Genomic DNA, 72,089 nt, shown 5'->3' on the forward strand with positions numbered 1-72,089 from the left:
ATCATTTGCCAAAAAAAGTGAGGTTGATTGAAAATATTAGTGCTATCATTCAGCACAGCACTCCCCCGAAGTATAAGGATCCGGGTGCCCCCACAATCTCGTGCGTCATTGGTGACAGCAAAATCGAGAGGGCCCTCCTTGACTTAGGAGCTAGTGTGAATTTAATTCCATACTCGGTCTACCTACAACTTGGTTTGGGAGATCTTAAGCCGACTTCCGTGGTTTTGCAACTTGCCGATAGATCGGTCAAGCATCCACGAGGTATTCTTGAGGACGTTATCATCAAAGTGGACAAATTCTACTTCCCGGTAGATTTTGTGGTTCTTGATACGGAACCAGTCCATGACCCAAAAAAGCACATTCCCGTGATCCTTGGTAGGCCATTTTTAGCTACGGCTAATGCATCAATTAATTGCCGAACCGGGGTGATGGACATTGCTTTTGGAAACATGCAAGTCAAACTCCACATCTTTCATGCAACTCAACATCCCTCCAATGAGGATGATTGTTTTCTTGTGGATGTCATTGATGAAGTGGTCGAAGAATCTCTCCCCTTCATCCTAAGCAAAGATCCCCTTGAAACTTGCATGTCTTATTTTGACTTCTCAAACTTTGATGTTGATCAAGCCATTCAAGAAGTCAATTCCTTGCTTGATATTAATGCTATCATGGATGTACCTCCTTGGAAAATTCCAAAAGAACCACTTCCCCAACTTTCCACCACTCCTCCGGTCCCATCATTGTTATCTCCGCCACAACTTGAGCTTAAGCCGCTCCCGGCCCATCTCAAGTATGTGTTCCTTGGTCCAAAGCAAACCCTTCCGGTCATTATTGCCTCGGACCTTCGAAAAGACCAAGAGACCAACCTTTTAGCGGTGCTCCAAGAGCATAAAGAAGCTATTGGTTGGACAGTGGCAGATTTGAAAGGAATTGACCCCTCCATTTGTATGCACCGCATTCATATGGAGGATGACGCAAAGCCTACTAGAGAGGTCCAGCGCCGGTTAAATCCAAACATGAAGGAAGTGGTCATGAAAGAGGTGATCAAATTGTTAGATGCGGGAATCATCTATCCTATCTCTGATAGCAAGTGGGTGAGCCCCACACAAGTTGTCCCCAAGAAATCCGGGCTCACCGTTGTTGAAAATTCAGCAGGCGAGCTCGTGCCACAACGAACCACCACCGGGTGGCGTATGTGCATTGACTATCGTAAACTTAACTCATCAACTAGGAAGGATCATTTCCCACTCCCATTTATTGATCAAATCCTAGAAAGGTTAGCCGGCCAAAGCTTCTATTGTTTTCTTGATGGTTATTCCGGCTATAACCAAGTGGCCATCGCCCCCCAAGATCAAGAGAAAACAACATTCACATGTCCCTTTGGTACTTTTGCCTATCGACGCATGCCTTTTGGTCTATGCAATGCACCGGCAACGTTCCAAAGGTGCATGATGTCCATATTCTCCGATATGGTTGAAAGGTTCTTGGAAGTTTTCATGGATGACTTTTCTGTATTTGGCTCCTCCTTTGACTCGTGTCTCAAAAATTTATCTCTTGTGCTCCAAAGATGCAAAGAGACGAATCTCATTCTAAGTTGGGAGAAAAGCCACTTTATGGTCCAAGAAGGCATTGTTTTAGGACATGTCATTTCTAAGCGGGGAATCGAGGTAGACAAGGCAAAAGTTGAGTTAATCTCTAATCTTCCTCCTCCGAATTCCGTCCGTCAAATCCGTTCTTTTCTTGGCCATGCCGGATTCTATCGTCGCTTCATCAAAGATTTTAGCAAAATCTCACGGCCCTTGTGTAATCTCTTAGCCAAGGATGTTCCGTTCAATTTTGATGACGCTTGCATGGAAGCTTTCATCAAACTTCGCATTCTCCTCTCCTCTGCCCCGGTCATGAAACCCCCTAATTGGTCTCTTCCCTTTGAGATCATGTGTGATGCATCCGACTATGCATTAGGGGCGGTTTTGGGCCAACGTGTGGATAAACTTCCGCATGTCATTTATTATGCTAGCAAAACTCTCTGCGATGCCCAATTGAACTACACCACCACTGAAAAAGAATTGCTAGCTGTGGTGTACGCCTTGGATAAATTTCGCTCCTATCTTCTTGGCTCCAAGGTCATCGTCTTTTCAGATCATGCCGCTCTTAGGCATTTGTTAGCGAAAAAAGAGACAAAATCCCGCTTAATTCGATGGATCCTCTTACTTCAAGAGTTTGACATTGACATCCGAGACAAAAAAGGGACCGACAATGTTGTCGCCGATCATCTCTCTCGCTTACTTATTGAGAAATCTTTAGAATTTGCGGCCATCCGTGATTCCTTTCCGGATGAGCAACTTCTTCAAGTTTCACATTCTACTCTTCCATGGTTTGCGGATATTGTCAATTATCTTACGATTGGCAAAATTCCAGCTCATTGGTCCAAACAAGAGAGGGACCGGTTTTTCTCCCAAGTCAAGCATTTCTTTTGGGAAGATCCGGAATTATTCAAGTATTGCCCGGACCAAATCATCCGGCGATGTATTCCTGAAACCGAGGCCACAAGCATTTTAAATTTTTGCCATACTCTTGCTTGTGGAGGCCATTTCAGTGCCAAAAAGACCGCTAACAAAATCCTTCAAAGCGGATTCTTTTGGCCTACCTTGTTCCGGGATGCATACAATTTTTGCAAATCGTGTGAACGATGTCAAAAACTTGGATCCATGTCCCGAAGAGACATGATGCCCCTCACCAACATTTTAATTGTTGAAATTTTTGATGTGTGGGGGATTGACTTCATGGGACCATTTCCATCTTCTTATGGCTATGAGTACATCCTTGTAGCGGTGGATTATGTGTCTAAATGGGTTGAAGTCGCGGCTACCAAAACCGATGATCATAAAGTCGTGATCCATTTCATTCAATCTCACATCTTTAGTCGTTTTGGTACGCCCCGAGCAATCATTAGTGATGGCGGATCTCATTTCCGAAATCGTTATCTCAAATCCGTCCTTGCTAAGTATTCAGTCATTCATAAGGTTGCTACACCTTACCACCCTCAAACGAGTGGTCAAGTAGAGATTTCTAACCGGGAGATTAAGCACATTTTAGAAAAAACGGTTAGACCGGACCGCAAAGATTGGTCATTAAGGCTAAACGATGCACTTTGGGCTTACCGGACAGCTTATAAGACACCCATCGGCATGTCACCATATCGACTTGTCTTTGGCAAAGCATGTCATCTCCCGGTAGAATTAGAGCACCGTGCTTATTGGGCCGTAAAAAGGTTCAATTTTGATCTCAAACAAGCCGGCTCTAATCGTGCGTTGCAATTAAATGAACTTGAGGAATTGCGTAATGACGCGTATGAAAACGCAAAAATTTACAAGGCAAAGACTAAAGCTTTTCATGACAAACACATCGTCAAAAAGTCTTTTGCCCCGGGACAAAAGGTCTGGCTTTTCAATTCCCGCTTGAAACTCTTTCCCGGTAAACTCCGGTCAAGATGGGATGGTCCATACATTGTCACTACCGTCTTTCCTCATGGAGCAATCGAACTTCATGATCCTGCAAGTGGATCACTCTTCAAGGTAAATGGCCAAAGGCTTAAGCCTTGCATTGACGGCACAATTCTAACCCGAAAAGTTGAGGAAGTCCCCTTGACGGATCCAATTTATGAGGATTAGTGCCTGCTCTAGCTTGGTCTAGCTATCGACATTAAATTTAGCAAAGCAAGGGAATAAATTCTTTCGATGTTCCAAGCTTCCTTCTCTTTGAAATTGCTCGTGCCTTACAAAAAAATTTTCTGGGAAACGGTTTAGAAAAGCCCAAAATTTGATTTTTCTTAGACCTTCTCAACTCTAATTTTCATTCCCGGATTTCTCCATCGCTTTCTAGCAATTTCATTAGATTTTTCAAATGCGACTCATGTGCATATTTTCTCATTTTTACTAAACAGTTTGAAATTTTTCTCAAAATTCTTCATGCATTTGAGATGTTTAAACAGTTGAAAAAATTGCAAGGTTTCAAAACAAAACCTTCAAAATTTCCCATGCATTGGACTGGAATGAATTTGCAAGTTTAAAAAAAAAAAAATTTCCAGAAATTTCATTCATGCATTGTGTGATGTTGCCAAGGTTTGAAAATTTTCTTACATCCACCCATGCTTTGTGTGATGTTCTGAAAGTTGGCATTTTTTTTTCATGCATTAGATATTGCAAAGTTTGAAAATATATATATATATATATATATATATATATATATATATATAATATTAATAATAATACTAATATTACTTATTCTTTTCCGCCAACTTACTATGATTATTTTGTGTTAATAATAATAATACTAACACCATTTTTTTTTTCTTGCATGCATTGCATTCATGCATCCTGTTGCCTGCATTCAGCTCTCAGTGCATGCATTGCCTTCATGCATGCATGCAAATTCCATGTAGAAATTCTTGCATGCCTTAACCCCTTGCATGCATCGGACTCAATGTTGCATGGCATGCCACTGTAGTCATTTGCTCACTGGCATGCTCACTGTCCCTCCATGGTTCAATGGTTTCAAGAACCAGCTTCCTCCTCCTACCTAAGCCCCGATTGCTCAAGCTCACAACCTCTTTTAAACCACACCATTCTGAGCCTACTGACCCACTTTCAAGCACTCCAACTCCAATTTGGAGTGCTCGAGCTTCCTTGCCTTTTTCCTCGACCTCTCTGGCTTCATTTCGAGCACTCTAAGAGCCCATTTAGAGTGCTCGACTTTGCTTGCACCAAACAACAACCTCACTGCTCTCAGTTCGAGCACTCGCCAAGCCTCTCTAGAGTGCTCGAACTCCACCTTCTTCACCCTCACCACCCAACTTTCTTCCTCTCTCACCTCATCACCCAACAACCTCACAACCATCCCAGCCACCCCCATGCACCAAAACCTCCACCAACTAACCCACCTCCCCACCTCTACCAACCTCACAACCAACCTCATCACTCAGCCACTCCATAACCAACCTAAACCCTCCTACATGCATGCATGCACGCCCATGCATGCATGCCAACCCAAACTCCCTCACCATCCCACCCCCAAGCTCACCACCCTCTCGACATCATGCATGCACATCACATGCCTGCATGCCAACCACATCTCACCTCATCACCCCTCAACCTCCATCAACCCTCATCATGCCTTGCACATCAACCAACTCACACCCAACTTCTCTCGGCCTCCTCCCCCTTCCCTGCAACCCACTGCTCAAATTTCGAGCACTCGAAGACCAAGCTTCGAGTGCTCGAACTCCTCATGCCCATCACTCAAGCTCTCTCACTCACCACCGAGTGCTCCAGCCCCTCTCACCCTCGGCCCCAACTCTCTGCCAAAATTTCGAGCACTCGAAGTGGGACTTCGAGTGCTCGAACCAAGCTCTCACTCCCTCTCTTTTAAACCCCCGCAACACCAACCCCTCACTCTCATCACCCTCTCTCGGCTGCAACTTCACCACCCCCATTGCCAACCACTTTTCACCTCTCTCTCTAACTTCACCACCCTCCTGCTCGAACCTCTCACACACCACACCAACTTTTCTCTCTCTCCCACTCACAACCAAGTTCAAAACCACCAGCATGCACAACACCATGCATGCATGAAAATCCAACACCCTTCACCCTCTCGGCACTCCTCCATCCACAACCTTCAACCTCCACATGCATAACCAACCTTCCCACCCTAACCAACATCATCTCCTCTCTGCACCACCAAACCAATTCTCTCTCATCCACCATACAAACCCACCTCTCTAAATGTCCCTGAAATTCAGGTTTGTGTCCTCTTCCTTAGTTTTTCTTTTCCTTCGTTCATTCATGGTGTTTTACAAGGAGGATGGGCTTGTAATGTTGGAGTTTGGTTCTGTTGGTGCTCTGTTGTTGCTTTGTTGATAATAGGGCTTGTTTCTTTGTCAAAAATTTTGGGTTTCCTCCTCCTCCCCACTCATTTTCACCTTCTCCTTTTTGTGGTGCACGCCAGGTGTTCGCTAAAATTCCTCAACCAAGTCCACCTCTCTAAATGTCTCGTGCCGGTCCTTCTCGCCCTCCTCGACCCTCTTTAGGTGCCCGTGCTATCACTCGTGAGCGACCACGTGATCCTTGGGATCGCAAACAACTCAACTACGAACTCTCATTTCCGCTCACGGATGCCTTTGACATTCTACCCACAACTTCGTGGGCTGTAGCCGAATTGACTAACCGGCGTCTGCAACACATTTGCACACCCCTTACCAGGGTTGCCTACCCCCGTGTAGTGCGCCTCTTCTACCAGAATCTCCAATGCCCAGAAGAGCCACCCATTTCTCTCACGACATCCATTGATGGCACAGCCTATGCTTTCACTATGACCGACATCATTCAGGTTTCTGGTTGCCCCATTGAGTGCCCCGATGACATTGTCAATCGTGAGAATCTCCCTTTATATGAGGAGCCGGATACATTAACTGTGGCGCAGATTGCCGCTGCCATTTGCACTATTGACGACCCTACTCGGCCCCGGTCTTTTATCCGCAAAACCAATCTTCCGGAACGCCTATGGTTCATTGACACCGTCTTCAAGCACAATGTCTGCCCTTTGGTGCATAGCACCGAGCGTCGGGGCCTCTTTCTGCAAGCCTTATATGCCATGGACCAAGGCCAATGGTTCTCCATCCCAGAGCTCATTTGGTCCACATTTATGAAGTTTTGGCATGATGCTCATAATACACGGGCTCCGCGAGTTGAAAATCGGAAATTGCCTTTGCCATTTTTCATCACTCGGCTCCTTCAGCACAAGGGTTTCGTTGTTCCTCCCCATGAACCAAAAGGCGACAAAATTAAAAATTTTACCCAGCGCCGGTGGATCAATGTTCTGAGCCATTCTAGTACCCCTCCGCCTCCTGCCCCCCTGTTCATCCACGCTCCACCTCCTCCTCCTTCTGAGGTAGTTTCCACCGCCGCACCCACTGCGAGGGTAGAGCCTCCGGTCGACTCTCACCAGGACCAGGCTTTCATCCGGGCTTCCATTGCCTGTATTCATGAGTGACTAGATCGTTTTGAGAATTCTTTGTCCGCGTGCACTCAGACTCTGTGTGAGTTTTCTTCACGTGCTGAAGAAGATCGTCGTCTTGCTGCTGAAGACCGCCGTGTCGCTGCTGAGGACCGTCGTTTGGCTTCCGCTGAACGGCGTAAGACTCAATCTCTCCTCCATTCCATCCTCGCCCGTTTACCTTCTGGACAGTAGCTTGTTGCGAGTGTGGACCTTCTCTTTTTGTTTCATCTGTAACTATTTCTCTTGTATATTTTGTTTTCCTTTTAAACTATAAGAATTTGTTATGTATAGGTTGCTCTGGTCAACATGATCCCTGTACAGCTCTTTTTGTCATCATGTAAACTCTTTTTGCAATGCAAATTCTTTATGTTCTGTTAACTTTCGCTATATTCTTTTTCTGTCTTTATGCTTGTGCTATTAATGCTGTTTGTGGTTGTTTCTTTTGGTTCTTCATGTTGCTCTCCAGGTTGCGCAGTCCAGTTCAAGTTTTGGGGTTTTTGTCTCAAAATGCCGTTCCCTCCCCCTGGGTATTGTTGTTCCTTTTATACTCTTTGTCCTTTTTGTCTCTAACTTGCATCCATGTCCCACATTGAGGACACTGTGTCGTTTAAGTTTGGGGGTGCATCAAAGTATTCTTGGCATATTTTTGGTTCCATAATTTTTGCTAAGCAATGATAGTATAACTTGACACTTGTCGGAGATGAAACATATGTTTAATACCTTGTGTATAGAAGCAATTGAAATTTTTGAAAATAAAGAAAAATTTGAGTTGAAAGGATCATGTAGATTCAAACTAGTCTGTATAAATGTTTCAATTAGATTCTTGCTGGATTTACACTCTTATAAGCTTCACAATGCACAGATGCACATTGGAAACTTAACTGTGAGGCATGCAGCTGATTAACCTTGACCTTGGCCTAGTTAATCTGATTTGATGGACCTGATAGATGAATATCTTTGGCATGAATTAAGTCAAAAAAAAAAAATATATATATATATATATATATATGAAAAATGACCAGTTGACGTTCGTAGCCTTTCCAACTCGAGCTATTAAGCCCTTTGGAGTGTCTCTACGCTTAACACCCGAAAGCCGTCTGGTTTGGGAGTTGTTGGCCTAACGCTTGCTACAAGGGTTGGTTAGAAAGCTTAAAGGACTTAAACATTGCACGGTCATTCAAAAAAAAATTGTAATAAACATGGTTAGCTGAAGTTCGTAGCCTTTCCAACTCGAGCTCTTAAGCCCTTTGGAGTGTCTCTACACTTAACACCCTAAAGCCGTCTGGTTTGGGAGTTGTTGGCCTAACGCTTGCTACAAGGGTTGGTTAGAAAGCTTAAGGGACTTTAGCATTGCACAACCATTCTATGTTTCGCTTATGTGTTGAAATAAACTGTTAACAAGCAACAAAAGTTGTCTTGAAAATAAAATCATGCCTTAGGGACTTCATGTAAAAGGGAATTCAATGATTTGAAAACTTGTGCTTTGGAATTGGAAAAGAAAGTAAAAGCCGCATGTTGAGAATCCAATTCACTTTCACTGAAGCTAGAGTTGATTTCCATTCAAGAGATGATAACTGAGTTATTTATATAGACTTTGATGTTGATGCATGTATGTGGAAATGTATTTAGCCAATTTTTGTATCAATGCTTCATATATGCAAGGTAGTTTTCCCAATGACCCCATCTCCAGTTTTTGTCTGTTTCAAGTTGTGTTTGAGCTATGTATCTATCTCATTTTACCATGGATGATATTTTTGTAGTAGCATGCCCATGGTTGTCTTTTCAATGAAGTATTCATTGTAGTTTTGCTAAGGGACTAGCAAAATGTAAGTTTGGGGGTGTGATAAGCGCCGAATATTGTATATTCAAGCGCCCTAAATTACATTAACAAAGTCCAGTTATTAATTATTTTATGTAGATTAACTCCATTTGCATGTTCTTATGCATTTTCAGGTTGAAGTGCAAAAAGGAAGCAAAAATGAGGCCTTGTGGAATTTTGAACAAAAAGGATGCCATTTTTGAATTTCTGGCAGCAGTGATCCTGACTTTTGTCACCATTTTCGACCTTGTAAACTCAAGAACTAGACTTCCATCATAACATGAAAGATTTAGATCTCTGAATCAGCTTTCCAAATCTTCAAGTGGTTCATCATTCGGAGTTCGGAGCAGAGAGTTATGATCTTCATAACAGAGGTGCACAGAACTGCCTGGCAGCACTGATGTACTGCCTTTCTCCCCATTTTCGACCAACCAGACTTGAGAATTGGGTCTTCATCAAAACATGAAGTTTTTAAAGCACTGAATCAGCTCTCCAAATCTTCAAACAGATCATCATTCGGAGTTCGGGGCACAAAGTTATAGCAGTTTTCCCAAAATAAGTCAGCGCTGAGCAAGAGGAGCATGTTGCACATTGCACTAAGTTAGAGTGCTCGAGATCACCAAGCGTGTGTTCGAAAATCAGGCAGAATGCCCTTCGGAAATGGCTCATTTCAGCCCACTTGCACATTGGTTTCCTCAATGCCATCTTCCTTCTTTATGAAGTGGTTGGAGGTGTTCCTTGGAGGAGAGAGGGTGTTGTTGGAGCATAAAAAGCTACCCAAGGGCCACACATTAGGAAGCTTGGATTTTTAGAAGATAGAGGAGAGAGAAGAGAGCAAGAAGAAGAGGGTTCTTGGAGCAAAAGGAAGGGAGCTCAAAAATGGAGAAAAAGGGCAAGCTTCTTCCTTCTCCTAGCTCACTCATGGGTAACTAAACCTCATCTAGGGAGGTGATGAAGCCTCCCCTTATGCTCATGTTCTAGATTAGGTTCTATTTTGGGGATTATAATGTATAAACTTTGGTCTTTTCATAGATTAAGAGCTTATTACTTCTTGTAATGAATATTCATGTTTAAATGATTGATGTGAGTTATTTAGCTTGTCTTGATGATTCTTACATTAGTCTTATTGCTTTTATTTTCATAGTGACAATGAAGATATTAACTATGAATGGTTTTCAAGGCATGTTAATTTTGAAGCTTGATATTCCATTGCTTAGGTACCTCCTTTGATGGACTATGCTTGATTCTTACTTTCATGTGCTTCATCATTTGATTGAATGCTTGATGGTCTTTTGCTTAAGTAATGTATTTGATACTACACCCTAGTCTAGGTAGTCCAAATGTGTTGTCTTTTAATAGACCATTCTTGTTTTAATCTCATGAACTCTTTATTGGTTATGAAGCAACTATGTGTTGCTACATAATTCTCGATCATTGCTTATATAGTGTTTATCCCCAATTTAGTCTTGATTTAGCATGTACTTAGGGCGTAGGTGGATTCACTTCTCTAGTTTCTCCTTTTATTATCTCTAACTCTCATTTACTAGCACTACTATTTTATGCATTCTAAGTTCCTAGTTTAGTGACCATAAAACAAACCCTCTATGAACACCCCTTATCACTCTAAAATGACTCTAGACACTTAGGTTGCCTTAAGACTAGCACAGTCCCAGTGGTTCGACTTACCCGACCAATAGCCCTATTTTACAATGATTCGTGCTATTGCGAAGGTTGATGTAAAATTGATCAACCGATCAACTATTCAGATTGAGGTAACCCTATAGTCTAGTGAGGTTCCTTTAGTGTGTATATGTATTTATGGACTATATAGTTATTGCATGGATTAGCTATAGATATATAGTTTCTCCGGTCTCTGTTTGGGTTGTCGTAGAAAGAACTAGTTCGCGGCCCTGACTCACTATTATTTTTCAGGTATTCGTCAGTTTTCGACATAGATCTTGTTCGTACTAAACAGAGACAATCCACATCATTCTTTCGATTCTACGTAGGATTCTATTTATGTTTTAGTTTCGGATTTTAAATTCTTTTCAGTTATTTCAGTTGGGATTTTATTAAGGGTCCACTAGATGGATTCCTGAGTTGTAATGACATTGGAGGTTTTGGATTATTTATTTGGAGGATTAATTATTTATTAATTTAAGAATTTATTATTTAGTTTACTTTTCGGTTATTTTATTTATTCTTAATTATTTCTTTTGTAATCAAATGCTTGTTTATATAAATATAGATATATACAAATGCTATTTGAATTAGTTGAATTAATTTAGATATAGATATAGATATAAATATATACAAATGCTAAAAGAGTCTTCCTCAAATTCAGCTCTTCACTATAAAACTGGGAAAGCTCTAGCAGTGGCTGAAAATATTGACTCTCGAGTAAACTCTGAATAGAGAGGCTGCCAATCTAATTTTAGGTGTGGTATTGCTGTGTGTACGTGTCTGTCCCGAGATCATTATTGGTCCATGCATGTGAAACTGAACCAATTTATGAGCACTTGGAAGGTCAATTGCTTGTTTAATTTGATGATATTATGAACTTAAATTTGTGATCTGTACAAAGGCTCCGAAATTCCCAATAAATTGATGCGTAAGAGAATCCCTTGATCAAGCTAAAAGTTTGAAGGATATAAATGCATCTTTTCGTAAATACCCTTGCAATTTTCAAAAAAATTCAACATTATATATGTGTGTGTATACATTCGAACTTGACTGGAGTGCTTGGATTAATTTCATATTCCATGCAAATATGGAGGTCAAATTATTGATTGTTGCAAAACATGGAAGATTTCCAAAATATAGCATAGAATTGAATAACATAAATCCCAGAGAACATGATTAGGAAAAAAAGAAAGAAGCTACAATATATTTGCTATCTTGACATGATACATATATATAATAATAATTCTGCTGTATCAGGCCAAGCATTTTATTTTACTATATAAGGAAGCCTTTCTAGCTAGTTTCTCCCCCAGAATTTCCACCAACCAATCAAGCCCTGCATGTCACAAAATTAAGACGTAGAAAAAAAGTCAATTTGAGTCAGATATATATATATATATTGTAAAATGAAGTGTGTGTTTGTGTGTGTGTGTGAGAGAGAGAGATATGTTACTTTGTGCAATCTGTGTTGTAGTCAATGGGTACAGATAGAGTAATGTTGCAAAACTGAGGAAGCTGCTTAGCTTTGTCAAGTTAACTTCAACAATTGGTGCAACTTTTTTGAAACACTCACACACTGCATTCCGATCATCTCTGTTAGTAACCAACTGATTCAGAGACTGAGCACTCTGACAACATGGAACCGAGATAGGAAAAAAAACCCACCAAGTAACCCTGGCATGGCAACAGCTTCGATATGGCGTCTTGGCACGTGATGCCATTAGCCACAGGGCTTGTAGCCATAGCCAAAACCACCAACCCCAATACAAACAATGAGGAACTCATCATCTTCTTCTCCATCTCTCTCTCACTTCAATGTACTAGAACAATAATAGTGTGTATGTCTTCTTTGTGATGAAGTTGGTGCTAGTGTGGACGCTCTATTTATACTTTATAGTGGGAATGCTGGGTGGTAAATCTTCAACCGGGAGCATGCTAGGATAGGAAATAAATATGGGCAAGAGGACGTACTGCCATTCATGGTCAATCTCATTTACTGGTCCCTCAGTGCTACTCCAAAGGATAGAGCTAGGTCACCTAAGACTCCTGAGAACATTTAAAAATAAGAATAATGCTTCTAACACTGTGGAGGAGAGTCACGATTTTTCCTATTTAATTATTGGATTAAAAGATGCATTAAATAATTTATTTGATTTTTTACATATTTTAAAAGAAAAAATAAGTAAATCTAATTCAATGATTAAGTAAAAAGAGCTCACTACTCTTCTAATAAGAGGGTTCGCATAAAAGTTTTATTTTAAAAAATATATATATACAATTAAAATGTTTATCTCAATTATTGATGATATTAATTGATAATAAAAGCGGATCGATATATTATACAAATCGAATTGCATAAAGGAACAATTTTTTTTTTTTTTTTGGTAAATACTATTTCACCCCCTCCAAATGCCTGATATGGTGCTCGGACCAGTGATGTGATACAATAAAAACATGTGTGATACGATGCTTGGAGAGTGATATATGCATGCATACTAATTGCATATCATAAAAGTAATGGTGACAGTTTAATTCTAAGTGCCAACTAGGAAAGTAAATGCGGGGAGGTCTCAATTTTATTGGAAAGGTGGATGAATAAAAATGCGGATTTGTCTCAATTGTGAAGGAAAGGTGCAGATAAGGATTAATCATCACTTCATATTACTATTTAAATTGAAGTAATTTTGTTTACATTTTTCACCTCATTTAAAGCAAAGCAAAGCAAAGCAAATAGTTGGGCTGGTTTAGGACTTCGAAGGGCAATATTAAGAATGGATTTAATTAGGGCTGGTTTTAGGACAGTTTTTTTTTTTTTTTTTTTTTTTTTGGGGGTCGATTTTTAGCTATCTGTGAAGTTATTATATAGATATAAACTTTGATATACAAACTGAAAGATTGCAACTGTTTGGATCCTTTACCATAAATGTAATCTTACCGTGTTATAGCGCTTTTCAACACAATTATATATGTTTTTAACACATTTATATCTATCTATTTCAGCCAAATTTAATGTGTTGAAAAACAAAACATTAATTTTTAACACATTTACATCTACGTATTTGTTTGTAGATAATATTGTTTAATATCATGATTTGTTTTAATTTACCTTTTCTAGCTATCTTCATTTTTGAAAATTTTAAATCTGGTTAAGGAAAATTACTAAGGAAAGGAAAAAAAAATATATATTAATAATTTTGTCCAATTAGATTTTCTTTTATTAAAAAATTAATAATAATAAATAGATAAATATGTTAATTTAAATTTTATTAGGTAGATTTTAGAGTTTTATAGAGTTTTTTTTTTTTTATATAAACTCTTTTTATATCAATTAATATATATTTTTATATAAATAAATAAATACTTAAATACTTAAAATCTTTTTACATTTAATAATAGTATAGATAAAAACTATTTTTATATCAATTAATAAATATTCTTTTATATAAATAAATAAATACTGAAATTCTTTGACAGAATTTCTGTATTTTACTCTGCAATTCTGGATTTCTATAATTCTTAATTTTTATACCCCTTCCTCCATGAATTAGGTAATTTATAATTTGAATTAAATTCTTTAAATAATTTTTAGGTATTTTTTTATATAAAAACTCTTTTTTTATATTAATAAATAAATACTGAAACTATTTGCCTAGAAAGGTTAGCCAAAAGGTCGAGAAATGTGTGATTAATATTTCTTTAGGTCTATAATTTTATAAGAAGTTTCTATATAATCCTTTATAACTCAAAACCGACATGCCAAAAGGAGCAAGCTACTCTAGTTGACCCGACCCAAAAAAATTTAGTACTACACTTGATCTTAGCCGAAAGACCGAGAGAGGTGTGATTAATATTTCTTTAGGCTATATTTGGTAGGGTGGGGTTGAAGGGGAAGGATAAGATTAGTTATGAGGGAAAGGGAAGAGAAGGATAATTTTAATTTAATATTGTGTTTGGTTGATTAAGGAAGGAAAAGAAAGGGAAGGATAATAATTATGTTTGGGGAAAAAAATGAAAGGAAAGTATTTCAGTAAATTTACTGTTATACCCTTTTATAATTTAAAATAAAAATTAATAAACTTAAGTATGTAATATTTGTAAAAAAAAAATAAAAGAAAATAAAAGAAAAGAAAAATATGTAATATAAATATAATATTTTTAGGGTTAATCATTTTAGGGTCCCCGCCTCCATCTCTATTCTCGTTCTCTCTCTACAACACTCTCTCTCTCTCTCTCTCTTCTGCAACTGCAAACCACAAAACTACAACAATCCAAGTTCCAAACCCATATGTTTATCTATTGTCTGCAAGAATCAAATGTTCAAAACCCATATCGGCATATTGTTTCAGATTGTTCCAAAAATCAAAACCCATATCTTTCAGTTTCCCTTGCCCGCTGTTCCAGTTCGGGTTCGCCGTTTCCATCACCGGCTGTTCCAATTCGGGTTCGCTGTACGCAAGTTTCAGCCGCTGTAAGTTTCCCCCTTCTCTTTCTCTCTGCAACGGCTAACTTATATGTATGGGTTTTATTTTGCTAAATCAACCAATCAAGGTCTGTAATTCTTGTTTTGCTTAACTAAATCCTTGATTTTGTGTGGGTAAAATTGGCATCACAAGTATCACATGTGCCATTGCCTTCCCTTTTCTTCCGTTTCCGCCCATTTTTGAGAGGTTAACAAATCTACTGTTGAAGCCTCGCTTTAACCCTCCAAACCCTTCCCTCTCCTTTCCTTACCTTCCACCAATTTTACCCAAACACAATTTTTTTATAACCCTCCATCACCTTCCCTTTCCTTTCCCTTCAAACCCACTCTAACAAACTGAGCCTCAGGTCTTGAGTTTTATAAGAGCCTTCTATGTAATCATTTTTAACTCAAAACTGATGTGGGACATGAAAAACAAAATTTATTAGGTAATTTGTAATTTGAATTAAACTCTTTAAATTAATTTTTATGAATTTTATTAAGAAATTTGTAATTTGAATTAAACTCTTTAAATAATTTTGAAAAACTCTTTGCACATTTAATAATAGTATAAATATAGATATATGATATATTTGGATTTAACAATATTTTATATATATGGTAACTTAACTTAACATGCTGATTTTTTTTAAAAAATTTTTTAAAGCATTAATACTGAATTAATCAAACTCCAATTAATAAAGTTGCCAACTTAACATGCTGATTTTTTTTAAAAATTTTTTTAAAGCATTAATACTGAATTAATCAAACTCCAATTAATAAAGTTGCCAACACCACATTCCCATAAAGGCATAAAACTCAACTCCGGATCCAAACAAACTAGAGGCTGAAATTCACTTTTTCTTTTTTCCGGTAAAATTGTTAGAGTTTCACTTGTGTCCAAACAGTCTGGAACTTATCACGTGAAGCGCACGGGGATATATCCAGACTTTTGTTTGCTACTACTAGGAGCGTCAGGAGGCCATACCGTGGATCTGCCATGGATATACCCAGTCCTGACCGCTTTGACCATCGGATCACGACATGACGCCTTGATCCAAATTACAATAATACCCCTCCACATAGGCCAAAAAGGCTCGCCACAAAAAATAAAACAGACGTTAATAAGCCCAAACCGCGATGGCAATTTTGTGAACACAATTGAAAAAGAGCCCAATTTTGGTAGACCATCTATTTCTCTATCTACAAGTCTCTCTACAAGTTCTTATACCATTATTATTCAATCCTATCATCGTCTTCCCAATCAGTCTCAATCTTACGGTAACCGGAAGGTTTCGCCGTCCGATCGTTTGGGGCTTGGAGATCACCGGTCGGACCTTCCGAACAGGTTTGGTTTCAACTTTTTTTTTTTTAATTGTATTTTATTTTTATTGATCTTTTCTTTTACAATGTTTTGCGAATTTTGCCCTAACCATATGTATGAACGGTGTTTCCTATAGTTTCTTGTTATATATAATTACAATTGTGCATTGATTTTATTTGTTTGTTTGTTTCTGGTAGAGTATGGAGCGAAGGAGGTGGTTAAAAGTGGTGATTTTGATATGTTTATTTGCTGTTTCTGGGGGCAGAGGTATATAATAACTCTCTCTCCGCTGCGACTGTTTGAATATTTCGATTGATATATGTTTTGATTTTTGCATATTGAATTGCACTGCACCGAAACCGAAGAGGTTATGATAGTATTAGTGCTCAGAAATGTAGGTTATACATTCTAGACAATGTTCTATGGCGATAAGCCAAAGAAATCAGATGCAGTGCGGATTGTCATAAAATCTTCTGAAATTAGGGGAATATGGGTTTGTTAAATTATGGGAGGAAAAGAATGTTTTGATGGCTGCTTGCTCATATACGACACTTTTGAGTTTCACAAGGACACAGGTCACACAATGGACAGGAATCACTTCCTTAAATGTTCCAACATGCATAACTTTGTATAAAACTTTGTTCTAAGGGTCCGTCAGTTACTTATCTTTCTTTTTTATTTACACATAATTATTAAAGCACCAAAAATTGTGAAGGTATAGTTGTTAGTCAAGTGGGTGTTCCTTTTGACTTAATAAAAAAAATGAGCATCAAATCCTGCTGATGTTCAAACAAGTGTTCGGGGCTATATCTCTAACTTGGAGAAATGTCAGTGAGCTAAAACGAGTGAAAAGATGTTCTAAATATGCATTTTTTTTATTTATAATTTTGCTTAACATGTGCATGTTTATGCATTATACTTTATTTAAAAACATTTCCAGTATGTAAAATTTAGTAATTTGGATTTATATGCTATATTTTTTAGGACTTATAACAATAGGACCCTTCTTTTGGTTATGATAAGAGATACACTGTTATGTTCTCCTCTGTTGAACACCCAAAAGGAGGACTGATCAACCTTGATGTTGTTCCACAAAACATTAAGGTGATTTCTGATTAATTTTCCTTCTTGTTTTCAGAACTCCAGGTCAAACATAAGCATTATTCGTCTATTTACAATCACACGCTTGCTAAAATTATGGTGGAGTATGCTTCTGCGGTATGTTCTACTTAAATAACTTTTGAGCTGTGGGCTTATATTTTCATGCCATAAGATGTCCTTGTTGGCTTTTATGTTAATCTGAACAATATCAAAGTTACCCTCAGGATCTAAAGTATCTCATCTGTGATGCACTCTTTTTGGAGTTGCTGGTGAAGTTACAAATAAAAAAAGAATCATATCCGGTGTATTATTTATGTGACCCATTTTTGTTTCGTTGACCTTCTATTTAAGGAAGAGACGCACACCCCCACTTCTTAGCTCCTTTCTTTTTAACTGCCTTTCTTGAAAAATTAATCATGAATTCAAGCGTTATAAGTTACTCGATTTTGTAAATTTCATGTTTCCTTATTATAATGTGTGATTTTTGGGGGTATTGATAGTCTGAGACAGTTTTTGTTTACAACTCATTTATACCCTGTTGACCTAATTTCTCAAGTGAGATAAAAACTTCCTACTTCTTGGCTTCTTTCTAGTCAAAACATTGTCAGAGTATGCACAGTTTTACAGTTTCCTTATACTTGGGTGTTTTGATCGTATGAATGTCCAATTATTAATCAATAAATGAATCACACATTTTTCAGTTAATTAGTTAATAACATTTTTCAATTGCAATCACCCAAACACATAAAGCAGTAAATATATTAAAGTAGAAACACAAGAGTTTGTATGTGGAAAACCATAAAAGGGAAAAACCATGGGACATAGTCTAGCTCTAGGTTATATAGAATCTATCCCAAGCCACTGTCCAGGTTTTGATCAACTGAATCTTCGATCGTAGCTTTTTGGATTTCTTACCAATTTTATCAGAAATTTTCAATCGATCAAGATATAGATTGAAACTCACTGTTATTGTAAAAATCCATGTTTACAATTTCAATTGGTGCATCAATATTTTAAAAGATCAAAAACCCTGCTTTTGAAAAACATGTTTGAAACAAATGTTTTAAAGATTAAACCTAGGTCATGGATGACCACTAAGACCTCATCATCTTGTTTTGGTTGTAGACAAACAACTCAAGACTTAAAATGCTAATTACAACCTTAACTTTTGATTGACAAATTGCCTACACATGACTTGATAACTTAACAGGGTTATTAGACAAATCCTTACTCTGTGAAGGTGCTATGTTGAAGTGTCATAAGATGATCTGTTAAGTACAATTTCATGTTCTTCTACATTGCAATGGTCAAGGTTTTTTGGTACAGTTAACACACTTGAGGGAATTTTCAAATGTTGATGGTCACTGGAAACAAGTTTTGCACTTGCAGGTGTACTTGTCAGATTTGACAGAGCTATTTACTTGGACATGCTCAAGATGTGATGATTTGACTGAGGTAACATGATTGATATATACATTGCGTGTTCAACAAATTGAAAGAGTAACTTTGAATAGAATATTTGCTATAGTATAGTTAAATTGTTTTTACTTTAAAAAGAAAAGGAAAAAAAAGGTATAGCTAAACTATTTTTGTGCTATTCTTCATTTTAGTGATTGTAAAATTGATTGCTATTATATTTGGAATTAGGGGTTCGAAATGATAGAGCTGATCGTTGATGTCCAGCACTGCTTACAGGTTCTTATGGCTTACTACATACTAAAAATCACGGTTCTCTACTCCTACTCCTAGTTTCATTTTAAAAATTTTTGATTTCTATAAAAATTTACTGCAGGCATTTGTAGGGGTGGCAAAGGATCTTAATGCTATAGTGATTGCATTCAGAGGCACTCAGGAACGCAGGTTTGAAATTCTGGTGGCTTTAATATTCTTGCTATCTTGCTGTGGTAATGGCTTCAGATCAAATTCTTTACTGAACTGTGCAATGAGCTTGCTCTTGAGCTAGATAGTTTGATGCCTGGTTGGTAGATCACATGAGAGGCAGATATCATATGAATTTTAAGATTATGAAAAAGATAGTATCTGTGTATTTTGAATTTTATCCTATTTTTGTTATAAATCAGTCATAATACCTTTACTAAAAGATACCACTTGTTCCTTTATTACATGTTTCTTAGTAACCTTTATTTGCTATCCTTACACTTGGGTGGGACCTTAAACCTGTGTTTAAACATAATCTCTTAATTAATTAATATTTTCCTAAATGAAGTTGAGATTGGATTAAAATGATAGAATATGAAAGTACATGGAGATTCAGTGAGGGCATCATATCCCCCATATTACACATTAAGTCTGATTAATCTTGCTGATGTTTTGTGTCTTGAAAAAAAGAAGAAGAAAGAAACATCCTGGTTTTTTGTTGTGCACTTGTATGCCAATCTATAAGGATTTTTTTTTTTTTTTCTTTTTTTTTTTTTTTTCTTCAATGAGTTGATATGTCTTCGAAGTTTGAAATCACGTTTATTCTATTATTTGGATTGTCGAACTTGCATGTGTTTTGTTTCACTTTCTCATGTTGACTACTGTTGATTGAACAAAGTGAATGTTGTTTACAGCATACAGAATTGGGTTGAAGACCTGTTCTGGAAACAACTTGATATAAATTACCCTGGCATGCCGGATGCAATGGTATATTGGAGAGGAGTTCCTGGGTGTGTGTAATTTATTTTTTTTAGGGTGAATATTTTTTTTTTTTTTATGTTTCTTGCGTTGTTTCAGGTGCATCGTGGATTTTATTATGCTTACCACAACACCACTTTACGTCCTGGAATTCTAAGTGCTATTAAAAGAGCAAAAAAGTTATATGGGGAGATGAAGATTATGGTGACAGGACATTCAATGGGAGGGGCTATGGCTTCCTTTTGTGGATTGGATCTCAGAGTAATCATAATTAAGCCTCTCTTGACACATCTGCATATTTAAGTCTTTGTATGATAGTGAATGACTTTTCCACGTACATAGTATCATCATCATCTAATATTGTTTTGACAGTAGTAAGGTGCATTTGTTTGTTTGTTTTTTTTTTCCTTCCCAGTTTTGCTTTTACAAGTTACATTAAGTATGCTGGTGATACTGCTCCCTGTGTGTCTCTGGTCATTTCATCATCATCATCTATTATTGTTTTGACAATACTTATGTTTATTTGATGTTTCGCTTTTTTTTTTTATTTTTTTTTATTCCCGGTGTTGCTTTTATGAGTTGCATTAAACGTGCTAGTGATACGGCTCCTCATGTGTCTCTGGTCATGGTCGCATGTGATTATCATTGTGGATGACTTGACTGACACTCACATATATTGAGATGATTTTTGATATAACTACATGTGATGGGATCAATATATTGTGGATTTTCCTACTTTTTAGTAGTCTGTCAGCACATTTTGCATTGGTGGGTGTAATTTGGAAGTCCTGCTAAGGTATTGTTATGTGCAATATTTGGAGCTATTATTTTCATTCCTATTTGAAACTTGCACATTCACTTTGCCCCTTTGGGGACCATTCGACCTTCTACTTTAGAAGGTGAGGAAGTATCATTGGGTTACAACCTTTGGTGCAAGTGATGTCCAAAACAAACCATAAGGCTAAAATTGAAGTGCTGAATCTATTTCTTGGTTTAGTAATTTTAGGGCGTTCTTGTGACATAACTTGGCTTTCCTTTTCCGATTAAAAGTGTTTTGATGATATTGCTGTTTATTTTGAAAGCACACATTTCCATTTTGTTAATGTTGTACTGAAGGATTATTTTCTTATTACTAGGTCAATGGTGAAGCTCAGCATGTTCAGGTCATGACATTTGGACAACCTCGTGTTGGCAATGCTGTTTTTGCAACTTACTATAGTGAACTTGTGCCAAATACGATCCGAGTCGTAAATGAACATGACATTGTGCCTCATTTGCCTCCCTACTATTCATATTTCCCGCAAAAGACATACCATCATTTCCCGAGAGAGGTAATGTCAAATTTTTGCTATTTTTTTTTTTTTTTAACCTTATATAGATGTCAAACTAAAACTTAATGAATTTTCTAGTAGAAATTTTATGTATGAATCAGAGAAGCTTGGGATAGATCTTTGTAACCAAAGCTGTCCTGAGCAAACATTGCATGAAACAGGTTGCTTAACGAGCATACGCAAGTTGATTGCAAGTTATTTGGTTCAGTGATTTATGAAATTTTTCACAATTAACACAAACACCACAAGTAGTGATTATTCATAGACTTTCTGAAGTATATGAGTAATCTTTGAAAGCCAGCGTATACTTCTTTAACCCTCATCTCCCTTCCTCGAGCATGTGTTGCCTATTTGTTAAAAGCTACTGGCAGCTTTTTCATGGTACTCACTTATTAATTAAATTCTGAATCCATTGACATTAAATAGGTCACTTGGTCATCCTTCCATCCCAAACCCAACAGCACACGCATGCTAAAGCGGGAAAAAGGATTGAAGAAAAGAAGAAAGAAATAAAGAAAAAGAAAAAAGGAAAAATATAATGTGGTTTTATTATGCCAATAGTGATTGTCTAAGTTGAAACTGAATATAACTGCATCCTTGCTGAGGAAACATATTTTTATGTAACAAATAGATGAGGTTAAGAAATCATATTTCTATCTAACAAACCCATGTTAAAGGTCATTTTAGTTTTGGTCACATCTCCATTTCTATACCTTGTAAATCAGCAAGACTCTTTCAAGGTCACACATCTCTTCTCTAAACCTTATAAATCATCAAGACTCTTCCTCTTCTTTGCAGGTGTGGCTTTACAATATCGAATTGGGAAGTTTAGTTTATAGAGTTGAGAAGGTTTGCGATAGTTCTGGTGAGGACCCGTCTTGTAGCAGGTTAGTGCCCACTTCTGTGATCCCAATCGACCTTTACTTCAAAATATGGTTATTACTTGTTCATGAAGTGAATTAAGTTTTAAAAAATCAAGCTGTGTTATCAGTGTTTTCTTTTCTTTTCCCGTCCTTTTGGTTACTAAATGGAGAATTATATTAGAAGTGGGTTCATTTTGTGCATAGTTATGGATGTTCGAGCAAATTGTCTGAATATGACTGCTAAACAGTCTTTACTCGAAATTTTGTGCAGGTCAGTGGCCGGAAACAGCATCTCAGACCATTTAGTGTATTATGGTGTTAAGATGGGGTGTGATGCAGTGTCTACATGCCATATAGTGATGGGTCCTCATGTGGCTGCATACGGTACGAAAGATGTTGGGGGAAATATCGTCTTGTCCAGAGATCCTTCCAACCTTTTTTTAAAACTGAATACGGGGCCAGTTGTTCCGAGCACTTCTTCCACTTAGATTTTACTTTGGTTGGTACGTGATTTTTCTCTTCGAAAATTGATCGAGAGAGGTCATTCTGGATAAGCTTTTTTCCAGAAAGATATACCTGAAGAATGTCATTGCTGGGGCCTTTGTTGGGGGAATATGTATATATTGTAGTGTGTATATTTCATTCTGTCAATATGTGTACTGGTTCTACATCTGAAGTCCAAAATTAAACTTTTGTACATTTCATCCTTGTCAATATGTTCACGGGTTTTACATTGAAATCAATCGTAGTAGTTTAATTTCCTCTTGTTATAGCTGTAATATATATATATTTATTTTCTTTTTTCTTAACCATATATACTTGCTCCATACCAAGATAAATGTCTACCTTTTTATTTTTGTTGTTCCAAAATAAATGTCTTAATACAAAAGTTAAAAGTATTATTTTTTGTAACATCATCAATTTAACCTTTTTATAAAAAGTAAATTATCCCATCCCTGCCAATCCATTAGGGATTGATTTGGTAATTTGTTCATTGTTAATATAATAAAAATTATTAAAATTCATCCTCCTAAAACATTAAATTCTCAAGAAGGGATATTTATTTCGAGACAGGTAGTATATAGCAAAGCCAATATAATCCCAAACGGTTCATGATATGATACCAATAAAGTGATCGGTTGAGATATTTTACTAAATTAATTCAATTTATGTTCGGTTGCATGGAATTGGAGTTTTGGAATTGAAATTTATGGAATTCGAAAAAATCAACTCATAAAATTGAATCAAAATTTTCTCCATTTTCGTCACAAGGCTTCAATTCCAGAGACTTCAATTCCATACTACTGAACGCAACATTAAGACAATTGTTATTCTATAACTCACGAGTAAAAAATATTCCATGTGAGTTTTCACACTTGTATCACGTATATTATAGTGTATACCTACGCCATGTATGCAATTATGCGTGATGGATGCTTACTCACCTCACTCTCGAGTATAATTTCAGTGAATAAATGGTTATATTTGAAAATCAAGATTCTATTTTGTGTCATTTTAGTCTTGTGTCAATGTTTAAATCCACAATACAACTTTAAATTTAGAATGCAAGAATCATATAAATGTGTTAAATTTTTTATTCAATAATATTATAGTATTACAATACAATATAATACATTGTATGAGTGTTGTATCTTTAATGTAAATGTATTTTCCATATTGTTATATTATTATTACATAAGACTTGTGATATTGTGTTCTCCCAAGGCACCGACGCTGGTAGTCTTCAATTTGAGGGTCAATCGCGGTTGTAATCGCAAGAGGTATGATGGAGGTTATGGTGGCGGTGGTTGGTGGTCAAGCGTGGTGGGGATGATGGTGGACGACCAGAGGAAAACGTAGGTGGGTGGGGTGGGTGGTGGTTTGTTGTGTGTGTGTGTGTGTGTGTGTGTGTGTATGGATATTTTCGTCATTTGACATACTAATTTGAGGGCATTTTAGTAAATTAAATTGGTCTGTCAGTCTATTTAATGGCCCATCAAGTGGGGAGGTCCATGTAGAATAGTTTTACCTTTGATGAAGGTCCAAGTAAATTCCCAAACTATATGGAAGGTCCGTGTAATTATGACAAACCATAAGGAAGGAATGTGTAAATTACCCTTTTAAAATGTACAAAAGCAACATGTGTATAAGCTTTACTAGGGGATCCAAGTTCAAATGGTTAATATGTGATTACAATTATACCATTCAAAAGTTACCTTATTTGCCCTTTTTTAAAGCTAGGAGAACAAAAAAGTTTAGATTAGTTGATAACACAAGCCATTGAAATAAGGAGATTTTGGAATGTAGAGAATTTATAAATAAACCCAATAAATTACATAAATAGCAAAATTAAATAAACCTAATAAATCACATAAATAGCCAAATTAAAAAGAATAAAGAGGTCCAATAAAACCAAAATAAATAGGCCACTAACATAAAAGTAAATAGGCCACTAACATAAAAGTAAATAGGCCCAATAGAAAACTTATGTAATAAAGAATTTTTAAGAACTAGTCAAAGGTGGAACATTATATATACCCTTCTTAGAACATATGGAAGATGTATAATTCATTGTAATCTAGCAGTTTCCAAGATCACAATTCAATACGTACCAGAGTAGATGGAGGGAGGAAAATTAAGGGCAGTTGTAGTGTTTGTTTTGGTGTTGGGGTTGGTGTTGTTTGTGGGGCAGTGTACAGCCTCTATTGGGAAATTTCCAAAATGCTATGGTAAATGTTTTGCTTCCTGTGTGTTTCATATCCCCCCTCAGTTAAAGACATGTGCAGCAGTATGTTTGGCTAAATGCATCTTTACAAAGGTTCCTCCTCAAAACTTAAGTCAATCCAGTACTCATCACTTTTGCAAGTTTGGTTGTGCTTATTCATTATGCACCAATATTAGCACATTACAAGATGCAGGTAATTAATCTCTCTCTCTCACTCTCTATATATATCTATAAATTTATGTAATATATATATCTCATTTATTTATTTATTGTCAGGGGAAGACAAAGTTGAGACTTGCGTGGATTCCTGCTCAGAGACATGTAACAAGAATTACTTATTGCCTTAAGAAGACACAATAGTTGGACTAGTAATAATGTTAGTGTATCAAGTAGAAACTACTTGTTTCATTGTTGTTTTCATGGAATTAATTTCATATTGAATCTAAAATGAATGATTAAGTTAACCTGCACTATGGGTGCTTCCTCTTGTTTGCGCTTCCATTTGAATGCTATCTTGTGTTACAGATTCCAAAAGTACTATAGTATGGGCCTGATTCCAATTGCGTGATTCCAATGAGGGAGCCAGGATTCCATGGTCGGGGCGAACTTTGAGCCAAAAGTGTTCCATTATTATTTTTATTTTTGCTTATACCTAGTCACGTTTCCCGCACAAGCCTATTGTTTTTGACTTTTTGTTAGTTATTTTGATTTTGGAACTGATTTGGGCCTTGGATTTGGGTTGGTGTTTCTGTTTTGTTTATTTACGATTTTTTGGGTTATGTTTATTTGGTTGTTTGAATTTTGTGCTCCTTTTGTTTCCCAATGGGCTTGATGGCCTTCTTTTTTTGTTTGGGCCTTGGGAATGCTCCAAGTATATATGTACTTTTTATTATTATTATTACACAGAAAGAAAAAGAAAAAGAAAAAATCAATACTAAATAAAAATCGGTACATCAGTAAGTAAAATTGAAATATAATACATTTTGGATAAACAAAGATCAATCATTCAATTCTAATTCGCCCCTCAATCTGTCTTGGGATCTTTCGCTGACGAATCCTCTGTAACATGTAATTCCTGTACAAACAAAAAAATTCTTCAGTAAGTTTTTGCTGATTATTTTACTTTCCTCTACTCTAGGAAAGAAAATTAATCTCCCTTTCCTTGCAGTATGAGCTTGAATTCCATCCCCTGCGGTCTTTGGTCCAATTCATTAAAGATAATTTTTTTTTTTAAATAAATAAATAATAAATTCCGAAAATAAATAGCAGTACTTACTTTCTAAAGAATTAAGTACGTAAGATTTATTCTCTTAAATTAGGTCTTTCTTTAAATAAAAAAAAAAAAATTACAATCTTTAAAATTTTTTTAATTGTTTTCTATTTTTAAAATTATTGTAACGGTGTATTATGAATCTGTTTGGCGTAATTGTTGTAATGATAAAACGTTTGTATAAGTGGAAATTCAATTTTACCTAAAATAACCTACCTTGGCCGCACTTGGAGTCTCCGCTTGTCCCACGGTGGCTGTGTCTTTCGGCTCCTCCACCTTTGGCACCACTCGTACTTCTTCAATCAAATTCTCTACATTCATATTTTTGGGTTTTTCTGTACACATAATTTAAAATTATAATTTAAGATGCTTCATAAAAAAAATAATAATAATGATTCTTATATGGAGTCATCTTATATAAGTTGACCCTCTCACAAGGAATGGTACGTGGCTACCCTTAAGAGACATGGTTTTACGACTTTTGTAACCATGTTTATTGCCATGACTAAAAAGAATTTATGAAAATAATTTCTTAGGTCGAGTCTGCACACAAGATATATTCTCTTTCAAAACAGTGGTGACTATTTCCTTATAATAGAAGATATTCGGTGTGCCTGGTATACTCAAAATTTCTAGTGAGAACGGACGGCTCTATGGTTGGATGGACGATGCTCGCCCAATATATTATAAGGACGATTTAGTCAACTCAGGCTTTTGTAATATGAAGGGTTTGTTTAGTGAGGAGAAGGTGACTAACCATTCTTTGTTTCCATTTCGCTTTTTGTTTCTTGGACAACTCCTTTCTCCTCCACAACAGTATCTACTTTCTCGCTCTCCTCCACCACCCCATCCCTGCATCTAGGAGAGTAATACTCCGACGTCCCGGACATTCCCTCCGAGATAACGGCCTCAATGGTTTCCCCATCCCCCCTCGTCGAGAAAAAACTACTCTCTGGCGAGTCAGCGCCACCAGATATCAACTCTCCCTGCTTCTTCTTGTCCTTCTCTTCATTACCATCGCCTTCTTTCGAATCCGCATTGAGCTTTACATCTTCTTTATCAGCCACAACCTTGACAATAATGTTGCCAATCTCTGAGCCCTTCTCCGCATTTTCAATTTCTTGTTTTGGTTGGATGGACGAGTTCGAATCCTCCTCCACCTTCGCATTTTTGGTTTCAACTTGTGTGTTTGTGTCTGTGTTCGTGTTCGTGTTGTTTGTGGTCTTTTCAGGAATTGTTTCTATATCCTTGGTCTTCTTGGCATGATCAGTATTTGATGATCTCTTGCTCCGGGAAATGGTATTTCCGGTGGCGACGGCGGGTTTGGATTTCCCACAACCCATTTTTTATGTGGGAGAGGGGGGGAGAGGCGGATTCGATCTCTCAATTCCTTTTGGCTATTGAGATCTAGAGATAGAGAGAGAGAGAGATGAGGACTCTGTCTATTATAAGTTTTGCCCTATTGTTTGTTTTGGAGATCACTTGCATGTCTTGGCCAACTTTTGCATGGGGATATAGTTAAAAGAGGAACTTTTCTGTTGTTTTTTCAAGGTCCAAATGCGTCTGTGTTGGCATTCTTAATAGGAAGGGTATATATTTAGGCAGGCAAAAGTACAGGTTAGAGAGGTTTACCGGATACTGCCAGTAATGGGCCTAATTAACTGTATTCAGTGTGGCCGGGGTACGGTAATCTAGCTAAGTCATATATGTATAACGTATGTTGATGAGTACATATCCGGCTCCAATTAACCTAGGCATCGACTGAAATTTAATACCTTTTAATGAGTATCCCGATAGTATAATGCTTAGCTACTCACTGGTGAGTAACTTTACCATACTCACCCCTATATAGTTCAATAATAAAATAACACATCACATCTAATAATAAAATAATCTACACCTTTCTATGCTTTCTCGGATCAACTCTCAAATAAATGTATATAGTGTTTTTAGGTGTGAATTATTTTATTATTAAAGGTGATGTGTTATTTTGTTAAATGTATATAGTGTTTTTAGGTGTGAATTATTTTATTATTAAAGGTGATGTGTTATTTTGTTATTGGACCACATAGGAGTGAGTAGCTTCATCCTACTCAGCGGTAAGTAGTTAAGCATTGTCTATCCCGATATACTTGTACCTGGTAAATTCTAGATTTGTTTTGATATGCAAGAAATAAAAAAATTTAAAAAAACTACACTTACATAGAGTTAAGAGCCTTAAATAACAAAATAGTCTATTTTAAAAATTTATTTTTTACTTTAGTTGAATTAAGTAAAATAATTACGTATGCATCAATAACTATTGTTTAAGTCCAAAATGCCCTCTAAACACTTATTCCAAAATATTAAAAATTATTCCTCTAAAATCAAGTACTTTCTTTAAATAATTTCTTTCCTTTAATCTTGAACCATATTGCTGCAACTTCTACGATAACTTATACAAATAATAAAAAATATTTAATATAGTAAAAAATGGGGTAATCAAAGGTTAGTCCCAATATATATATATATATATATATATATATATATATATATATATATATATATATATAAACTCAAGAATATATAAATCGCCTTTGCTGTGGTGCATGACTTGAGATGATCATCAATTTTTTTGCTTAATTAATTACACTTGTTTTATAAATAAATAAATAAATAAATGATTGTTGGCTATTTAGTTTTTTCATGATCTCCCTCTCTCGTGCATACTGTATGTATGTGTGTCTATATATATATATATTCATAGAAAAAATTTCACATTTGCCAGTTTATATTGGTATAAATTAGGAGATATGGTTAAAGTTATGTACAAAATAAATTATATATATATATATATATATATATATATATATAGGATGAATTTCCACTTATTGAAAAAAAAAAAATTATACATAATGAATTTCAACTAAATTATTTGTATATTTCTAAATTAATATTTGCAAGTTTGAACTGATATAGATTAGGAGATATCATTAAAGTTTTTTGCACAAAATATATATATATATATATATATATATATATATATATATATATGTTGTTTTTTATTTTATTTATTTTGGTAATATATACACCATATATAGAAATGCCAAGTTGAAAGTCAACTCAAAAATGTTGTTTTTCTAAATTTTATAAATGAAATAATTATTTGATTTAGGAATGATATTTTGAAATAAGAGTTTGGATGGTATTTTGGACCTAAATAATAGTTTTTAATGTATATGTAATTATTTTACTTAACTCGACCAAATTGAAAAATTAACTTTAAAAATAGATTGATTTGTTATTTAAGGCTCCTAAATTTATTTATAAGTGTAGTTTCCCAAAAAAAATTCAAGAAAAAATTTAACTATTCATTAGTACTATTAAATATAGGTAAATTTTTCAGAAATTTTATTTTTATTTTTATACTATTTGTTCATAAAACACAAAGTCCTATTATTATTATTATTAGTTAGGTAAACACAAAAGATTAATGCTCCGAATAGGTCTCTTTAATGGGAAGAGCCACTAGGTCACCCATTTTAATCATTGGATAAAACAATTTATGAGATGTGTGACGAGCCAAATCAATTATGTGGATTTTGGAATTGTCAATGGAGCGGGTTAATATTAAACATAAATTTAACTGACTTGGACTTGTTTGGGTGAACTAATACTAGTAATATATATTTTTTTTTTGATGGGCTGAAGCCCACCCTAGATCCACCCTTGTTTATACCGTCATTATAATAAAAACGACTATAAATTTTGTGTAAGGTCTCAAAATTTTTAAATTCACCCTCTCATCTCAGTGAATCACAAAACATAACAAGATATTAAGTTTATAACCCACAGAATTCATGCAAGTGTGTATACATGCATAGTGAAGTATTATAGAGATCAAAAATTATAAGAATGTGCAGAGACTAATAATTTTTACCAGGATATACGGATAAGATGTCAAAATTTTCAATTTATCCCCAAAATAACATTAATTCCATATATATGATGTATTAATCCATTAAAATTTGCTTTGGGACACCAAATTAGGTTCATAGACATAAAATCATTGCTAACACCACATACTCTCTACTCTACCAAAAATTACAAATTTCTCAAAAAGTGTGAAATAAACACAAACACAAACTTGTAATTATATTGCCTTACCCCCAAACTTGAATTGCACATTATCCTCAATATGCAATGAGAACAAAAATAGAAGAAGGGTTAGAACAATATTACCATAGAAGTGATGAGTGTCTTGAAAGGGAATTCTGACAAGATACTTGAAAATATGCTTTAATGTTTTTAGAAAGTTAAAGTAAACACACACTCATTACAAACACATACTTGGAAATATGCTTAGGTTTTTTTAATCAGTTTTATGTCAAAATGGGAATTGCCCGTTCCAATTCTCGTAAAATCTAAGCATGTCAACACTGCACTAGACAATGTTTTGTTGCATGTACAACTACAAGTAGCATAGCATATCTCCTTCTTGCATACTTCTCTGTCCGCTACTTTTGCATGGAGATGGGTGCAACATCGGTTAAGGCGTGTGTTTGAGTGTAGAATTTGTGTAACCTTGAAATTCAAAGACTATAATAATGTCGAATTGTTTATCATTTCATCTTTATGGTAATATGTCATTCTCATGTAGCATGTAATGTTAAATGTTGGTGCTTCATTCAATTTTAAAGGCATAAGTTAAAAAGTTTTCTTAAAGATCTCTCGGTAAAATTATAAATTTGTTTTTCAGTTCATTTTGATTGACACTCTGATGTAGTAGGTATGTATTCGAATGCGTTTGTTGTATTTTGATGGGGGCTACAATGTGGTGTGTGCTTCAGCTGGGCTTTGTTTTCATGCTTTTGAGAATGAACATAAAATTGGTGCAGGTTGTTTATGTTTATGTGTCTAACCTTTTTGAAGTGAAAGCCAATGGTTCATTGGCAGCTTTGCATTGGGCCATTGGTTATGGCTTATTCCATATAATTGGGATCCCTTATTGTACACTAGACCCTGGAGAAGATTCTGATTTTCATTGCATATTTTAATTGTATACATATAATTAAGCAGCTATTTGTCTTTTTTTCAGTTTTGAAGTAGGTGTCCAATTGATATTTAAGGACCTGTTTGTTTGGTGTTTTGCTTTGGTGTTTTTGTTACAGGGCTTCATTTCAGGCCCAAAAACATGTTTGGTAACACTTGTTTTGTTTTAAACAGTACAAAACATTATTTCAAACAGTGGCCCAAAAGTGAAACACCAAAATGGTGTTTTTTGTTGTTTTAATACTGTAGCCCAATAAAAAGCACTGTAATGGATGAAACAGTCGGCCCAATTTGTTTTAGCTATATAAACATTTTAGGTCATTTTTGCACAAAATTTCTCTCTCCTCTCCCGATACTCTCTCTGCGATTCAAAGGCGATTTCCAATCGCCTCCATCTCTATTCTCATTCTCTACTCTGAACTTGCCCAAATCTACAAGAATCAAAAGTTCAAAACCCATTTATTTCAGTTATCTATCTGTCTACAAGAATCAAAACCTATTATTACCTATAAATAATGCCTCCATCTCTATTCTTGTTCTCAGACTTGAACTTGCCCACTCTCTCTCTCTGCAACTGGGTCGATATTTTGATTCGGGGGTTGTATTTTTTTTTTCTTGCGACCCAATTTGGAGGATCGTAATCGGAGGGACAGTACAGCAGCCGAAGATTTCTTTGTGTGTTGGCGTCTTCATCATCGACAAGTTGCCTATCAGATCGTGAAATTTTTTACCTGTTTCTTCGTACCTCGACCTCATTCTTTGCTATCGCCAGAGTTTTCTTGCTGTCGTCACCCTGTGTTATGTCCCTAGCTTCATCACCGGTCGTCTTCTTGCTTCATACATCGGCGCAGGTGTTTCAGTGGCTGCCGTCTTTTGTTTCTGGCCCGTAGTTGCAACTTTCGTTGAAGAAGAAGAAGAGTGGTTGTGCTGTGTTTGGCTACAGGGGTCTGCTATCCCAAACCCAGAGAAAAAAAGAGAGTTACAGAGTGATTTTTGAGAGAGAGAGAGGGGTCTGCTATCCCAAACCTCACTGTAGCATTACCTTGCAAAGATTTATATATATATATATTTGTGTCCAAACATGTTTTACATGTTTTTGTTTTTGACATACCTACAGCAAAATATAGTTTTCAAACGTACTTTCGAATTTGTTCCAAAACACCCTATAACAAAAACATTATTTCTATTTTAACCAAAAACAAAACATCAAAAACAAAACGCATACCAAACGAGCCCTAAGTGGCATCTGTTTCACATTATATCCATTCTTTATGTCCCAAATGTGTCAACGTCTTGAAAGCAGATGTCCGTAACACCTTTTTAAAAAGTGTCGTGCTCCATGAGTCCTACTTTATCCTTGAAATTTTTTCCAAAAAAAAAATTTATAGCAATTTTTAATGAGGCAATTAACCTTTAGAGTTTCTCAATTAATTTAGCATTCAATTTTAGTTTTCTATTAAAAAAAAATATAGTTTACTCTAAAATAGTACTCCGTATTAATTATTTTTTTCAAGACCATTTGGATAATTTTCTTAAATTTTATATAGTCTCGTTATATTTAGTTAAAAGTTAGAAATCGACAAAAATATATAAATAAATAAATAATAAATAATAATAAAAAATAGCTAAGAAATAAACCAGAGACACATTGTGACGTTGTTAGGTTGTTGCCTAGAGATCACGATCTGTCTTTCGTTTATTTGGGAAAGGATCAGAATTTCATTGATGAACTGACCAAATTGAGCTTCATCAACTTTGTTAGATATCTTAACCACTACCATGCTACCATCTGAAAACGTCCCTTTGTAGACTGTACCAAATCCTCCCTTGCCAATGACTCTACTTCCATTATAATTCTGTGTGGCCTTCTCCAACTCTTATGCCGAGTTTTGTTTTCGCCACAGTTTCTTCACTTGAAGAGATCTCTTTTTGTAATATCAAACCTCCATTCCTCTTAAAGAACTTCTGTTTCATTTTCTTCATCCATCTCTTTTCAAGTTTCCGGTGCCACCATATACCAATAGCAATTAAGACCAGAATACCAATAGCAATTCCAATGCCTGCATGTGCAGAAAAGATGAGCACAATTTCATGGAGAGGAAGGTATAAGAGAATAGCAAAAAATTGTACCTAAAGCAATAATTAGAACTAATGATGGTCTTCCTTGGTCCGGTATGCATCCAATTCCATTTCCCTGAACGCTGTAGAAACCAGGTGGGCACCTGCATGAGTAGCTACCTCCTGTGTTGTTGCAAAGAGAACCCTTTGGACAAACATTCTTCTTTGGACCTTTGCACTCATCAATATCTTTCGATCCAGAAAACAAAAAGTACATTATATAAGTTCTTCAAATTCAAATATTATAGATCATAAATGGTATAAACAAAAGGGCGTTCTCAAAGGACTATTTCTATTTTGTTTGTTACATAAATCAATATGAAAGCAAGGGCACTTTTTATTAGTTTAATTCAATTAAATTTTACGATTTGGACAGAGCATTGAGCAATAGGGGTTGGTTGGACTGTTATATGAAATCTATCCTTCAACACATCAAAGTTATAGGTCTGGATCATATGGCATTATTGGTGGATTTGAGATGGGTCAGCAGAGGCAATGGAAGAAGCCTTTCAGAGTTGATACCCGGTGGGTAGAAATGGAGGAGTGCAGAGAGGTAGTTTCCTATGATTAAAGTATTTGAAGACTGTAATTCCAAATTCTAAGATCCAATTTTTGGAACTTGTTAAGACTTCCCAAAACAGCATTACTTCAATTAGTTCAATATGCTTTAGTTCTACCGCATTCGAAGTGATAAATTCCACATCCATGTAAAAGTATTCAGTGTAGTCTGGAATTTTAAATGAATGAATTATAAAAATTAAGACAACTGCAAAAAGATCTTTTGGTGAAACTTAACAATGTACCTCTACCAAGGTATGTCAATATTTGTCGAACTTTTTACATTTCACAATGTTGCCATAGCTTAGATGCCTCAACTATCTTCTCATTAATTCTATCAGTCAATCTTTAATTTTAGAGTAGGTGGTCATTTCTAACAATTCTTAAACAATTTCAGTTCTTATGACTATGGAACTTAGCCAGCCTACCACATCAATCAATTACCAGTTCCTTATAAGGTTTGCCCAAATACACTCGATTCAGTCCTTATGACTAAACTTTTTAGGTTTCAAATTTATATCTTTTAATTGTTAAGCAAATATGGTTTTTCAATTGTTTCCTGCATTAGTTCTGTACATAGTTAGACCCATATTAAGAAGTTGAAGAATATGCAGCAAGTCTGACAAGCAGTAGTGCCCAGATAAAGTAAATAAGCCAGAATTTCGGCTAACAAGAAAAAAAAAGAAAATTAAAATTAAAACCAGCAGCTAGCAAGCAAAAGAAAGCCCAAAAAACAGAGCAACTAGTGGCTTAATTGATTATAAAGTAATTAACCGTGAAGAATAAAGAAAGTAGTAGTACTAGTAGTGTTATCTTGGCATCCACTGGGGAGGTAAGGGTTCCCTTGGTAACCTTGAGAGCAGCGACATCGATATTCCACTCTGTCATTAACACTGGTTTCTATGCAGCCAGTGTTAGAGCCACATGCATAGTCTTTTCTTCTGCAAGCTTCATCACAGGAGATGTTCCCAACTCTCCACTCAACTCAGACTAAAAATCATTTACCTGAAAGTTTTGCTTACCTGGAAAAACATTAAAAATTATCACTAGTGTTCTCAGAAGTCATTATTCCACGAAGATTGTTTCAAATAAATCATAGAACCAATTTGTATGAAGGGCAAACTCCAACCGGATAATTGGGCTCTAGGCGGAATATTAAGATATTGCATGAAAAATAGGTTGAAACCATGGTGTATAATAGGAAAAAATGGAAAAAGATAATTCATTTGGCCGACCCCATCTCTATGGGATAAAGGAGAGGAGGATGATGATGAAAAAAAGGTTCCACCTCAACAAGCTTCTAACTGAAGTCCGAAAATCATATAACATTTTTCCTTCCCTCCTAATAACAATCTTTTGCTTTCAAATTTTTAGATTAAAATTTAAATTTCTTGTTAATTTAAAAACCAACAAAGAAAATATTGAACCTTAACTGACCAGTTACAATAAAATACTGATAGTTGGAGAGTTGTCTCGTGGACTACGATTGTTGGGGTCTTCTTTTTGGCTTGTTTGGAGTTCAGTGGGTCATTCCTCGGTCTTCAAGAGGCTTGATTAATGCTTGAATAGGGTGCCTTGTGGGATCCCACGATTGGAGGGTGGCGCCCTTATGCATTTGGTGGTGTCTATGGAAGGAGCATAATAGAAGGTCCTTTGATGGAGAGGAATCTTCTATTGGGTCTCTAAATCTCTTATTGTTAGCTCGCTTTTTTGCTGGGTTATGCGGACAACTTGTAAATCTATAGAGGAATTGGTTGATATTTTGGGGTTTTTGGGTCCTTAGGCCCTCTTGGCTTTTGGCCTTTGTGTAGCCTTCAAGATGTGTTCCCCTTTTGAATGCTTTCTAATACATTTTTATTTCAAATGTCTATAACAATGATCCAAGTACACCAACATCATTCATAATAGGGTAAGTGGCATCCCAAGTGACCATTCTGGTCTTGCAAACTGTAGGAAGCAAAGTCATAATTGACATTGCTAAATTGTCATCCCAATGATGGTAAGTTGCAACCCACAAAACCCTTATTAAGTTGATATATTTAATACAATAAATAAATAAATAAATAAATACACAATAAATCACCCTTTAAATATTAATAATCATTGGGCAAGAATACATTTACAAGTCACAATATAGGTCATTAAATGGGGGCTAGCAATGTGACTCAGTCGCAGCATATCGGATACCAATCAGGTGGTATTCAAAGATAAGCTACGTACAAGTCTTACAAAATAGAAAAATAAGAATAAAAAATGAATATACATAAAATAGAACATTTATAAAATATATAACATTGTCTGAAAGATTTATAAAGGAATTAGTATCACATCATAATCATGTCATAGATCCGATTATAGTTCTACAAAGACCTAATGACATTTAAATATTATATTTACTATTTCAAAGAAATTACATACAATTTAACAATATGCATGCACACTTGGATATATATGAATAATTATCTACGTTTAAAATGAAATTTGAAAATCAATAAAAAAGACTTTTCTCTTTCTTTTTGCTTTTGTGTTAGAGAAAACCAACTACCCAAGGATCAAAGCCTGGATATACCTGATAATCGAACAGGAAAATGCACTACTGGCCGAGATATGAGTGAAACAGAGAGAAAATGTGAGACTATAAATGGGTTTTGGAATGCAAGAAAGACAAAGTAGGAGACATATTGTTTTAGGGAAAATTGAGTGACTGCCAGTGAGAAGCATTGTTTTTGTAAAGAAAAGACGAAATAATACGTCTGAAACATTATAAGCCAATACCAATATGGCTAGTGCAATGCCACACAAGAGATAAATATATAGAGTGGTACTTGTGATTCATTGCACGATACTATTGAGACAAAGTTAGTCTTACTTAAATATTGTACTGTCAGTCATTTACCAGAAGCCAGTGAGACTGAGATGACTTGTCCAAGTCAACTTGGTCGCCACTGATGCTACACCCCTTGGCTAAAAGAACTCATAATCGATACAAGAAAATACTATTTCCTAATCAAATGTTTGGAAGTCAATTGCTATATGAACTGAGCTAATAAAATAAAAAATAAAAAAATTAGAATTCTCAAAAGTCCTCTAATTTCTTAGGATCCTGCTATAGCGGGACTCATAAGTAACTGATTGGTTGTAATAACATCAAGTTTGTATCAGTAAATAGCATGAAACTAAATCACTCAAGAACAAAAATTAAAATATCTATTCTGAGAGAGAGAGACATCAGACATGTAAGAGATGGAAAATAAAATAATAATAGTCACATCCACGCATAATTTGGGTCTTAGAGACATACTCTGGCGCATGATATCCAAAGGTTCCTAAAACTCTTGTAGAATGAAGCGAGCAGCCATGTCAGGAGCCTGATTTGAAAGGTTGAAATCTGCAATCTTGGCCTTAAAGTCCTCAAACAGGAGCACATTGCTAGATCTAATATCCCTGTGTATTATAGAAGGTTGAACCTTCTCATGCAAATACTCCAATCCCCTTGCAGCATCAACAGCAATTCTCACACGTTGCATCCAGTCAAGCACAGGACCTGGTTGTGCCCCTTGAACTCCCTTTCTACCTGTGTGTTGATATATAATTCAAGAAATTGCTTCTCACTTAAAGAAATTTTGAAGTAAAGTTCTTACTCAATTAAAAAAAGATAGGCCAATTATGCATACCATGCAAAATGTCATGTAAAGATCCCATGGTTGCAAACTCATGTGCTAAAACACGGATATCCCCTCCAACACAGTATCCAAGCAACTCTACAAAATTTCCGTGCTGGAGTCTCGAAACCATGGAAACCTAAAATGAAAGGAGGACCCATATTATCAGATAAAATGAAAATTGCAAACTCAAGGAAACTAAGGAAATCAAATGAAGCTAAGTTTCACATAATCATGCAACTTTCTTCCAAGGGAGCCGACTTAAAAAGACTACTAACAATACTGGTCTAGTGTACAAATATATCTATATATACACATGGAAAAACAAAAAAAATTAAAGGAGGCAGAATGTAATCATGTAGAAGTTAGAACCAGAGGTCTAACGTGATCCTGTATCTTGCTAAACTCGCCCCACTTTAGATTCAACTCTAAACACATCTTTAACTTTAAGACTGACAAATATAATAAAATGTTGAAATCTGATAGTTGCTGAAATTGCAGTTGCAAAAAAGATAATAAAAGCTACATTAAATGCAACGTAATACTTCAAAGATGATATAACATTACATGTATCTACATATATTACATATATCTATGCGCCCATATATAGAGATATATCTACATATACATATATACCGACATTTAGATACACACCCCAAAAAAATTACTAATCGGAAAAAAATCTATACCCCTATATAATTGAATAAAAGGTGATGTCTCCAAAGCAATATTTCCAACTAAAAGGCGAACCAGAAAAGGCAACATGAAATCAAAATACATGGTTTCTAATATAATTTGTTACCATAATAATGTTATATTATATTATAGCCGTGTCGTAGTATAGCCGTGATTATTGTATAGCCGTTGTTGATCACTAGCCTATATATCTCAATTTGCATATGATTTATTTACACTTCAATATACAGAACATATATTATATATCTCTGTCTCTCTCTTATTCAACATGGTATCAGGAATCAGGAATCATACCTCTGAACCGTACATCTGATCTTTGTTTTGAAAACTGCCTGAAATTCAGTCTCAAATTCCACTGAACCATCCAACCACGCGCGCACGCTACCGGTGCTCTTGCGAGTAGATCTAACGCGCTTTTCACGCGTGCACGCGCCACCTTCTTCCTTAGCAATTCCAGTCCTCACATCCTCTGCGATCAACACCAACTCTCTGACGCCGTCAAGCACCAAAGATGTCGGCGTTGGGAGTGCGTCTCATTACCGGCCGCTGTTCTCTACATCGTCAACACACCGCTGATCAACACATCGTCAACACCGCCATCGTCAACCGGTGGTTATATATGCCGTCGCTGCTCCACGATTCCTCCCTTCACCATCAGCACCATTTTCCTCACACTGTTGGCGCTCTGTCAAGTCCCAACCACTCCTGAAATTGGGCGTGTATAGGATTATGATATACCAAAATTCTGGGTTTTATGAACTGTGAAGGACACGTCTCATGTTAGTGTGAAGGCTTGGGCTTATTACTCTGAAGACTTTGGGCTTCAGTAGGATTGGGCTTATTACTGTTAAGAGTTGGGCTCAGTTTGTATAATTCATAGGGTTAGATGAAAAAAAAAAAAACACCCCTCACCTATCGCCTAATTAGCAACAAACCCCCCTGAACTACAAAAATTGCAAAAAAAATCCCGACCTATTCGTTTTTGTTGCAGATGATCCCATCCAGCGACGGCACCGGTTGAAACTCGCCGTTAACCCATAATATTTAATTTAAAGGCCATAATGTCCTTATAAACATGAAAATACTATATTGCCTTTTATTTTGACACCTAAACACAAACACACCCTCTTCTTACTATTACACCCAAACACGCTCTTATCCATCTGTATACACACACAAATATATATCCTTGGAACCACTGTTCATCTTATTCACAAAAAAATTGCCGACCTAAACCTTTTTCTCTCCCTCCCTTCTTCTATTTGTGTATGTGTGTGTGTATATATGTATATATCTCCTTCATAACCACTTGGGCTATGTTTGTGTAATTCTGCATTTGTAGATTGTCCAAAGAATCGAAATCAGAAGCAAACAACACCATGGGCCTTGATGAAATCGAATAAAACACTTATTTACAAATGCAGAATTACACATGAACCAATTGATAAGTAAAAAATGGGATGAAAGATACAAATTTAAGGAATTTATTACCGATTTTACGTAGAGAAATTACTACTTAAAACCAACTACAACCTTTCCAAGGGTCAGAAGCAACAACCAGTGACTCGGATTACAACCTTATAATTTCACACTTTTGAATCAAATCGTAAACGCCCAGTGTATTACCATCATCAAATTGTAATCAAATCAAATCCCAAATTTTCACTATTTGGAGGAGTTGGGGGGAAAATTCGATTTGATGATCGGATTCTTAAGGAAAAGTGGGTGAAAAGTAATACTAACCCCTTGCTCGCGGTTCCACCGCTGATTTCGCCGCCACCGTATCAATTCATCTTGTAGCCACCGTCTCACTACCTACGGTCCCTTCACCTTCACCAGCATCGGACAACACAACTTCACCGGACACAATACCGTTTTTATCAATGGCGGGCAATACAGAGACCACTTTCTTCATCAACATCGCAAGCGCCGGAAATCAGTGCTTGTAATACTCCTAATTTTAAAAGGATAGTCTCAATTTTTATTTATTTATTTAAATTATTTTTTTAATTATTTAATTGATTATTTGACTAATTGCTTATGGGTTGAATTGAATTAAGTGTTACTTGAGTATTTGATTATGTGTTTATGTGTTATTTGTATTTTGTTTATGTGTTAATTGTTTAATTAGATTATGTACTTAAATGGTGTTTTGATGTAATACCCCTAATTTTAAAAAGGATATTCCTGTTATTTAATGGTATTTAATTTATTATTTAAGTGTATTTTATTTGATTATGTGTCATTATTTTTTTTATTAATTGCTTAATTGTTTTCTTTTGTGGTGATTTAATTTATTTAAATGATATTTATTGATTTAGTTATTTGATTGGAATTACTTGTTAGTGTTTTAATTATTTAATTGGCATTAATGGTTTAAGTGTAATTGGTTTAATTATTCTATGTGTGTCTTATTTTATGTGTGTCTTATTTGGTTTAATTGGGTTTACTAATTATTATTTTGTTCAATTAGATTATTTGTTAAGTATTTAATGGTGAATAGGGTAATTAGGTAAATACATCTAACTAAGGTTTTAATTACAGTATAAATTAGGGTTTTATATTATAGCCGTCGTAGGTTTTTACGTTAATTGGATGGGCCGGTTAAGATTGTGAGTTGGACTTAAATGAACCTAGGGTTTAGGAAAACTCAATAAGTATAAGGTAGACGTCTGTGTAGGGTTTTTTTTTTAACAAAGCACACGTTTTGTGGAAGTGAAGAAGGAAAAACGCAGTTTTTCACATTCTGCCAATGTTTGATCAAAGCTTCGATCCCATTTCGTCCGTGGTCCAATCGAGCTGAATTTTGGAGGAGAGGTTCATGACACAGTGATGCACAATCTGAACGGTGGAGATCAGAGTTTGATATCGGGAACAGTGATTTGTACTCGTGAACAGTAACTGGGTCGCACAGGTTTTTTTCCATTCTGCTCAGATTTCATCAAACATCCGATCCCGCTTCGTCCGTGGTCCGATCGAGCTGAATTTTGGAGGAGAGGTTCACGACTCAGTAATGCACAATCTGAATGGTGGAGATCAGAGTTTGACCTTGGGAACAGTGATTCGTACTCATGAACAGTAACTGGGTCGCACAGGTTTTTTTTTCCATTCTGCCCAGATTCATCAGACATCCGATCGTGCTTCGTCCGTGGTCCGATCGAGCTGAAATTTGGAGGGTAGGTTCATGACTCAGTGTTGCACAATCTGAACGGGGGAGATCAGATTTTGAGTTCGGGAATAGTGTTTCGTACCCGTGAACAGTAACCAGGTTTTGGAACTCGCCGGGATTTTTTAAGAAGACGACGTTGAAACTTTGAACAAAAGTTTCTGAGGCAAGATTCTATCCTTACTCTTTCCCTTAGGCTTCATACTCTTTGCACTCTTAAATGATTTCAGGATTAATGAAGATTAAAACAAACTAAAATGATATCTGTTTTGCTATGAAACTAATAGTTACAGTAGTGTTGTATGCTTGTTCAACCTAGACTAAGCATGTTTGTGGATGCATTGTGGTTCTGTGGTTCACGTTTTTCCTTACCACTGCTAGTATAAATTATTGGAAGGATGGGTCTAGATGATAGCTATCTTAACTTCTGTAATAGCAACTGTTGGAACTTAAATACTAGGAGGATTTGAGTTTAACACTAGATCGGTTTTGTTGAACACTATAATTTGAGCATGTCTACATACATACTGTGAATATTGTTTTGATGCTTACATTATCACAGTTAGTATCAACTATGGAGGTCAGGATTTTGTGATACATACCCTACATATCTGTATGTCATTTGTAAGGTGTTAAATGGAAGTTTTAATTAATTCTGTCTTTATATCAGACTAAAGGGAACAACTTAAATTGGGCATGTATATGTTGTTGTTGTGACCCTGTTTACCAATGCTTATTTTATCACTGCTAACATTGAATGTTGGATGTTGGAATTTAGTTGATATATACTTGATTTATTAGTATTATTGACTACTGGAGGATTGGAAAGTAGGCACCGGTATGGAACGGTGGCATACTAAGGATGGGTTTGGTTTTTAAAACAATACCATTACCCACCTACTTGGAATAAGGATGGGATTAACTAAAAGTTAAGTCCCGTGGATTTGTATTGTCATGGCAACTACTTGTTGAGCGGCAATACTAGGGATTTTGGATGGATTTTATATATGTACTGTTATGGTGCCTCGGTATGAGCTTGAGCCTCAGGACCGATGGCTAGGGAGCGTATATGCATCGGGATGTGTAGCTGGCTACGATGGTTGGAGGTGTACCCTGTTTAGGTATAGGTACATATACCCACTTCGTGTGCGTTTTAGCATGTTACCTCTATTCAGGTTGAGACCGGTCTGTAGTCCAGTCAGAGTCTTTTAGTGTGACTATATATATATATTTACGGACTATTAGCTATTGTTGAGTTGTTTAGGATGTACATGCGTATCGGGCCTCTGTTTGGATTGTAATAGTATAGAACTTGCGCGTGGGCCTGACCCACTTCTATTTTTCAGGTACACAACAGTTCCAGGCTTAGACGTGTTCGTGTTGAGCAGAGGTTTCTATTTACTCTTCCGACGATGTAGGGCTCTCTCTATAGTTTTATTTCTGGACGTTTATTACAGTTGTTCTATCTTCCGTTTGGATGTTTAATATGGGTCCACTAGAGATGGATTCCCAAGTTGTAAACTGATGGAGTTTTGGAGTTTGGGTTTGATGGATTTTAATAATTATAATATTTTGCGGATTCTATTTTTAGTTCCTTCCAGCTTTAATTTCATTTCTTAATTTATTTTGTATTCCGTGTTCATTATAAAATATTAATTGTTTGATATTTCCTCGAGTTTGGGCCTGGGCCTGATCAACCCGTGTCTCGGATCCGAGGGGTATCACAGTTGGTATCAGAGCACTCCAGGTTCAAGTGTCTCTAGGATGTTTTCGTATTAAGTCTTCCGCGTAGCATTTTCTCTTGAATAGAGCTTAAGTTATAATTCATTGTATTCCTTATGGTTCGTATAGAAAGGGTACTGACGTCTATCTTTTCGTGTTAACAGATGGTTAACGCTAGAAATGGACAGAACATGCAAGGAACTAGGAAGGAAAGGAGAACAGCACGTAGGCAACAATATCTCCTACGGCGTCAGCAAATGGAGGAAGAGCAGCAAAGGCTTGGGTTTCATGATGACATGGATCAGTTTCAGGAGGAACAAGAAAATGTTCAACAGACTCTGGACCAGGTCAAAGATCCAGAGATTCCTCCTCACCTCAATGACCTCATTGCTCGGGCTATAGAGGCTGGGGTAACAGCTGCACTTCGGAATCAGCCTCAGGTACAGCCGACACCTGTACCAGCACCAGTGGTTCAGACGGATTCTTGGGGAAAGGCTAGGAGCTCTTTCACAAAGGGGAGTCCACCTGTGTTCTCAGGCTCAACCGATGCGAGAGCAGCTCACCAGTGGAAACAGGACATTGAGCGTCATCTTCGTTTGGTTCAGTGCACGGAGGTTCAGAAACAGATGCTTGCTACTTTCAAGCTAGTTGGGGATGCACTACAGTGGTGGGAGTCAGTTACCACCTCAGAGGAGAGGATGACATTGTCTTATGATGAGTTCAGTGCTCGCTTTGATGAGAAATATTTTCCCTATGCAGTCAGGGCAGCTATGAAGACCGAGTTTCTAAGTCTGCAGCAGGGAAACATGACAGTGGCGGAGTATGAGCAGCAGTTCACACCCTTGTCTCTCTTTGCACCGGAGAAGGTGGATACAGAGGAAAAGAAGCGCAACAGTTTTGTCAAGGGACTGATGTGGTCTATCCATACCCTTGTAAATTACATCATATATATAACAGTTTAGTAATTTACAATCCAAAATTTATATCCAAATAATTGCAGAAGGAATATTAACAATCTAGCAATTAAAATCCAGTAGTAATCCATGTAATTGCATTGAAGAATTAAATATTCTAACAATTAACATCCAACACATGCATAGTTCAAATTTAATAAAACAATGACCCTATCATGTATTTAAAATTAGTTCTATAATAATAATATAGTCCAATAAATCGCTAAATTAATCTAAGCGATTTAGTTCCCTCCATCCGGTAACAGAGTACTAAGTTATATACTTATATTTTGTTGTATCCTTTAGCACAGAGCCCCCATTATGCCATAAGTCCAATATATTACTTTAAAAGACTTCATCGTGCATCTAAAATAAATTTAAAATCATTTTATAGCACCCTAAATCGTCAGATTAAAATTAATCAACAAATCTCCTTTCAGTCGTTAACTGTACACAAAGTTGTCAAATAGCGTACTATTAATTCTATTTAAAACTAAGGGGTAAATTTATGCAATCCAAGACCTTAGTTACATGTTAAAATTATTATTTAAACACCCAATTAAAATTTTAAAACTGATTAATAACCCAGAATGCCCAAACAGTGACTGAAAGTCACTTTTACGCACAAAACAAAGAAAGAGCCTACTTTAGAAAAGTAGAGCAGGCTCAAGGTGACATAGAGCCCGCTCTACCACACCTTAGAGCCGGCTCTAACAGGTGGGAGCCGGCTCTTGGCATTCCAGAGTCGGCTCTCTCTCCCCCTTTGAGCTTCCTTTCCGTTTCAGCTTTATTCTGACATCTGTTCCAACTCCGGCCAACTACAACCCTTCTGTTTGGTTTCTTAAACTGATCTTAAGTATCTTATTAACACCCGAGAACATCCCAAAGGTTTGATAACAACCATTAGACCCAATCACAGAGATTAAATTTTGCTACCGAACTAACATGCGATAGGAACAAATCTGAAACTATTTGACAAATTGAAACGGAATAAATTGCAACACATATTTAAAACAGAATAATAACAACCCTATGAGTTTTATATAACCCCAGTATTGTTCTTATATTTTGTTTACAGTAGTTGCAATCAAATACAGAGACTAAAGTTACAATAGAAACAACATGCTTGCAGGACAGAAAACTGGAACGAAACTTGTATGCACTGCAATAGATTTATTTTCAACACCACAGATCATCAATATAGCATAACTTAAACAGGTAAATTCCAATTACTGATTGATTAAACCCTAAAGATTATCTAGGTGCACAGAATACAAGCCAAAGAGAAGGAGAAAGAGAAGAACTTGCCTGTGATTTCAGTTATGAAATCTCGGCGTCGTCTCTAAGTTTTCCGGCAATTCTGAACGCCGTCAAGCTTCTTATAACTCCGTCTCGAATCCTTACTCAACCTCCTTGGTCCTCTCTGTAAAATTCCCCTCAAGCCTTGCTCTGTTTCTCTCACGTCTTTGTTTTCTCTCTGTGTTTCTTTCTTGTCTTTGATACGTGAATAGGAGTGGTGTAAAGACTTTTTAAAACCCTAAGTTGTCTTAATAATATATTTATAGGTTTTAAACTAAAACCCTAATCCAAAATTTCTATCCAAGAAGGAAACATAAATACTGTTATACTCTACCTCAGTCAAAAACGTGAAACCCTAAAAGAAAATAAAACCCTACGATAAACAGTAATTTAATTAAATTCAATAAAACAAATAATTAACAAACCAATATAATCAAAATGCCAATTCATTCAAACAACTTTTGAAAAAGAAAATTCAAATAAATCAGCTAATGAAAACAATTAAACAAATAAAATGCAATTTAAACAATAAATGAAATAAAAATGCAATTAAATCAATTAAACAAATAAAATGCAATTTAAACAATAAATGAAATAAAAATGCAATTAAATCAATTAAACAAATAAAATACAATTTAAACAATAAATGAAATACCAGGACTATCCTTTTGAAATTTGGGGTATTACAAAAATAAATGAAATAAAAATGGAATTAAATCAATTAAACAAATAAAATGCAATTTAAACAATAAATGAAATACCAGGACTATCCTTTTGAAATTTGGGGTATTACATGACCCACCATTATTTTTCAGGTGTTCGTCAAGAGTAGAGGTTGTTCGTGCTGAGCGGAAATCAATCTACTTCATTCTTCCGATTCTACATAAAAGATTCTTTTATGTTTCGTTCTTCAGTTGTAGACAGTTATTGCTATCACTTGTTCAGATTGGTTTTTAGGGATCCACACAGTATGGATTCCCGAGTTGTATTATTTGGAGGATTTATTATATCAAAATGATCTTATTATTAATGGACATTTATTAAAAGGTTTTATTATTGGATTTTTCTTTTAGTTTTCTTTCAGCAAATTATTTATTCATATTTATTCTTTTGTACTCTGTGTTCGTTTATTGCCGATTTGTTTTGATATCCTCGGGTATTCGGGTGTGGGCTTGACCAACTCGCATTCGAAAATTCAGGGGTATCACAGTGCTCACCATGGGATCCTCTTCATCGAGCACTACCTTGCTCGTTAGCACCAGCCGCTTCTTCATCGTGAGTCCACGTCCTCTTTACCGCCATCAAAATTCTTGTTCCCCGTTTCGAAGACTGTAATACTCCTATTTTAAAAGGATAGTCTCGGTATTTATTTAATTGTTTTAATTGCATTTTTATTTGATTAATTGATTATTTGGCTAATTGCTTGAGTGTTTAAATTTATTTAAGTGTTACTTGATTAATTGCCTGTTTGTCTATGTGTTATTTGTATTATTTGTTAAATTAAATTGTGTGCTTTAATGATGTGAATTCATTGTAATTTTTATTTGGTAGATTAAATGGTTATTTTATTTTATTTTTAGTTTAATAAGATGGATATGAATTGTAGTAATGAACCAACAAATTGGGTCACATGGACTACTTGGATAGGAGGTTTACATGGGTATGGATACCTACCCATGGATAGTTCTATATGTATATACATGGATATTACTCTATTATATTAATAGCATTAGTATTAATATATTATGAGATGGTCTATATATTACTCTATTATGTTAATAGCATTAGTATTAATATATTATGAGTTGGTCAGATATATATATATATATATATATATATATATATATAAAATTATATATTAAATGTTATATATAAAAGTTATGTATATACGTATTATATAATTTAGTTGCCTTTTATTTTATTTTTCCTTATTTCTTTATCTTTGCCTTATGTTAGCAGACTTATGGTTGGGGTAGGATTAGGTTAAATTGTATTTAGCTTATATATATATATATATATACTGTTATAAGTCTGGGAGGCTAAAATATTAGTACGTGATATATTATATTCATATATAGAGAGAAAATTTACAGAGGGTTTTTGAGAGGAAAACGTGAGGGAGAGAAGGAGAGGCTAGGACAAAGGTTGAAGGCCAAACCTACAAGGAAGAAAGAGAGGCTGCGTGTTAGCTAAGACAGTACAACAGAGAGCTACAACGACAACTAAGGTCGTCGGAAAAGTTTAGGAAGAAGAAGGAGTTGGGGTTTAATCAAACCCTTAAGATAAGTTTTGCTCTTACTCTTTCCCTTAGATCTGTGTTCTTTACATGCTTAGTTAATTCTAGGGATTAATCAGATAATAAATCAACTTTTTATGCATGCTTAAATTGAATTAAAATGGAATATATATGGTTATATGTGTTTTTACGTATGTTATCTTGATATTAAAATTTATTGTATGAAACCATGTTTTAATTCGTGTTTAAGATGTGTATGGACTTTATAAATTAATGGAAACACTTTGGGATGTAGTTGGTAAGCTTTGAACCTTCAACAATGGAGGTTTGAAGTAGCAGGTTCGTCGGGGAAGAAGAAGATGAATAGCCGCGGAGGTTCGGTCGACCGGTTTGCTGTTTCGGTCGACCAAAGTGGTTCAGAGGAATGGGACAAGTTGGTGTTTCGGCCGACCAAATTGGGTATTTCGGTCGACCGAAATAGCTACTTTGGTCGACCGGTTTGGCACTGGGAACTGATTTTGGAATTTTTGCATATTGTATATGCTTACATGTGATGAATCTATTTTTTAAATGTCTTAAATCTGTTTAAATAGATTTATTGAGGATTGAAATGTATAATGAAATATTAATATGCTAATGATAAGAACAACATGGACTTTAATTATACATATATGTTGTTGGTAGAGGATATAAATGCTTAATTTTAATCTAACATGATCTCGTATTGTATGTATATGATTTTAGTCATTTATTGTCAGTATAATATGATCATATATATGCCTGATTTATACTGTACTCATCTCTGGATTTAAATTGATGTAATATTATATTTATTTTCATCAATTATGGATTGTGTGATGTAATGCACCAGTATGGATGGTTGCATTTTAAGGATGGATTAACTTATCAGTTAAGTCCTACCTATTTTGTATAAGGAAATAGATTAACTAAAATGTTAAGTCCTCCTTATATTCAATTCAGATCAGCTGAACAAGTTGAATGACTTATAGAGGATTACTTGTAGAGGATTAATTATAGAGGATTATTTGTAGAGGATTAATTATAGAGGATTACTTATAGTTGGATAGGATGAATTTTACATATATAATTATGTGCTATGATATGAGCTTGAGTCTCAGGATCAGTGGTTAGGGCGCGTATATTACCAGGGATGTGTAGCTAGATATAGTGTAGTTGTGTACCCTGGTAGGTCTAGGTACTCATGCCCACTATATGTACGTTTTGCATGTTGCCTTCTATTCAGGTTGAGACAACCCTATAGTCTGGTGAGGTTCCTTTAGTGTGTGTGTGTGTGTGTGTATATCTACGGACTACTTGTTATTGTTGGATTGACTAGCATGTATGTGTGTATCGGATCTCTGCTTAGATTATAGTAGAGTAGAACTTGTTTGTGGGCTTGACCCACTATTATTTTTCAGGTGTTCGTCAGGAGTAGAGGTTGTTCGTGCTGAGCAGGGATCGATCTACTTCACTCTTTCAGATTATCTACATAGGAGTTTCTTTTATGTTTTAGTGTTCTGATGTAGACATTTATTGTCGTCACTTGTTCAGTTGGAATTTTCTAGGGGTCCACATAGTATGAATTCCGGAGTTGTATTAGTTTGGAGTATTGGTTATATCGAAATAAGTTATTATTTAATGAAAATTTATTCTGAGGATTAATTATTGGATTGTCATTTTAGTTTCTTTACAGCATTTTATTTATTCTTATTTATCATATTTGTATTTTGTATTCGATTATTGCCGATTCGTTTTTGATATCCTCGGGTATTCAGGCGTAGGCCTAGCCAACCCGTATTCGGAAATCTGGGAGTATCACAAAGACCAGTCACCGTGGGATCTCTCAAAGACTTCAAAGAGGGAAGCTTCCTTTTCCACCACCATTCGAACCAGCCGAGTTCACCGCTGTTCCTCCGTTACCAGCCTATCTTCATCGCCGTCGGTGCCACCATATACCAATAGCAATTAAGACCAGAATCCCAATAGTAATTCCAATGCCTGCATGTGCAGAAAAGATGAGCACAATTTCATGGAGAGGAAGGTATAAGAGAATAGCAAAAAATTGTACCTAAAGCAATAATTAGAACTAATGATGGTCTCCCTTGGTCCGGTATGCATCCAATTCCATTTCCCTGAACGCTATAGAAACCTGGTGGGCACGTGCATGAGTAGCTACCTCCTGTGTTGTTGCAAAGAGAACCCTTTGGACAAACATTCTTCTTTGGACCTTTGCACTCATCAATATCTTTTGATCCAGAAAACAAAAAGTACATTATATAAGTTCTTCAAATTCAAATATTATAGATCATAAATGGTATAACAAAAGGAGTTCTCAAAGGACTATTTCTATTTTGTTTGTTACATAAATCAATATGAAATCAATATGAAATTTTACGATTTGGACAGAGCATTGAGCAATAGGGGTTGGTTGGACTGTTATCTGGAATCTATCCTTCACCACATCAAAGTTTTAGGTCTGGATCATATGGCATTATTGGTGGATTTGAGATGGGTTGGTAGAGGCAATGGAAGAAGCCTTTCAGAGTTGATACCCGGTGGGTAGAAATGGAGGAGTGCAGAGAGGTAGTTTCCTATGATTAAAGTATTTGAAGACTGTAATTCCAAATTCTAAGATCCAATTTTTGGAACTTGTTATGACTTCCCAACACAGCATTACTTCAATATGCTTTAGTTCTACCGCATTCGAAGTGATAAATTCCACATCCACGCAAAAGTTTTCAGTGTAGTCTAGAATTTTAAATGAATGAATTATAAAAATTAAGACAACTGCAAAAAGATCATCTTTTGGTGAAACTTAACAATGTACCTCTACCAAGGTATGTCAATATTTGTCCAACTTTTTACATTTAACAATGCTGCCATAGCTCAGATGCCTTAATTATCTTCTCATTATTTCTATCAGTCAATCTTTAATTTTAGAGCCGGTGGTCATTTCTAACAATTCTTAACAATTTCAGTTCTTATGACTATGGAACTTAGCCAACCTGCCACATCAATCAATTAATAGTCCCTTATAAGGTTTGCCCAAGTACACTCGGTTTAGTTCTTATGACTAAACTTTTTAGGTTTCAATTTTATTTCTTTTAATTGTTAAGCAAATAGGTTTTTCAATTGTTTCCTGCATTAGTTCTGTACATAGTTGGACCCATAATAAGAAGTTGAAGAATATGTAGTAAGTCTGACAAGCAGTAGTGCCCAGATAAAGTAAATAAGCCAGAACTAAGGCTAACAAAAAAAAAAAAAAAAATTAAAACCAGCAGCTGGCAAGCAAAAGAAAGCCCAAAAACAGAGCAACTAGTTGCTTAATTGATTATAAAGTAATTAACCGTGAAGAATAAAGAAAGTAGTAGCACTAGTAGTGTTACCATGGCATCCATTGGGGAGGAACCTTGAGAGCAACGACATCAATATTCCAAAAGTCATTAACACTGGTTTCTATGCAGCCAATGTTAGAGCCACATGCATAGTTTCTCTTATGTGAGCTTCATCACAGGAGATGTTCCCAACTCTCCACTCAACTCAGACCAAAAATCATCATTTACCTGAAAGTTTTGCTTACCTGGAAAAACATTAAAAATTATCACTAGTGTTCTCAGAAGTCATTATTCCTTGAAGATTGTTTCAAATAAATAATAGAAACAATTTGTATGAAGGGCAAACTTCAACCGAATAATTGGGATCTAGCTGGAGTATTAAGATATTACATGAAAAATAGGTCGAAACCATGGTGTATAATTGGAAAGAGTGAAAAAAAAGAATTCATGTGGCCGACCCCATTTCTATGGGATAAAGGAGAGGATGATTGTGATGAAAAAAAGGTTCTACCTCAACAAGCTTCTAACTGGAGTCCGAAAATCATATAAAATTTTCCCTTCCCTCCTAATAACAATCTTCCGAAAATCATATAACATTTTCCCTTCCCTCCTAATAACAATCTTTTGCTTTCAAATTTTTAGCTTAAAAAAAAATTTCTTGTATTTCTTACTTATCAAACCAAGACGTGGCAAAGTGCACTATGGGCGATTTCACCCCACTAGGGGCGATTCCAATACGATAGTGACTTTGTCCTTTTCTTTATTTTTTCTTTCTTCTTTGTTTTATCTGCGATGAAATCTTACTTAGAAACTACAAGGATCCTGAGAATTTCTTTAACTGGGAATGTGAAGTTGGCTGTTTCGCATCGAGGACCATCACTGTACATCGATGGGAAGTCCGTTAAAGGGAGGAAATCAGTACTTTTGTCTTGCTTGGTTGGTCGTTTTGATAAAGAAGTTGGGGGATGTGATTGTGTGGAAGAATGGGTGGCGAAAGCATGGAATACGTCCTTTGGTGTGGGGGTTACTCCATTATCAGATTCGATGCTCCTTTTCAGGTTTCCTTCTCAGGCCGAAGCATAACGTGTGTTGAAGGAAGGACAGCGTCATTGGGGATCTGCAACCCTACGGCTCAATGTGTGGTCTTTTAGGGTCGGATGTTGTGGTGTCTTTAGAGAAAAAGGTCTCAAACAGATCCAGCTGTTTGGACTTCCCCTTCACTTATGGTGTCATGCTCTATTTGTTGAAGTAGGGGAGTTATGCAGCGGTTTTGTGGGAGTTGTTACCGATTAAACAAGGGACACCGAAAGTGTTCAGATTACAGTGAGAATAGGATCGACCTGTCCGCCATTTGTGTTTATTAATGATGACATTTTCTGCTACAAGGTGGCGTTTTGGGAAGAAATTGTGCCGACATTGGTCCCCTCGACAGAGAGTATTGAAGGCTGGGATGGACCTAATCATAAGCTGGAGGAAGTATGGGTGCGAGGAAGATCGAGCCAACGACACGCGCTGGTCACGCGCGTTTTTACTGATAAGAATAATTTTACATGTGGCACTCGTATAGGCTCTCTTCCAGATTCGACATTATCCTTATCTACAAGGGTTGGTGAGGACGCTGGGTTGGGCCACATAGCTTAGCCTAAAGTTGATTTGGGCCGGAGGAGTTATGGGCAAACTAAAGCGTTAAGGTTCAAGCCTGATTTTGGGCCTAAGCCAGCCCACACTAAAAGACGGGTTCTTAGAGGACCCAACTCATTTTCTGTTGCAGTTCTTAACGAATCAGATCCAAGGAAAGCCTAGGTTCAAACTCAAGCCCAAAATCTAACTCTCTCATCTTCATCATTTCACCATCAGACTGAGAAAAAAAAGCGAAGATAGCCGGTTGTCTCAGGTAGTCGACCTTGATGGACATATACTGAAAAATAGAAATGGGTAGTACGCTCTCTTTCTCCTTCTCCAGGTCTGACCTCTGTCTCTCATCCGAAGAGCTCATCTTCTTCCCCTTCTATGAGTAACGTGTTGGGAAATGGTGAAGGTGGAGCGGAGGATCGTTTGGATCAAAAGAGAGATTTTTCTGAAGCTATTGTACCATGGGATGCCGAATCATTGTCTTAAATGACCAAGTTCGGAAGTATGGAGTGTTCCAACGAAGTGACAGTTTGTGTTGGATGAGACCTTCATTTTAAGCTGACAGATGATCTAGCCGTGACTTTACTTAATGAACTTAAGCTCTGTGTTGCTCTAAAAGGCTTCAATGGCTTACCCTCCGTGACTGGGACGAATTCTACCTAAGATTTAATGACAAATCTTATGGATGACCCTGGAACAGAGTTAAATCTGCATTTAAACTTGTATCAGAACAATGTTGAAAGCAAAGGGGAGGACTTTGATGATCAGTCTAAACAGATTTGTCCTCTAGCCTGCGATATTGATAAATCTGATGTGGACATTATGGAACCCTTAGCAACTGTGCACCCTGATTGTTTAGAGACGGTTAACGACTTGGGTATGGACTGGGTGTTGGAGAATATTGGCGAGGTCAGTAAAGCTTTGGGTGTCTCATCGGAAGGAGATGATGATCGAATACAAACCATTCTTCATAATATTATGGCAGGAAACAATAATGCAGAGACCTTTAAACACACAAAAGTTGTTAAAAATAGAAAACATACAAATCGGAAAGGTGATCAGGAGGTCAAGAACCTTATTTCCAATGTTAATTATGAAGGGAAGAATGGGGTGAATAAAGAAAGGGGAAGGACTAGAAGTGGGAAGCAGGGAGGAGGGGCACTGATTATTTTCGGTTCTCAATGAAGATACGAATTATTACATGGAATGTCCGTGGATTAAATGATCCGGACAAAAGAATGGTGGTAAAAGTTGCTTTGAAGAAGGGGAATGCCCATGTTATTTGTTTGCAAGAATCTAAGTTAGCTTCTATTTCTGATTATGTGGTTAGAAGCCTTTGGGGAAGTAGGTTTGTGGATTGGGAAGCCTTGAACGCCTATGGTGCATCAGGCGGCATTCTTATTATGTAGGACCTTAGATGGATGTCCAGAACGAGTACCTGGAAAGGGTTATTCTCTTTGTCTTGTGTGTTTCAAATGGAAGATGATAACTTCAGTTGGGTATTTTTTGGAGTTTATGGACCAGTTATTGATTGTGATAGACCTGCTTTTTGGCAGGAACTTAGCTACATTAAGGACTTGTGGTCGTTGCCTTGGTGCTTAGGCGGGGATTTCAATTCTGTTCGGTCTCCATTTGAAAGATCCACAGGGGGGAGGTGGTCTTCCGAGATGACCCAGTTCTCTTACTTTATTGATGGTAACCTTCTTATTGATTTGCCTTTGGAAGGGGCAACTTTCACCTGGTCTAGCGGCAGAGACCCAGTTACTTTATCGAGGCTTGATAGATTCCTGATTTCTGGAGATTAGGAGGAGAAGTTCCCGGATGTCACGCAATCAGCTTTGGTTCGAGTCACATCTGATCATGTGCCCTTAGTTCTTGATTGTGGAGGTATGAGATCTAGACGGACTCCATTTCGTTTCGAAAATATGTGGTTGAGAGTTGAGGACTTCCAAGAGAAGGTCCAGTCCTGGTGGGAAACAACAACGTTTACTGGCTTTACTAGCTATGTGCTTGCTAAGAAGTTTCAGATTCTCAAATCTGAGCTTAAGAAGTGGAATAAAGAAGTGTTTGGTAATCTTGAATGGAAGAAAAATAGAGTCCTAACTGATATCGCTGAACTTGATCGTCTTGATGAGATAGGGCAAGATACGGATTCTCTACGCTCTAGAAGAGCGTTTTGTTAGGCGACTTTTGCTGAGATTGCTACTATGGAGGAGATATCGTGGCGTCAGAAATCTCGGGCTTTGTGGCTTAAAGAAGGTGATCATAACACTAAATTCTTTCACAGACTTGCTAACGCTTATAGAAGATACAATAATATTGGGCGTATTCGTGTGAATGGTACATAGTTGTGGAAAGAAGACGAGATACGTAGGGTTATTGTTTCTTTTTATCAACAGCTCTACACTGAGACTTTGGAATGGAGACCAAAACTTGATGGTTTGCATTTTGATGCTATTTCTACGCTGGATAGTGATATACTTGAGGTTCTGTTCTCTGAAGAGGAAGTTCTTAAGGCGTTATCCAGTTGTAATGGTGATAAAGCTCCAGGACCAGACGGATTCACTATGCAGTTTCTTAAAGAGAGCTGGGAGGTGGTGCATAATGAGGTAATGGGCACTTTTCAGGAATTTCATTCTCATGGCACATTTGAGAAATCATTAAATGCATCTTTCATTGCTCTTATTCTTAAGAAGAGCAATGCCTCTAACATTAAGGATTTTCGGCCAATCAGTTTAGTGTGGTGTATGTATAAGCTTATTGCCAAGGTCTTTGTTCTTAGAATGTGAAATGTTTTTGATGGAATCATTTCAGAGTCACAAAATGCTTTTGTTGGCGGCAGACAGATTTTAGATTCCGTTCTTATTGCAGGAGAATGTGTCGATTCCAGGTTGAAGAATGAAGTTCTTGGTGTATTATGCAAACTTGATATCGAGAAAGCTTATGATCACGTGAATTGGAAATTTCTTCTTTACTTGCTTCGGAGAATGGGGTTCGGGGATCGATGGATAAAATGGATTGAATATTGTATCTCTTCAGTGATATTCTGTGTGCTTGTGAACGGCTCTCCTGCAGGTTTTTTTCGGAGTTCGCGTGGATTGAGACAAGAAGATCCTTTGTCGTCTTTTCTTTTCCTTATTATCATGGAGGGACTGAGTAGATTAATGAAAAAGGCAGAGAATTTGGGTTATATAAGGGGGTTCACTATTGGCAAAGATGTTGCTAACCAGATTAAGATATCCCATTCGTTGTTCGCAGATGACACTTTGGTTTTCTATGATGCTAATGTTTCCCAACTCAGGTATTTGAGGTGCATTCTTACATGTTTCCAAGCAGCGTCTGGCCTTAAGATTAATGTTGGAAAGAGTGTGCTTGTCCCAATGGGGGAGGTCTCCGATATTTCCACTTTAGCCGTTGTTCTTGGGTGTGGAGTGGGTGATTTTCCACTTCCTTATTTGGGATTACCTTTGAGAATCTCCTCCAGGATAGTGGGGACTTGGGATCCGGTGATTAACAAGTATGAAAAAAGATTGACGGGTTGAAAAAAACAGTATCTCTCAAAAGGAGGGAAGGTCACTCTTATTAAGAGCACTCTTTCGTCCCTTCCCACATATTTCTTATCTCTGTTTCAGATCCCGTGCTCTGTTGCTGAACGAATCGAAAAAATTCAGAGAGATTTTCTTTGGGGTGGAAAAGGAGAGGAGTTTAAGTATCATCTTGTTAATTGGGAGCAGGTCTGTAAACCGTTGAATTTTGGCGGTTTAAGTATCCGGAAGTTGGTCCCTTTCAATAGAGCCTTACTGGAGAAGTGGTTATGGAGATTCGGTAAAGAGCGTCATCGTCAATGGAGAAGAGTTATCTCGTGTCGTTTTGGGGAGGAGAGTGGAGGTTGGTCCTCCCGTCTTGTTTCTGTTACCAGGGGCGTTGGCGTTTGGAAATTTATTCGTAAAGGTTGGGATGTGTTTTCCACCCATATTCGGTTCAAGATTCGAAATGGTAGGTATGTTAGATTTTGGGAAGACTTATGGTGTGGTGATCAGTTGTCGTCTCTTTCCTTTTCTCGTCTCTTTAGCATTGCCGAGAATAAGCATGCTTACGTTATTGACTGTTATCATCTTGATAACAGTGGAGTTACGTGGGATGTGTGGTTTAAGCGTTCTTTTTAGGATTGGGAGATAGCTGAAGTTTGTGTCTTTTTGGACCTGTTGTATATACAGCAGGATGTTGGCAGAGGTTGCGATGATATTTTGTGGACCCCCTCTCTTCATGGTAGATTCGAAGTTCGATCCATGTTCTTATGTTTGTCTAATTTTATTAAACATGATTTCCCATGGAAGTGTATTTGGCGATCTAAAACTCCTCTTAGAGTTGCCTTCTTTGTTTGGACAGCTACCTGGGGAAAAATTCTAACTTTGGATAATTTGCGTAAGAGAGGTACTATCATTGTTAACTGTTGCTGCCTTTGTAAAACTGATGGTGAGTCCGTGGACCATCTCCTTATGCACTGTCTTGTTGCAACTGATTGCTGAAATCTCATATTCGGCATTTTGGGTGTTCAGTGGGTAATGCCTAAGCACTCTTTCCAATTAATTAATGCTTGGAGAAGATGTCCTGTTTCTAGTCATGCTCGTGATTTTTGGAGAATTGCCCCACACTGTATTTGGTGGTGTATTTGGAGAGAGAGAAATAACAGACACTTTGAAGGGAAGTAATCGTCTTTTGCAAACCTTAAGTCTCTTATTCTACGCTCTCTTTCCTGTTATGTTAGAGGCAGCGCTTGCTCCTCGATTGATGATTTTTTTGTTCTATTGGACTCTATTGGTCCGTAGGTTTGGCTTCTGCTTTTCGTTTTTCTGTATTAGGAATGCGTTCCCCTTTTGAACGTTTTTCTAATATATCTGTACTTATCAAAAAAAAAAAAAAAAAAAAAAATTAGATTAAAATTTAAATTTCTTGTTCATTTAAAAACCAACCAAGAAAATATTGATGACCAGTTACAATAAAATACTGATAGTTGGAGAGTTGTCCCTAGGCCTACGATTGTTGAGGTCTTCTTTTTGGCTTGTTTGGAGTTTAGTGGGTCATGCCTCGGTCTTCAAGAGGCTTGATTGATGCTTGGATAGGATGCCTTGTGGGAACCCACGATTGGAGGGTGGCGCCCTCGTGCATTTGGTGGTGTCTATGGAAGAAGCATAATAGAAGGTCCTTTGATGGAGAGAAATCTTCTATTGGGTCTTTAAAATCTCTTATTGTTAGCTCGTTTTTTTGTTGGGTTATGTGGAGAAATTGTAGATCTATAGAGGAATTAGTTGATATCTTGGGGTTTTTGGGTCCTAAGGCTCTCTTGGCTTTTGGCCTTTGGCCTTTGTGTAACCTTTAGAATGTGTTCCCCTTTTGGATACTTTCTAATACATTTTTATTTCAAATGTCTATAACAGTGATCCAAGTACACCTACAGCATTCATAATAGGGTAAGTGGCATCCCAAGTGACCATTCTGGTCTGGCAAACTAGGAAGCAAACTTATAATTGACAATGCTAAATTGTCACCCCAATGATGGTAAGTTGCAACCCACGAAACCCTTATTAAGTTGATATATTTAATGCAATAAATAAATAAATACACAATAAATCACCCTTTAAAAATTAATAATCATTAGGCCAGAATACATTTACAAGTCACAATATAGGTCATTAAGGCTATGTTTGGTACGGTGGGTTTGAAGGGGGATGATAACATTAGTTATGAGGGGAAGGGAAGGGCAGGATAATTTTAACCCTCTGTCGTGTTTGGTTGGTTAATGAAGGAAAAGAAAGGAAATGATAATGATTATGTTTGAGAAAAGAAAGGAAAGGGAAGTATTTTAGTAAATTTACTATTATACCCTTTTAATTTTTAAAAGAAAAATTTATAAATTTAAGTATGTAATATTTGCAAAAAAAAAAAAAACACCTATAACAAAACGTATGTAATATATATATAATATTTTTAGGGCAAATCATTTTAGCCTCCCTGCCTCCATCTCTATGCTCGTCCTAACTTTGAACTTGCCCTTTCTCTCTCTCTCTCTCTACAACTGCAAATACAAGAATCAGAAATTCAAAACCCATTTCTTTCAGTTTATATATTTGTCTGCAAGAATCAAAACTACAAAACCCATATCAACATCATTTCAGATTGTTCAAAAAATCAAAACCCAATTTCAGCCATATCAAAACCCAATTTCAGTTTCCATCGCCCTTCCAATTCGTGTTCGCTATTTGCAAGCTTCAGCCGGCCCTCTTTCTCTCAACTCTCAAGCTTGCCCCCCTCTCTCTCTGTGCAACTGCTAACTTGTACGTATGGGTTTTGTGTGTAATCAAGGGCAAATCAGGCATAAGAAATCGCTTACCAAGCCTCTCCTTTCCTTTCCTTCCGTTTTCGCCAATTTTTGGGAGGTTAAGAAATCTACTGTAGAAGCCTTGTGTTAACCCTCCAAACCCTTCCCTTTCTTTCCACCAATTATATCCAAACACAATTTTTTAATCACCCTCCATCACCTTTCCTTTCCTTTCCTTTCCTTTCTTCCCATTTCCACTCTACCAAACTGAGCCTAAATGGGGCTAGCAATGTGACTCAGTCGCAGCGTATCGGATACCAATCAGGTGGTATTCAAAGATAAGCTTCGTACAAGTCTTACAAAATAGAAAAATAAGAATAAAAAATGAATTTACATAAAATAGAACATTTATAAAATATATAACATTGCCGGAAAGATTTATAAAGGAATTAGTATCACATCATAATCGTATCATAGATCCGATTATAGTTCTAAAAAGACCTAATGACATTTAAATATTATATTTACTATTTCAAAGAAATTACATATAATTTAACAATATGCATGCACACTTGGAAATGTATTGGAAATGTATGGATAATTATCTACGTTTAAAATGAAATTTGAAAATCAATAAAAAAGACTTTTCTCTTCCTTTTTGCTTTTGTGTTAGAGAAAACCGACCACCCAATGATCAAAGCCTGGATATACTTGATAATCGAACGGGATTATACACTACTGGCCGAGATATGAGTGAAGCAGAGAGAAAATGTGAGACTGTAAATGGGTTTTGGAATGCAATAAAGACAAAGTAGGAGACATATTGTTTTAGGGAAAATTGAACGACTGCCAGTGAGAAGCATTGTTTTGTAAAGAAAAGGTGAAATAATACGTCTGAAACATTTTAAGCCAATACCAAGATGGGCTAGTGCAAAGCCACACAATTTCACTTTCTAGAATGAAATGAAGGGAAATCACGGCAAGAATACTCAATGAAAAGACAAAGTTTGAGGCATTAGAAATTCCTACCTCTTGAAGAGCAAAACCCTAAACTTGACTCCACTTAAAACTCCACCAATTTGAAGGTTAGGGCCACCAAAATAAAGAAAAAAATTATATATATATAATAATGATACCCTCAAAGGATCTTACACTTAGACCCCGTCATTCACGCGCAATTGGGCTGCCCTGAATCCACATGGGACCTCTTGGTTCAAGACCCAAAAATGTCCAAATTGAATCCAGATAAGTTTCTAACGATTTCAAATCCAGCGAAACGGTCCAACCGGACCCCGTAACTCACATAGGACGCATCCCAATGCATGAAAAATAATAAATAAATAAAAATACCCGAATAATAACCAAAAAATCCCGGGCACAACATAATTGTTTGCAAGTACCAACTCTTTCAATGAAGAAAATGCAGTTACTAGATTAGGAAATTACGGGACAAGACTAGCAAAACAAGAGTGAAAAGTTGTACCAAACTTCCTGGCAATGACCCACTCAATTGATTAGTCAGCAAGATACAATTCCCTCAAGCATGAAAATGTTGAGATAATTATCAGGCAGTGAACCACGAAGTCCATTCGTCATCCAAATAGTCCAACACCAAAACTAATTTCAGAAGAAGCAACACCGAGAATATTTATAAAATTACATTCTTTAAGAAATAGAGAGGAGACAGCTGAAACAGGTATGCAAAAGTGGGCCTCGCCTTGCAGGAACTTATTGCAAAGAGGAACAAAAGCTCGTGTCTTAGCTGAAGTGGCTTCCATCAAAAATGCAAAACAAAAGAATAATATGAAAAACATTAGCAATGGATTAAATTAATCAACATGAAATTAACCAGCCAACATTAATTTACAAGTAGAGGACGCTAAATTTGTTTAATTATTTATTTTTGTTTTATTTTTTGTTGTGGCACTTTTGATGAGTACACTTTGTGTGCTATAAAGAGTGTTATTCAAGTACCGAACACTACCACTAAAATGAAAAACAATAGAGCAACATAAACAAGTTTAGCAATCGGTTTAATCAATGTGAAATTCAGTGGCCAATATTAGCTTATAAACAGAGAAACTATAACTATTATTCTTTCTTTTTTTTATTTATTAATGTGGTACTTTTTATGACTAGATTTAAAGTGTCATAAAGAGTCTCTTTCAAGTAGTGTACATTTGGCTAATGCAAAAACAAATTGAAGGAGTGAAATTGCTATTTCAGAAAAATCAAAGGAAATCTAACCATATAGCTCTGAAGCTTGCTACTCAATCTGGAGACAATCACTGTTGTTGTCACATAGAACCAATTTGAAGTGTTATATAGTGTCATTTAAGTATTGAAATTTTAGCTAATACAAAAACAAAATTGCAGTAAAAGGGCAGCTAATTCAGAAAAGCCAAATGAGATATTTACCCATGAGTTTTGAAGATGCCTCGTCAGTCTAGCCATATTCACTATTGTTGTCACATGGAGTCTATCTTCTATGTTGTTCAAGAACTTGAAAAAGACATACTCCCATGAACGTTTGAGTAGTAAAGTGCCAGAGACTCCACCAAATCCAACCCCAAAACCTAGTCCCATGCTGATATAAAATTCTCGGTTTATAAACCCATCCTCACGTCCTCGAGCGAGATTGGTAACAGAAGGATCAAGAGGTATTTCATCTGCGGGGCACTTATTTGGAAGCGGAAGCCCACAAAGTTCATGATTTCCAGCATAAGCGGAGGCATCAAAGCTCTGAAGTTGAGTACTTGATGGAATTTTTCTGGCCAAGTTGTTATTCGACAAATCCAAGATAGCAAGAAAATTTAAATGAGTGATGCCTGTAGGAATCTCACCAGAAAGCTGGTTTCTAGATAAGTCTAGAGATTCTAACATTTTCAACTCACTAATATTTTGAATAACATGTCCAGTTAAAGAATTTCTCGATAGGTTCAATGAAATTAATTCTGCAAGGCTTGAGATTTGTTCAGGTATTTTCCCAACTAAATTGTTGCTGGAAAGATCAATGCTTCCAACCAGTCCTAATGTATTTTTGAATTCAGACTCTTGTCCTTTACATAGCAACAATGCATTCTCTAGATATGCAGTATAATGTGCACCATCTTGACCTGGAGCTAGATAAGTATAAGCAAAGTCTTCGCTTAATTTATTTCGCGAAACTAAAGCAGTAAAGTTATTGAAGCACCGCGGTATAATTCCCGATAAATTGTTATGTGAGAGGTCCAAGATTTGAATAAAGTTTAGATTGCATATATTTACAGGTATGTGTCCATGGAAGTTATTCAATCGCAGGCTAAGAAAAATTAAACTCGTCAGATGTGTTCCTATCCATTTTGGTATTTTTCCTGATAATTTATTTTCTTCCACATCAAAATTTATCAAGTTTCTGCAGTTCTTCAAAGGCGGAGGCAATTCCCCAATGAAATTATTATTTCGTAGATGCAAGGTCCGAACTTGAGTGAGGAAACCCAAAGATTGTGGAATCTTTCCGGACAAATTATTGTTGGCCAAATCAAGAACGACTAATTCTTTCATATGCATCCAACAGTCGGGAAGTTTTCCCCATAATTGGTTATTTGAGAGGTCAATGTACCTGATGTAGTCATTGATAGCCACGCATAAGAATGAAATTGACCCGCGAAACTTATTTCTCGATAAATCCAATAATGTGGCGTTGGGAAGAAATACTGGTATTGGACCTGCAAAATGATTGCAGTTGAAATCAATTAAATGGTAAGAAACAATATTTTTCAACAAAACTGGCGCCGTGCCAATGATTTGGTTGTAAGATATATTTAGGTAAGAAAATGCGGGAGATCTATAAATTTCAAAACTACAAGGAATAAACATCTTAAATTCCAACATCAGCTTATTATTTCGAGTTTGAAGCCAACAATTTGGGAAATGTGGACCCAACCGGCAAGATGAGGACCCTAAAATATGCAGTTTAAAAGTAGGATTCCAATCCAAACTGTACTTTAAAGTTAAGACACTGAAAAGATGAGTCCGAGTACAGTAAGTTGGAGATTTGAGAAGTGAGCTTCTGAGATTGTACCTTTCAATGAGTTTGAAGAGACATCAAGACGGTGGAGCATGGAAAATTGTCCAATACTCATGGGTAGTGTTCCATTCAACTGATTATTAGCAAGTAGCAACTCTTTCAAAGAAGAAAATGCGGTGAGATTTGGTAATGATCCTGTAATTTGATTGCCAGAAAAGTCTAGCGTAACAAGAGTGTCAAGTTGTCCCAAACTTCCTGGTAAAGAGCCAGTCAATTGATTATTATCAAGATACAATTCCCTCAAGGATGAAAATGTTGAGATATTATCAGGCAATGGACCACCAAATGGATTGTCACCAAGATCTAAAATCTCTAGTGACTTCTGTGCACCTCCAGACAACATCTGAACGGACTCTGAAATCTGTCCGGTTAATTCACTGCCATGCAAATATAATGCTCGTATACTACTTGAGTTCCCCAAGGATTTCGGAATCCCGCCTTCAAGTTGATTGTAGGAGAGTCGAAGAATGGCAAGGGAATTCAAGTTTCCGAAAGCATCAGGGATGGGACCTTGTAAATTGTTATAAGCAAGGTCTACATCAGCAAGGCTGGTATTGAAGTTGAATAACCAATTGTATATTGAAGAAGTCAGATAATTGCCCAAGAGACTAACGACAGCAAGAGTCGACGCAGAAGAATTTATCAATGGAGGCGAGGGAGGAATGATGCTGTGGAGTCCACAGTCAAATAAGTACAATTCTGTTAGGAGAGGGAGCTTATTGGTCACTTCCATCCAATCTATTGCTTCGCTAAGATTAACGTAGCTCAGGTCAAGGTATCTTAATGAAGAAAGATTGGAAACCCAGTTAAAACTTTTTCCACTCAGAAGATCATTAAAACGCAAATCAAGATAACGCAATTCAGAAAGATTGCCAAACTGATTTGGAATGGTGCCAAGAAAACCGGTGTCTCTAAGATTGAGGTATTGTAATCTGCTAAACGAACCAATGAATTCAGGGATGCGGCTCCCTTCGAAATCATTGTAACTGAGGTCCAAATGCTTCAAATGTTGCAATTGAAGCAATGAAGGACTAATCTTACCTCTCAAAAACTGGCCATCAAATTTGGTATGAAGATTGAGCACCATCACGTGACCAGTAATGTTGCTACATCCGACTCCTCTCCATTTGCAGCAGTCTTTCTTCTCTTCTTGTGTGTTCCCCCAAGAAGAGAGAATGCCGTAATCATCGACGAGCCCTTCTTTAAACTGAAGGAGAGCTTGTCTCTCCGTCTCCATGCACATCACTTTAGCATCACCTCCAACTCTTGAAGTACTGAATGATCCAACAACTGGTTTCATTTCCATGCACAATATTACCAAAACCACAGCAACCAACACATGGAAATGTTTAAAGAACCTTTCTCCCATAATCATTTTCAGAACCAGGCCGGTGAAGATAACCGTCACAATTAATGAGAAACAAAATCACAAATCAATGAGGATTTGCATATAGAAGTTGTTCTTAATGTTTTTGCTGACCTTTATTTGTCTTCCATGCGTTGGTTGACATTTGGAGGTTTCTTATGACAATGCTGGCCGGCGCGCAACTGCCACAGCACCCTTGTGTTTTTATTTTTTAGTTTTTTAAAAGTTTTTTTTTTTTTTTTTAGTAGTTCCGTCTTCTTCACTCTCTCTCTCTCTGTTTCTCTCCTCAACCTCAATAGTCCAAAATAGGAAATTAATCTAAGTTGATTAGGAGGAGTTAAATCCAAATTGTATTTGATTTCATTATGTAACAGTCTGAACTAGCGGGTCTCAATAGCTTACCGAGTCTTAACCCAAACTAAAGATCATTTGAGACCAAAACGGTCATTCACTGACATTAAGTTCTTCTATTAAGTCTATCAAACTCTATTACATACTCTCATTTAATACGTCGTAATAACATTTCATTAAGTATCGGACTTAGTGCAAGGAAGAAATAGTCGAAAAAAATAAAAAAATAAAAACGTTAAATGCTTTCAGCGCCCTCGCCTTTATTACTCAAAGATTGAACTAATAATAAAAAATTAAATTAAATTAAATTAAAAAAAAAAAAAGGATAAATGCTTTCAGGGCCCTCGCCTTTATTTCTCAAAGATTAAACCAATAATAAAAAATTAAATTAAATTAAAAAAAAAAACCTTAAAAATTCCTTAAAGTTTGGTTAAGTTTTTCCTAACACCCCCATCTATTAGCTTACTGTTAAAAATGTTAAAATTCAACCGATTAAAAGTAAAATACCAAAATGACCCTTTGTCATTTTTATTTGGACACTAACCAACCTAAATTAACATGAAATTTACAGATAACAATAAATAAATAAATAAATAAAACACGAAATTTATACAGATAATATAAAATCTATACAGTTCAATATATTACTCATTACATAAGGAGAAAACAACCGGCACTTTCGGAGGTCTTGCTTCTATCTCCGCCGGCGACCACCACTTCCACCATCCACGGTCTATCCTATGGAGGATCCATATGAATCCACACTATTCCCCTCACCCTAGCTTTCCCATTTTCCTTCAAATCCCAAGCGCCTACCAATCCCAATCTGAGTCTTGAATTTGTATCAATCTGATCCAATTGAAAGAAGCTACAAGTTTAGAGATGACAAGATCAATTTTTTTTCTATTTAAATTTGTGATTTCTTCAATGGGTTGGATTCTAAAGAAAGAATGGAGTGAGTTAAGATTCTGAGTTTGTGAGTTAAGATGTTGAGTTCGGCAAAATCAATTTTGGGTTTGTGTTTAACCCTAGTCTGAATCAGGGATTTTTGGAGCCCCAAAAATCACTTTTTTTTTTTATTTATTTATTTTTATTAGTATGCTTCTATAAAAATTATATAAGAAATTAATTTTTATAAACTCTAGAACAAAATTTCATTTTTTTTGTTTGTGTTTTTTATAATTATTGTTTTGTTAAATTTTTAATTATTAATTTTTAAAAAAAAATTATTTTTGTTTTTTTCTTTTCCCTAAATAAAGAAAGTTATTTTTGTTAATTTATTTTTGAACCACACTTCAGCGTGAAAGAGCTCTAGCCATGAATCTCCGAAAGCACCTCTCATGAGTTGCATCGAAATATCAAATAACAGTTGTTGGCACTGAAATTTCATGCCTACATACAACAACAAACAACAACAACAACACAATAATAATAATAATAATAATAATATACACGTAATTTTGAAGACACGATTTTAGATATCTCAAAAATCACGAGCAAAAAGCAAACTAAGCATGTGCCATAGAATTTGCCAACAGACAATTAATCCATTAAAATAAATAGAAATTCACATCTTTAAAAAATAAACTACATAAGAAAGTTATTGAATTTCATTGAATCACCCTTCAAAAATAAAAATAAAAAAAATCATTGAAAAAATAATGATTAATCGAACAATCAAATCTGCTCAAACACACCAATATATGGTTATATGATATACTCATGTAATATCGTCACGGCAAGTTATCAACTTCTCTTTGATGAAAAAGAGTGCGATATGAAGCAAGAGCGGCTCAGTCTAATTTGGGGCTTAGGCAAAAAATAAAAAAGTAATTTTTTCAACAATATAAAAAAAATTAGTCACAATTCAAAAACAAAATATACAAATATATATACACACAAATTTATAATAACAAAAGTTAATAAAATTAAAAAATAATTAAAGAGAAAGAACCATTGAAGCTGATTTAGAAAGCCCAAATCCAATACTTTTACAAATTTTTCAATAGAATAAAAATGTATTCATACCAATTGTAAACTTGTAATGAGAGTGGGAGGAAAAGACTTGTTAAAAAGAAGGAAATAAAACATAAAATAAAATAAATAAAAAAGAATATAGAAAGTTTTCGCCATTTTCCCAAACAACAACGTTAAATAGATATTTAATATTTTACTGTTGGTGTAACTTATCCAAAAATATTTTTAGTGCTGGTGTCAAAAACGGGAATGAGAGAGAAAGAAAGAAGGAAAAAAAAAAAAAAAAATTTATGATACAAATTGTTGTGCCTAATATTAAATTTCTATATTAGTGAAAAGAGAGAGAAAAAAAAAATTAAAATTTTATTTTAGGATATAACTATTGAAATAAATGAGGAGAGAGAGAGAAGAGAAAAAATAAGTTATTTTAGGATATAAATATTTGGACCTAATATACGAGTGAGGAGAGACAAAAAAAAAAAGTTATTTTAAATTATAAATCTTTAAAACCTAATATAAAATATTTATATATTTTTTTTAAAGTATAACAATATTATAAAATAATTATAATATAATTTAATATAAATTTTTTTTTTTAAAATTTTGGATACTTCTTATTAACCGGGTCTTAGCGACTCGAGCCGGCCCTGATCTGAACCTGCCACTGTGCCCACTCCACACACTTTCGCAATCTCTAAAGCTGCATTTTGTTGTGAATATATATATGTGTATATATAGAGTAAGATTCAGAGAGAAACAGAGAGGGAGAGAACACGGAAGAGATAGAGAGAGTATATTCAAGTTTTTCTGTACCAAAAGCAATACATGTAAATTGCCTTATATATGCTCAGATTTTTGGCTTCTGTTATAAGTCAAAGTAAGGCTTTCAATGTAAGCATATAACTGAGCTTCCCATTCACGCAAATGAATGTCATCAATGATGACATAAAAAGATTGTGGGCCCCATACACATATATAACACTCCCCCCTTGGGGTCCACAATACCACACTAAGAATATGCCTCGTTAAAACCTTACTAAGGAAAACCCAGTGGGACAAAACCTTAGTGAAGGAAAAATAGTGCAGTATTCTTGTGTATCAGAAAATGGTATTGCATAGATTAAAACTGCCTCATTAAAACCTTGCCAGGAAAACCTAGTGGGATAAAACCTGGACGAAGGAAAAATAGTACAGTATGCTAATACCTCTTTGATCAATTACTCCCCCTCATTAGTTCAACCCTGAAGATCCTTTAGTTGACGCATTCCAATGTTGTCCACTAACTTCTTGAATGTTGTAGTTGGAAGCATTTTAGTGAATAAATCTGCTAGATTATCACTAGAGCGTATCTGCCGAACATCGACATCACGGCTCTTCTGGAGCTCGTGTGTGGAAAAGAACTTTGGTGAAATGTGCTTGGTTCTGTCACTTTTTATGTATCCTCCTCTTACCTGTGCAATACATGTTGTATTATCTTCATATAATATTGTTGGACTATCTTTGATTGAGGAGAGTCCACATGATTCTCGAATATGTTGTATAACAGATTTCAACCAAACACACTCTTTACCTGCTTCATGAATTGCGAGTATCTTAGAGTGATTTGAGGAAGTTGCAGTCATGGTCTATTTCATAGATTGCCATGATATAACAGTACCACCACAAGTAAACAAGTACCCTGTTTATGATCGGGCTGTGTGAGGGTCAAAAAGATAACCTGCATCTACATATCCGATCAACTGGGGCTTTGATTGTCTTGAATAAAACAATCCCATATCAGTCATTCCTCGAAGGTAACACATAATGTGTTTGACTCCATTCCAATGTCTTCGAGTTGGTGTAGAACTATACCGTGCTAGTAAGTTGACTGCAAATGCTATATCAGGTCTGGTATAATTTGCAAGGTACATTAAAGCACCGATCGCACTAAGATATGGTACTTTAGGACCAAGAACTTCTTCCCCTTCTTCTAGAGGATGAAAGTGATCTTTCTTAACATCAAGTGATCGGACAATCATTGGAGAACTCAAGGGGTGAGCTTCATCCATATAAAAGCGCTTCAGGACTTTTTCAGTGTATGTTGACTGATAGATAAGAATTCCACTTGGTAAATGTTTGATCTGCAGGTCGAGACAAAATTTTGTTCTACCAAGATCTTTCATTTCGAATTCTTTCTTTAACTAGTTAGCAGTCGTGATGAGCTCTTCAGGAGTTCCCACAAGATTTAGATCATCAACATATACAGCTATAATGGTAAATCCAGATTTTGATTTCTTGATGAAAATGCATGGACAAACTTGATTATTCACATATTCTTCTTTTAGTAAATACTCGATGAGTCAATTGTACCACATGCGTCCGGATTGTTTCAATCCGTACAAGGATTGTTGTAGCTTGATCGAATACATGGTACGTGGTTTCAAGCTATTTGCTTCAGGCATTTTAAATCCTTTAGGGATTTTCATATATATGTCACTATCTAGTGATTCATATAAATAAGCTATAACCACGTCCATCAGACGCATATCCAGTCATTCTGAGACTTTCAAACTGATCAAGAAGCGAAACGTGATTGCATCCATCACATGAGAGTATGTCTCCTCATAATCAATACCAGGTCTCTGCGAGAAACCTTGGGCTACAAGTCGGGCTTTGTATCTTACAATTCATTCTTCTCATTATATTTCCTTACAAATACCCATTTGTATCCTACAGGCATGACATCTTCAGGTGTCTGGACTATACGTCCAAATATTTCACGTTTTGCTAATGAGTTTAGCTCTGCCTGTATTACTTCTTTCCATTTTGGCCAATCATTTCTACATCGACACTCTTCGATGTTTTGAGGTTCAAGATCCTCATTAGCACCTGTAATATCAAGAGCAACTGCAAAGGAGAATATATCGTTAATAATAACTGTATTTCTATCCCACAATTCTCTATAGTTTATTGAGATCTCATTATTTTCAGGTACCAGTGCCTCTTCAGGGGCTTTTGCCACTTCCGGGGCATGTGCCACTTCCGGGGCATACATATCTTCTGGGGTTACTTGCTTATAAAATTTAGATTGATCAATCATTTTCGTTGTTCCTTTTGCAAGTGTGACCTCTTCAGGAGTGCCAATTTCTTTTGCAAGTGTGACCTCTCCAGGAGCGCCAATTTCTTTATTTGATTTCTCTTGCACTTTCCTCTTCCGGGGAACAGTGTCTTTTGCACCGACTGGTCTACCACGCTTCTAGCGTGTCTTAGATGCATTTGTAACAACACTGATAGACTATCCTACATGGATATCAATTCTTGCTGGAATGTTTGCAGCTGGTATATGTGATTTCATCACTTTCTTTATGTCAGTGAATGCATCGGGTAATTGATTTGCAATACTTTACAGATGAATGATCCTTTGAACTTCTAGTTCACATTGATTTGTGCGAGAATCTAAATGAGATAAAGTCGAGACATTCCAATTAATAACTTGTTGCTCTTCTGGCTTTTTCTTTTCTCCCCCTAATGGAGGGAAAATAGACTCATCAAAATGACAGTCAGCAAACCGCGCCTTAAAAACATCACCTGTCATAGGTTCAAGATATCTAATAATAGATGGAGAATCAAAACCTACATAAATACCAAGTCGTCGTTGATGACCCATTTTGGTGCGTTGTGGGGGTGCAATGGGAACGTATACAGCGCAACCAAAAACTCGTAAGTGAGAGATACTTGGTTGTTGACCAAGCACAAGTTGTAGTGGTGAAAAACTATGATATGCAGTTGGTCTAATGCGAACTAGTGATGCAGCATGTAATATCGCATGTCCCCAAGCAGAAACAGGTAGTTTAGTTCTCATGAGTAATGGCCTAGCTATTAACTGAATACGTTTGATAAAAGATTCTGCAAGACCATTTTGGGTGTGAGTGTGTGCAACAGGATGTTCAATAAGGATGCCAATTGACATGCAATAGTCATCAAATGATTGAGATGTGAATTCTCCGGCATTATCAAGACGAATAGTCTTGATTGGATAATCCGAAAATTGTGCTCGTAATCGGATTATTTGAGCAAGGAGTCGAGTAAATGCAACATTACGAGTAGAAAGTAAACTTACGTGTGACCACCGTGTTGATGAATCAATTAAGACCATAAAATACTGAAATGGTCCACATGCTGGATGAATTGGTCCACATATATCCCCTTGAATTCGTTATAAAAATGGTGGGCATTCAACAACGACCTTGGAAGGTGATGGTCTGACTATTAATTACCCTGTGAACAAGCGGTACAAGGATAATCATTTGCTAAAAGAATCTTCTGGTTCTTTAGTGGATGAACATATGAATTTTCAATGATTCGGCGCATCATTGTTGACCCAGGATGACCAAGGCGATTATGCCAAAGTATAAAAATATTTGGGTCGAAGCACTTCTGGTGCGTCACTGCATGTGACTCAATTACTCTTATATTTGTATAATATAACCCAGAAGATAAAGCAGGGATTTTTTTCTAATACATGCTTCTAGCATGTAATACAGAGATATTCAACGCCCCCTTCATTTATCGTCTCAATATGATAACCGTTGAGACGTATATCTTTAAAACTTAATAAATTTCTTTTGGATTTGGTAGAGTATAGAGCATCATCAATATTCAATTGTGTTCCACATGGTAACACAATGATAGCTCTTCCAGAGCCTTCAACTAGGTCTGCTGGACCTGATATTGTATTGATATGAGCTTCAACTAATGTTATACTCAAAAAATATTTTATATCTCGGAGTATAGTGTGCGTTGTTGTACTGTCTGCCAGACATATATCTTCACCATTTTTCTTGGGTACAGTCAATGCCTTAGTCAGATCCATGCTTCTTCATATACACAAAATATATATTTCATTACTTCAAACTTGAAATACAAACTAGATTTACATGCAAGATAGCCAAAATAAAAACATACTAGTACAACCTAGATAGAGACATATTGATACAGATAAGATAAAACACACAAGGGATAACATGCTAGAGAAGGACACATTAATTGGTATGGACATTTCCATCACCAATCAAATGATCAAAACTACTACTAGTATCAGCAAAGAAGTCAGAAACATCAAGGTGAGTAATATTAACAGGCAAGTCATCATCCATAAAATTCATTTCAATTTCCTTTCCTTTTCCTTTATCATTCATTGAGGCACGGTAAAGATCAATTAGATGTTTGGGCGTACGACAGGTATGCGACCAATGACCTTTCATTCCACATCTATAGCAAAGCTTGTCATCATATATCTCAGGAGCTTTTTTCTGCAAAGCTTTTTCTTTT

General features: G+C 36.1%; 6 protein-coding genes across 7 annotated transcripts; 2 read left to right on the forward strand and 4 right to left on the reverse strand.

The window, feature by feature from the left end:
* The first annotated feature begins 16,155 nt into the window (after positions 1 to 16,155).
* On the forward strand, positions 16,156 to 23,038 carry LOC132294833 (lipase-like). Its single transcript, XM_059792836.1, has 11 exons — positions 16,156 to 16,365; positions 16,539 to 16,608; positions 17,480 to 17,559; positions 18,832 to 18,897; positions 19,090 to 19,137; positions 19,235 to 19,302; positions 20,016 to 20,088; positions 20,179 to 20,340; positions 21,216 to 21,410; positions 22,209 to 22,297; positions 22,545 to 23,038. The coding sequence occupies exons 2-11, from the start codon at positions 16,542 to 16,544 to the stop codon at positions 22,759 to 22,761; spliced, it is 1,065 nt and encodes a 354-aa protein (XP_059648819.1). The 5' UTR covers positions 16,156 to 16,365; positions 16,539 to 16,541; the 3' UTR covers positions 22,762 to 23,038.
* Positions 23,039 to 27,170: 4,132 nt separating this feature from the next.
* Positions 27,171 to 27,642, reverse strand: LOC132270764 (uncharacterized; the record flags this gene model as incomplete). The annotated part of the gene is made up of 1 exon (XM_059771968.1): positions 27,171 to 27,642. A coding segment is annotated over exon 1 (441 nt), but the record flags the coding sequence as incomplete, so codon positions are not given.
* Positions 27,643 to 32,875: 5,233 nt separating this feature from the next.
* LOC132294843 (PTI1-like tyrosine-protein kinase 3) lies at positions 32,876 to 39,073 on the reverse strand. Of its 2 annotated transcripts, XR_009478222.1 has the most exons (5): positions 38,628 to 39,073; positions 37,650 to 37,776; positions 37,277 to 37,549; positions 33,430 to 33,606; positions 32,876 to 33,359 (listed from the first exon to the last, which is right to left on the reverse strand). XR_009478222.1 is itself a non-coding variant. In XM_059792853.1 (4 exons), exons 1-3 carry the CDS (start codon positions 38,640 to 38,642, stop codon positions 37,302 to 37,304), a joined length of 390 nt encoding a protein of 129 aa, XP_059648836.1. In that variant the 5' UTR covers positions 38,643 to 39,070; the 3' UTR covers positions 34,689 to 34,997; positions 37,277 to 37,301. The 2 variants fall into 2 exon arrangements, 1 of the variants encoding a protein (XP_059648836.1); XM_059792853.1 differs by lacking the exons at positions 32,876 to 33,359; positions 33,430 to 33,606 and adding an exon at positions 34,689 to 34,997 and having other exon boundaries at positions 38,628 to 39,070.
* A 14,862-nt stretch (positions 39,074 to 53,935) lies between these two features.
* Positions 53,936 to 54,880, forward strand: LOC132270774 (uncharacterized). The gene is made up of 3 exons (XM_059771980.1): positions 53,936 to 54,077; positions 54,180 to 54,457; positions 54,503 to 54,880. The coding sequence occupies exons 1-3, from the start codon at positions 53,936 to 53,938 to the stop codon at positions 54,878 to 54,880; spliced, it is 798 nt and encodes a 265-aa protein (XP_059627963.1).
* A 6,485-nt stretch (positions 54,881 to 61,365) lies between these two features.
* Positions 61,366 to 64,454, reverse strand: LOC132270790 (receptor-like protein EIX2). Its single transcript, XM_059771999.1, has 2 exons — positions 63,080 to 64,454; positions 61,366 to 62,723 (listed from the first exon to the last, which is right to left on the reverse strand). The coding sequence occupies exons 1-2, from the start codon at positions 64,452 to 64,454 to the stop codon at positions 61,366 to 61,368; spliced, it is 2,733 nt and encodes a 910-aa protein (XP_059627982.1).
* A 4,007-nt stretch (positions 64,455 to 68,461) lies between these two features.
* LOC132270808 (secreted RxLR effector protein 161-like) lies at positions 68,462 to 68,941 on the reverse strand. The gene has a single exon (XM_059772014.1). The coding sequence runs from the start codon at positions 68,939 to 68,941 to the stop codon at positions 68,462 to 68,464; it is 480 nt and encodes a 159-aa protein (XP_059627997.1).
* Positions 68,942 to 72,089: the final 3,148 nt, after the last annotated feature.

Source organism: Cornus florida, unplaced genomic scaffold (genome assembly GCF_030987335.1).
Source record: "Cornus florida cultivar Cherokee Brave unplaced genomic scaffold, ASM3098733v1 CherokeeBrave_3.0.0_Hap2_Chr01, whole genome shotgun sequence".
Classification (NCBI taxonomy): Eukaryota; Viridiplantae; Streptophyta; class Magnoliopsida; order Cornales; family Cornaceae; genus Cornus; species Cornus florida.

What these genes read in the sequence shown, in the direction of transcription:
- LOC132270774 (XM_059771980.1), top strand. Translation starts at nt 53,936, where the DNA reads ATGGTGGTAAAAGTTGCTTTGAAGAAGGGGAATGCCCATGTTATTTGT. An exon ending in GGAAGCCTTGAACGCCTATG is followed by an intron (nt 54,078 to 54,179) that starts GTGCATCAGGCG and finishes TTCAAATGGAAG; the next exon opens with ATGATAACTTCAGTTGGGTA. An exon ending in GGTCTAGCGGCAGAGACCCA is followed by an intron (nt 54,458 to 54,502) that starts GTTACTTTATCG and finishes TCTGGAGATTAG; the next exon opens with GAGGAGAAGTTCCCGGATGT.
- LOC132294843 (XM_059792853.1), bottom strand. An exon ending in TTTACATGACATTTTGCATG is followed by an intron (nt 37,550 to 37,649) that starts GTATGCATAATT and finishes ATCAACACACAG; the next exon opens with GTAGAAAGGGAGTTCAAGGG.
- LOC132294833 (XM_059792836.1), top strand. Translation starts at nt 16,542, where the DNA reads ATGGAGCGAAGGAGGTGGTTAAAAGTGGTGATTTTGATATGTTTATTT. An exon ending in TTTGTGGATTGGATCTCAGA is followed by an intron (nt 20,341 to 21,215) that starts GTAATCATAATT and finishes TCTTATTACTAG; the next exon opens with GTCAATGGTGAAGCTCAGCA. An exon ending in ACCATCATTTCCCGAGAGAG is followed by an intron (nt 21,411 to 22,208) that starts GTAATGTCAAAT and finishes TCTTCTTTGCAG; the next exon opens with GTGTGGCTTTACAATATCGA.
- LOC132270790 (XM_059771999.1), bottom strand. Translation starts at nt 64,454, where the DNA reads ATGGGAGAAAGGTTCTTTAAACATTTCCATGTGTTGGTTGCTGTGGTT. An exon ending in CTCTTCAAACTCATTGAAAG is followed by an intron (nt 62,724 to 63,079) that starts GTACAATCTCAG and finishes ATCATTTTGCAG; the next exon opens with GTCCAATACCAGTATTTCTT.
- LOC132270808 (XM_059772014.1), bottom strand. Translation starts at nt 68,941, where the DNA reads ATGAAAGATCTTGGTAGAACAAAATTTTGTCTCGACCTGCAGATCAAA.